Raw genomic sequence first — 72,089 nt, forward strand, 5'->3', positions numbered from 1 at the left:
TTCTTTTTAGTTAAGCTTCTGTTTTTTGTACGTCAATGCTGTAAGAGGCTTCTCCATATAGAGGAGATTTGTTAGTACACTTTTCATCTGCCTTGGATTAACAACCTCCCCGGTTGTAACCAAGTAAATTGTGAGCCTCGTCCTTTCTATTTTATTTACTTACTCTTTATATGCAAGTGTTAGTTTAAGAAGTCAAGAAGGGTTCTGCTTTTTGTTTTTGCAGGCTATTCAACCTCCCTTCTTGCCGGCCACCGCGGTCAAATAGCTACATTGATGAGGCATTGTTCAATCGACCGATCTGTTAGTTCGGTCGACCGATCAGCTTAGCTTCCTTCTCTACTTCTGATTAAGCTGATCTGCGCCATATCATCAGAGTTCGGTCGACCGATCCTTTGATTCGATCGATCGATCAAGTTCTGATCGGATTCGCTCTAGTTTGGTCTAAACTTGTGTCTATTCTGAGTTACTCTAGTTCGGTCGACCGATCCTCCTGTTAGGTCGACCAATTAGGCCGAATCTGCAAAACAACATTGAATAGTATTTTCCTGCAAAACAGAGATTAACACAGTAATATATATAAAATGCATGAGTAATGATAATTGATAGTTCAACTGTCTTGATCTCAACTTAAAAGTCTTCCCGGTTTCTTCAGTTGGATCAGTGACCTTAGGTTGTTCCCTTCAGGAACACGACCTCACTGTCGCTCCTCCATTTGTTTACCTCAACCTACCTACCAAAGTTTGATCCTCCAGATCTGTTTGAACTTTTCACTTAACCTTAATCGGCTCGCCAGGACTTTCTCTCGATCTTCGATCCTCCAGACCTCTCGATCTCACTGCCAAGTGTTGGGTCCTCTCGACCCACTTGGTCTTTCCACCTAGGTTCCACGATTTGCTAAGACTTTTCCTGCCTAGCCTCCAACTAGGTCTTTCTCGATTGAGTAAATAGTCTGCACACTTAATCAACTTGTTAGATCACAATAAGACTTAACTTGAACCTCTGACAACATTAAAACTTAGGTTTGATTCTAGTGTGACTTGCACCAACAAAGGTTGACCAGTTTAACTAAGCTTGATTTGGCTCAAGTTTGAGTTTTGATATTTGAGTTTTGATGTTTGACAATATATGAACATTGCAGGTGCAATCATCCGTTTGGGGAGATTGTTGGTATAATTCTCCTTTGGTCAAGATTTGATCAGTTTGATATGAAAAAGAGTCAAGTAGATTAAAGTTGATCGGATACTTTATTGGTGCAATCGACCTAAGTATGATCAGTACGATCATGGTTTTGATGTGTGTGTCAAAGAGTTTAAGTTAGACTTGTTGGAACCCCAAGGTTGGTTTTGGTGTGATCAACAAGTTAAGTTAGGTCCTGCGTTGTTTCTAACCTTGTGTCTAAGTGTGCAGGAGCTTAGGAGCACAGGTACTCGAGCGGAAGACGCAGCTAGCGAGAAGGACGGCACGCGGTGCGTCCGAGGGACGAGGTGCTGTGGAAGAGTACACCGGCGGACGAGAAGGAAGTGCGCGTGGTGGTTCCGAGGTACGAAAGCCGGAGCGGACGGCACGGGGTGCGACCGAGGGACGAAGTCTGCGGATGAGTACGCTGGTGGACGAGAAGGGACACTCGGCAATTCCGAGGGACGAGAAGCCGGAGGGAAGCACGCTCGAGAAGACCAGAAGATGGGTTCGGGTGAGCCCTATTTCGGATGTCAGAGATCACCCAAGCAAGCGGAGCCGGAGCAGAAAGACCCGGACCAGAGGCGAGCTGAATCGGAGAAGAGAGCACGGACCAAAAGTCAATTGGGTTGACTTTTGGCTCCGGGGCGCCCGGAAGTGACTTTTTCACAGGATCGAGCTTTGACTCGATCCAACCGTTGGGGGATAAATTTTATCCCCCCAGGGCGCCCGAAACCCTTCCAGGCGCCCCGACCAAGGCTATAAATATAGCCTTGGTCCAGAAGCTTTTTGAATAATCACGATCATTCTATTTCCAAACACTTGTATGCTTTAGTTGTTAAGCTTCTGTTTTCTGTGCCTAAACGCTGTAAGAGGCTTCTCCGCCTGAAGGAGTTTTTGAGCTTAATCTTCCTTGGATTAACAACCACATCGGTTGTAACCAAGTAAACATCTGGTGCCTCGTCTTTTCTTTTATGCTTTTATTTATCTGCTTAACTCATTTTACAAGTGTTAGCTTAATCGTTCGAAGAAGGGTTGTCTATTTTTAATTGACAGGTTATTTACCAACCCTTATAGCCGGCCCAATGGTCCTACAAGTGGTATCAGAGCCGAGTACGCCTCAGAAGGACTAATCGCCGTCTGAAGCAACAAAATAATGGCCGGGGCTAGTGACTACCCACCAGCATTCGAGGGGGAGCTTGCTTCTTGGAAGCAACAAATGACGGTATTTCTTAACTCTGATATTGGTATTTCTCTAATAATGAAAACAGGTTATGAAGCACCAAAAGACACGAACGGAGAGAAAATCGGCATACGCCTCTGGAACGAGAAGCAACGTGAAGAGTCCATGGCGAATGCTCAGGCAGAGTTTCACATTCTAAGCGCAATACCAACTAAAGATTTCGACAGAGTCGGAGAGTACAAAAGCGCGAAAGAACTTTGGGAAAAGTTCTTAATGCTCTACGAAGAACCGGTTGTAGTCATCTCCTCAATAGACATCGAGCCGTCATCAGAAGAATCTGAGACGGAAGAAATTACCAAGACAGTCCCAACAGCCGAAGTACATCCCGAGATCGATAAAGGGGGAGAATCTTTGGAAGAAATTAAGTCAACAGGGGGAGAACCAACGGCCAACGAGGTAAGTAAGGTATGGCCTCTACCCTCTGAACAACTGATTCAATTAATCAAATTACCTGAAGATTTTTGCGAACTAAAATTTGAATTATCGAAAGAACTTTTCGGATTAGAAAATCTTCGGTCGAATAATTGTTGCAAATTACAAAATATTTTTACGAAAGAATTATGCAACTTAGAAATATTATCGAAAACTTTTCCCGGATCTAAAAATTTCGAATTACAAATTACTTTACTGAAAAAGTTTTGTGAATTAGAAATTGATTCATCAAACAAAATTTTCAGATTAAGAAATCTATTATTAATAGATTCCTGCAAACTCTTATTGTTAAAAAATTCTTGCAAATTACAAAATATTCCTTCAAACGAATTTTGCACCTTTCCGAAAGAACTTCTTATATTGTCAAAAAAAATTTTCAAGTTAAAATTTATGCTATTCAAATATTTTTGTGAAGTAAAAATTCAAAAAATAGAAATTAACATGATACAAAATTTTACATGTTTAATACTTGCGGTTTTAAATCTGAAAAAGATTGATTTAAGAAATTATGATAAGTTAAAATGGAAATTTAAAACTTTCTCATAAATAGAATTAAGAACTAAATAAATGCATAGAAATTTTTTTAATGTTTAAATTTTCTTGCATAAAAGTCTTTTGGGCTTAGAAAATTTTTTTTAACTTAGAAACTTTTCAAAAAGCTATTGTTGACCTAGAAATATTTTAACAGATAACTTTTCAAAATTTTCTATGTCTTTGAACCCTTAGAATTTTAAACCTCATTTTTATTGTGATCAAAGGGGGAGAAGAAGAAGTATAAGTTTAGGGGGAGGTAGAGAAAATTGAAAATTAAAATTTTCTGTTAAAATTTAATTTTTTCTATCTTATTGCACTTAATTGCAATATAAGTTAGTTTATGTTTTATGTCTATTTTTTTCCCCTAGCTTAACTTGGGTTGATCACACCAAAAAGGGGGAAATTGTTGGAACCCCAAGGTTGGTTTTGGTGTGATCAACAAGTTAAGTTAGGTCCTGCGTTGTTTCTAACCTTGTGTCTAAGTGTGCAGGAGCTTAGGAGCACAGGTACTCGAGCGGAAGACGTAGCTAGCGAGAAGGACGGCACGCGGTACGTCCGAGGGACGAGGTGCTGTGGAAGAGTACACCGGCGGACGAGAAGGAAGTGCGCGCAGTGGTTCCGAGGTACGAAAGCCGGAGCGGAAGATTGCTCGGGGAGCAAGAGACGCAGCTAGCGCGAAGGTCGGCACGGGGTGCGACCGAGGGACGAAGTCTGCGGATGAGTACGCTGGTGGACGAGAAGGGACACGCGGCAATTCCGAGGGACGAGAAGCCGGAGGGAAGCACGCTCGAGAAGACCGGAAGATGGGTTCGGGCAAGCGGAGCCGGAGCAGAAAGACTCGGACCAAAGGCGAGCTGAACCGGAGAAGAGAGCATGGACCAAAAGTCAACTGGGTTGACTTTTGGCTCCGGGGCGCCCGGAACTGTCCGGGGCGCCCGGAGCTGTCCGGGGCGCCCGGAAGTGACTTTTTCACAGGATCGAGCTTTCACTCGATCCAACCGTTGGGGGATAAATTCTATCCCCCCCAGGGCGTCCGAAACCCTTCCAGGCGCCCCGACCAAGGCTATAAATATAGCCTTGGTCCAGAAGCTTTTTGAATAATCACGATCATTCTATTTCCAAACACTTGTATGCTTTAGTTGTTAAGCTTCTGTTTTCTGTGCCTAAACGCTATAAGAGGCTTCTCCGCCTGAAGGAGTTTTTGAGCTTAATCTTCCTTGGATTAACAACCACATCGGTTGTAACCAAGTAGACATCTGGTGCCTCGTCTTTTCTTTTATGCTTTTATTTATCTACTTAACTCATTTTACAAGTGTTAGCTTAATCGTTCGAGGAAGGGTTGTCTATTTTTAATTGACAGGTTATTTACCAACCCTTATAGCCGGCCCAACGGTCCTACAAGACTTTCATATTGGTTTGGTATGTGTGTTTGAGTTATGCAGGGCTTGGTGAAACACATACGAGGAGCTTGATGCAGCTAAGCTTGGGAAGCTCATTCTAGGGCTCAAGTCCATGAGACAGTGAAGGATGATATGAAAGGTATTCGAGGGACCGCTAGACGAGGAGCAATGGAGTGGAGCCGAGGCAAGCGGACTTCAAGGCAACGCAAAGGATGCATGAAGAGGAGCTGCAGGCTAAGGTGAATCTGAGGGATGAAGGTCGAGGAAGAGGACGATTCCGGAAAGGATGAGTGTGAGTGTGTAACCAAGACCAGTCGACTGATGGAAGTGGCAGTCGATGTAACACCCACAAGATTATGAGATAAGTATATGGGTGTTATTTGCTTTAGAGCCTAAAAATTTGAAGAATCAAAAAGAAAAAAAAAAGAAATAAGAGAAATAAAAGAAGAGGTGAAGGTTTGAACCTTGAACCTCTCACAAAGGATAGAAATAAAATTATGTATGATGACCACTAGGATAATGAATAATATGTGAATGGGAAATGATGGGAATTGTAGTTAAATGTAAAGCTAAAATTTAGTGAAGGAACAAAGGGAAAAATCAAGTGGCTTCTTTCTCTTGTTTACCTCTTGGTTAAGGAAAAAGAGTAGCAAAAGACAAGTTGTCCTTCTCCCTCTCCTTCTCTATTTTCGTGGGGTTTAAGAGGATAATGAAGAGAAGAATTTAGGGAAGGGAATGAGGACATATTCTCATTAAGAAAATACATGCATGAGATAAGGAGGAAGGGAAGCAAAGTTCATTTTGGTAACTTCCACCTACTTAGCATAAAAAGGAAAGGAACTAAAGGTTTTCATTTTTTTTCCTTCTCCCTCACCCTTGCCGAGACTCTAAGCCTCCTCCCTCATCTCCACAAGCCAAGTTTAGGTTTCTCCCTAATAGAAAACTAAACTACAAGAAGGAGCCTTCAAGGTGTACCCTTCCAAGCAAGAGAAAATCAAAAGGAGTGCTAGAAGAAGAGGCCCCCTACTTCCTCTTCACCAAGGGTACCATTTCTTTAAAGATTAACAAGTGATTACTAGGTAAGCTTCCCCTCACCTGTGGTACAATAGTTTGTATGGTTTTTCATGGAGTTAGATCGCTTAAAAACCTAGGACTTGTCTTAAGAAAATTCGGCCAAAAGAAGAAGAAGAGTTTAAGAAAGTTGTAATTTAGATATGCTTACTATCTTTCTTGTGATATGTATTTTATGTAAAAAGTTAATCTAAGGTTTCCATGCTAGAATAAATGATGAAAACTTAGATCCATAAGCTTTAAACTCTCGGCCAAGCATGATCAAGAAGACTAGGTAAGTTTAAGACTCAAACTAAGCATGTTTCCTTATTCTTGAGATATGTACCCTATGATAATGATGTTGTTAACTTTTTCTCCTACTTGTATATTGTTGAAACTCCATTTTTCATGCCCATGAGTATTCGGCCATGTAATAAGTAAAGGCTTAAGAGAGTTTTAAATCTAGGGCTAAGCATGCTAAGATTGTTCCTAAGACAATGTATGAAGTTTTATACCATGATTGTATGTTAGTTATAAATCTTATTTCATGCTTATAAAGGTTCGGTTATGATGAGATTTAAAGTCTAGGAAAGTTTAAACCAAGGCTAGGAAGCTCATGACTTCCTTGATAAAATAATATGGAACTAGCAGATGTTTTTAACTAAGTTTACTAATGTTGTTCCTTGTTATGATGTCATGAAAATTGTGTAGTTCCATGATTTATATGTTTCGGCCATTACAAATTTAAAAGCCTAGAGAAAACTTAGAACCCAACTTATATATGTTCATGATGCTCCTTGTGGTAAGTACTATGAAATGTAGTTGTGGTTCCATGCTCTTATGTCACTAGAAATGTAGTTCATGCTTGTTATGGTTCGGCCAATACTAGTGTAAAGGCCTAGAGAAATCTTGAAACCAACTTACATTTGTTCATGATGTTTTTGTGATAAATACCATGAAATGTAGTTGTGATTCCTATGCCCTTATGTCACTAAAAATCTAGTTCCATGATTTATATGTTTCGGCCATTACAAGTTTAAAAGCCTAGAGAAAACTTAGAACCCAACTTATACATGCTTATGATGTCTTGTGATATATGCTATGAAATGTAGTTGTGGTTATCATGCTCTTATGCCACTAAAAACCTAATTCCATGAGTTATAGGTTTTGGCCACCTTGAGTTAAAGGGGTCTAGGAAGTTTGGAATTTAAAACAAATATGCTTATGTTGTTTCTCATGAAAATGTATAAGATATTGGCTTAAGGTTTAATACTTCCATGCTACTTGTAACCTAGAAGGAGACATGTTAGGGTTCGACCATGATAAGTTTGGGAGCTTAAGGAACTTAGAACCCAAACTAAATATGCTTAAGTGGTTCCTTATGAAATATGATATGATATGAGCTTAGGGTTTACATGTTTGCATGTTATTTAGAACTTGTTTGCTCTACATGAAAGGTTTCGGCCATGAAGAATTTGAAACCTAGGAGGGCTTAAAAATTTAGGTTAACATGCTTATGACCTTTATTATGCTAGTATGTGAAGATATCATGAGATTTTTATAATTGTATGTTGTCTAGATATCATGCCCCTATTCATGACTTTCGGCCATATGGGTTTAGTGACCTAGATGTACCTCACATGTTATGAATGAATCAAGAGATGTTTATTTAATGATTCCATGAATGGTTATGTCTTTTAGGATAAGTGATATGCTCTCTTATGTATGCTTATGATCCATGTATGTGCTATGTGCTCAATCATGCATGCTTTAGGATATGATAAAAAAATGATATGTTCATTATGCAAGCTTATGATTCATGCATGTGCTGTGTGCCCAAATATGCATGCTTATGATATGCTAAGTGATATGTTCATGATGTATGCTATGATTCATGCATGTGCTGTGTGCCCAAATATGCATGCTTATGATATGCTAAGTGATAAGTTCATGATGTATGCTATGATTCATGCATGTGCTGTGTGCCCAAAAAAAATGCATGTTTTATGATATGTCAAGAAACATGATATGCATGTAAGAATAAGAACTACGATGTGTATGGCATGCTACTTTACTTTATGTATGGCTTGTACCAAGGGTGAGCTCCATAAGCGCCCCGGAGTCGATGGACTAAGAAACGGGCCTCGTTAGGGATGAGCTCCTAAGTGCCCCTAGGTCGATGGACTAAGAAACGGGCCTAGTATGTATGCCTTGTAGGGTTCAAGACTTGCTACCTTGGACCTATATAGGACGCGCGCATTTATGTATGTGGTACAAGCCGGGGCCCCCAATCATGTTGAGATTATGTTTAAGTATGTATTGTATAAGTTTTCAAAAGACATGTTGCATATGTTGCATGATATATGTTTAGGAATTTACCATGCTTATGCTTTATGATTATGTCATGATACTTTATGTTATGTTTATGATATGCCATGATATGCTCTTGACATAATACATTTGTCTTTATGCCTTATGACTTATGTTTTTAATATGCTTTAGGGTTTTTGTGAGTAGGAAAGGAACTTACTGAGCCATGAGTGCTCACAGCTTACTTTCTTGTACCACAGATAAAGGCAAGACATGGATGGACTAGGGGAGCAGCAGGAGGGGCTAGAAGGATGTGTGCGGTAGTGGACTGGCTAAAAGAAATGACCTGCTTTTATTTAATAAGAAATTTACCATGCTGATGTTTTTACCTTATGACTCCATGACCTTAAGTATGTGTTTGGGTATTTAAGACTCAAAAATATGATAGGTATGTTATGTGGTTCTTTTATATCTATGGTGAATTTTTAAGTAAGAAAATGTTTTTCTTTAAATTCTCTAAGTAAGACTTCCGCTGTGTTAAGTATGTATGTGTCGCAAGTAACCCCCGTCGCCTTAGCAGGAGGGGCGGGGCGTTACAGTCGACTGGTCAAGTCGACTGAGCAGTCGATTGGGAGCAAATAGAAGCATTTTGTTCGCTCAGCCAGCAGTGACCAGTTGACTGGTACTTTCATCAGTCGACTGGTAAGTGATCATTGGCGGTCGTTGGCAGATATCTTGATTCTGCCAAGTAGCAATTGGCTTTGTCCAACGGTTGCATCAGTCCAAGCCTTCTCTAGTGTTCTCTCAAACTCAAATGTAGGATTATTATGTGTGTGTGGTCACAACTTTCTAGCCACTATGTTATTTATAAAGTAGCTTAAAAGATGAGATAATTTCAAACCAAGATATGTAATTATCTCTTTTCCATAAATAATGAATTATCAAATCGTATCATATTTTATCATATTTGAAAGATTCTGATATAAATTTTCCATAGATAATGATATAATTATCTAATTAATTTATTTCTACAAATTCCATAAATATTTATGACTCATATAATTTATTTGAGTTTATATTGGAGCCACCAAAGGGATTTGATCAAACTTAATTAAATTAAGCTCCAATAAATTAATTTGATCTAATTAACTCATAATTAATCAAGATAATTTATTAATCTTATTCTATTTCACTAAAAGAATAAAATTGTACTCTCAATCTAATTAAAATTATTAAAATTTAAAATTAATAATCATATCCTTTAATTGATCCACCAGGATTTGAAAGTTGGCCAGAGGGACTTTATTCCACATTGAGGCTGACTTTTGACGAACCTGAATAGGGTGGTGTTACCATTATGAAATTGACTCAAACAGGCATTCCGGAGGAAGATAAATACGGGAACACGGAAGGCGAGTACTTGAGCTTGGAGCACGAGGGTGGTGTTGCCACCCCAGTGAGACTGACTTTTTGATGAACCTGAACAGGGTGGTGTTAGCATTATGAAATTGACTCAGACAGACATTCCGGAGGAAGATAAATACGGGAACAATGAAGGCGAGTATTCGAGCTTGGAGCACGAGATTGTGCCTGACGTCGTTGAGAGCCTCAAGAAAGTCACAGCAGTGCATAAGGCAAATATTATGAAGTTGGCTGATGGGTTGTTGTTAGAATCGTGCCGTGAGGTTGCAACCAAATACCCAAGGATAAAATATAATGAAATCATAGTCGACAACTGTTGCATGCTACCATTGTGTCAAAGCCTAAACAATTTGAGGTCAATGGTTGCTTGTCATATTCTGATAAGATAACGTACAGATGGATTCTATAACATTTTGTCAATGTGTAATGAACCAAGAGGGGTTGGACGAAGGTTACCTACATTAGTAGCACTCAAAACAGTTAATCTAAATGATTCTTCAATGGAAGTCATTTATCATCTAGAATCATATCAATTTGATATTGCATCATCTTTCCCTTGGACTAGTTCGTGATTTATCTCCTCTGTGTTGGCCCTGGGACGGGTTGACGGGCGCGCTAGGGACGAGCGTATTCGTCTTTTTACCACCATCTTTCCCTTGGACTATCATTTAACATTACTCTAAATTCGAGGATGAGTTCTCTTCAATCATGGGTGGGTGACTGATGCAAGAGGATTTGACCATTTTTTATTATTTTTAGTAATTTTTAGATTTTTAAGCATTTAAAATATTTTAGGTATATACGATGTTATTTGTAATTTTTGATATTTTTGATATTAAGATATTTTTGATAATTTTTATTTTTAGTAGTACGAGTCTTTTTCCATTTTTTAGGATTCTTTTTTTGTTTTTTACCATATGAGAATTGCTAATATTTTTTTTCTTTATTTTAGAATTTATTTTCTTTATAAGATTAGAATTAAGATTTATATAAAAAAATTTTCCTTTATTTAAATCTTAAATTTTGAGTAGAGTCACATTTAATTGTTTAAAATTAACCCTCTATTATTGAATAATATTTTTTTCAAAAATTCCAAGAGTACAACCCATAATATTCTTATCTTCTTCTCAATTCCTCTCTTTTTTGTCAGCCCACGAGATAATTATTATTTATGTGATATTAGATTCTATATAGTAAAATACCTCAAATAATCCTCCTTAATATGAGATTCAGCAGTCAAATATAAGAGCTAGAAATATAAAATAATAATAAAACGATAACGAAGTTAGAAATAACTTACTAAAAAAATTCACAATTAATATATGAAAAATAGAAGAACAGAATTGACAAAGTCGGTATCATCTTTTAAAAATGTTCATTTTCCTCCCGTGATCGAATTTTTCGACTCATCAGGCTTTGCCTATAATAATAATAAGAAAGTAAAAAAAGAGATCAAATATTGAAAAAAAATACAATGCAATGATGGGGGATAAAAATAAAAATTGAATGAAATTATAATAAAATATTGAAGAAATATTATCCGGTGCCTTTTAAAATTGACAGAATTGACTACTATAAATTGATCTAAAGCTAAGCATTGAAAATGTTGCTGGCTTATCATGTATCTTTGGACTGCAGAGACGAAAGGACGACATCAGACAGTTACTATCAATGCTCCGGCATTAGTGGAAACGTTTTTTTAAAAAAAATAAAATAAAATAATATTATGGAAAAAAATAGAAAGGAAGACGATTGTTCATTTTCAAAATAGAAACGTTTTTTTAATATATAAAATCATATACATGATTTCATTGTACATTATTCGTTTATTTTTATAATATTATCCATTTTAATTTTATTCCTAAACCATCATTATTACATACTATTGAAATCATAGTGTGTAGAATCGTGATTTTACGCAAAATCGATTTAGGGTCAAGATCGTAGAATCGTACGATCCTACCAAAAACCCTTAAAATCTTATCATACATGAGTAATAATTAGAAAAAATATATTAAAAACTTATTTACATATAAATAAATAACTAATTTTGTATATATATATATATATATATATATATGCAATCATTTACACTTAACATCTCAAATTATATTACTACATATACAAATTTAAATTAACTTGTAATTCAACTATCATTTTTGTATAGTAATAATATAAATTTTCTATTAACATAATAATAATAATAATAACACATTAATATCAAAAATATTTTCTTAATTTATAAGATAATTCAATTTAAAGACGACCAACAAAACACCTAACGTATATATATATATGCAATCATTTACACTCAACATCTTAAATTATATTATTACATGTACAAATTTAAATTCACTTGTAATTCAACTATCATTTTTATATAGTAATAATATAAAATTTCTATTAACATAATAATAATAACACATTAATGTCAAAAATATTTTCTTAATTTATAAAATAATTCAATTTAAAAATCAACAAAACACCTAACATATATAACATAAGCTATTGAAATGTCGGAAATAATCTTCTCGTGATTCAATTCAAATCAAAAGTTATGATCTCTCAAAACTTCCACCGATCCTGTTCCGATCCTACCGATTATATTCCAATCTTGCTACGATCCTACTACAAAAAATAAATCTACATAACCCTGGATTGATTTTGAAATCGGATCGTACAATCCGAATCACGATTTTGCAAACTATGATTGAAACTATTGGACTAAAGCTTCTGGATTTATGAAAGCCACCCCCACCTTCAAAATTAATCGGACCAAAAGGCTGATACTTGGATTAACAAAAATAAAATAAAATAAGGTCTTGGTTGTTCATATTTTGGTGGAGCTATAGGTGCAAAAGTTTCATTACAGCAGCAACCAAAAAGGCGTTTAATGCAGAATCAAAATGCTAGACAACTACTCAACTTGAGAATGCATATTAAAATGACAACGATTCAAATATTCCTGCAAGACCTCTGAAACAAACCAGTTCTACAATGAAATTAACATAAAACTAGAGGCAATCTTGAACATTTTAAAGGTCGACAACACAAACTTTTCACCGGGGGCAGTCTTTTCATCTCCAAATACAGCCCTCTCAAGCAGCCACAAAGGCCTTCTTGCCACCGCCACCAGTAGATCCAGCTGGAATGACTTTCAGCACATTGAACCTTACTGTCTTAGACAAGGGTCTGGGGATGAAATAGTCAAAATCAGAAATTATACACATCAAGCTTGACATTGAATGTTTAACGAACATGTATCCAGTTGGTAAAGATTTAAAACATGGTGATGAAACAATGCATCGTGAGACATGTATCCAATTGGTAAAGATTTACTAATTTGCAGTGCTATTATAATGGCCTACATCAGATGGGCTGGTAGTTTGAAGAGATGCGGATTGCCTACTGAATACAGACCAAGATCATATAATCCGCGAAAATTAATAACTAAGCTTGCCTTCAAGAGACAGAAAAAGTTCACCTGCACTGCCCAATGATAACATGGTCACCCTCCTTCACTCGGAAACAGGGAGAAATATGTGCTGGGATGTTTGAATGCCTCTTCTCATATCTTGTGAAAGAAGATTGCAAGTCAAGTTTACATTATACCAGATAGAATCAATGGTGAAAAGAACCATATACCTTTGATATTTCTTCACATAGTGAAGATAATTTCTCCTGACAATAATGGTTCTGTTCATTTTCGCACTATGGCACGTACCAGCCAAAATGCGGCCTCTGATTGACACGGTTCCAGTGAATGGGCACTTCTTATCAATATAAGTCCCTGCAACAAAAGAAAACAGAATTGCTCCATATCAATACCAGAATGATTTATGATTTGTATCAGCATAAGTGTCATTGAGGAACAATAACCAAGAATTAATAACACCTATTTTCCATTTGATTAACTAAACCCTAGAAGAGTGAACTTAACCTAGCTTTGATATCATGAATAAAGGGTACTTATTTGCATAACATCTTAGAAACAACTGTTTGACTATGATTTTCTACAAGGAAGAACACTAGAGCACACATCTCTCGGCTGATAAAAGTCTTAAACACATGCATAATTTAATAACCTATGCACCCTGCCGTTGAAACAAAAATATCATCAAATAAAAATATAAATTACATAATACCCTCATTTACATTCCATCCACATGAATGAGCATGTTCTTAAACTAAAAATAGAAACAACAAAACTTCTGCATTTCTTCATCTAAAGTTCGGCTTACTAGAGCAATTTGATACTATTACAACCACATGTAGAATGTAAAATATCAGGACAAATATTTAGTTCCAGAACCTTATAGAAACTAAGAATAGCTACATATTGATAATCCAAAACAGTTATTAGCATTTTGATGACAAATAAGGAACCATTAGTTAAAACATATAATTTAATCACCATTAATTTGATCACATATAAACAGACTCAAGTAGCACTAGGAACATCCATTATTTGCATTCAGAAGAAACAATAATTATTAATACCTTCCATCAAGATGCATTTGCAAAAAATTAATATCCACTAAAAATAGTTCAAGGGACCAACAAAAAGGAAAGAACAAATACTAGAACTAGTATAAATCAGCACTCTCACCTTCAATGGCTTCCCTCGGAGTCTTGAACCCAAGCCCAATGTTCTTCCAAAATCTGTTGCCACCCTTACCTGGCTTTTTCCCCTTTCCGGATTTCTTTGAGCTGTATTATAAACTATGTCAACAACCCACAAACGAAAGTAAATTCAACACTTTAGATATTCAATTTCTCACCTAAGAAACACTTTCGGCTGCTTAAGAAAGGCCTTCTCAGTCTGTTCAAAAGTTATGTAAAGCAAAAGCAACAGTCAGCTTACTCTGTGTAATTCTTTAAATGTGTCTGATGTAATATTCCTTAAACAAAAGCCTTTAACTCCATGATCACATCGGCAAAACCCAAAATTTAGAAATTTGACAGTTATGAGCACTATATAAAGCCCTTCTACAACAAAAATAATGTCCTGTGTGATTCTACGTAATTGAAAATATGATGCGAATGGAAACTCAATCTCTAAGATCCACAAGGGTTAGGAAGCTCACATAAAACAAATATCAAGGATTTGGAAACTTCAAAAATTTGGAGCGTGATACACTACACCATCAAATGACTTCGAATCATCTTAGAAACAGTTCGACGGTTTCCAAACAAAAGGATCGACGAAAGTAAACAGAAACAGCCAAAAAGGGATAGCGATATAGCTTAAGGAAACCAGACGAGAGTGGTTCCGACCTGCTCCGCCATGATGCCCGGCGTACGAGGAGACCAAGTGCCGCAGATACGTAAGAAGAAGAAGAAGTGCGTCGGCGGCCCCAAATGTAAACCCTAGCGAGTTTATATAGTGGTGTGGGCGGAAGGCGCAAGGATCTGCGGTTAGGATTGGGGAACATCAGACGGGTTGGGTATTTATTAAGCCAAATAAATCCGACCCGAACTGTTTACATTGAAAAATCACTTTAAAAAAAATATATGAAACTCCAAATCTCCAATTCGTTTTTTTTTTTTTTTTTTTTTTTAAAAAAAACAAACAAATAGATTCCGACTACATTCTTTGGATATTTGAGAGAGACAATACTTTGTTTATTTTTTTAAAAAAAAAATCTTGGCAATATAATTAACACAATACTACATAACCATTTAAGTTTTTTTTTCGATGATCCTACTCAGATAAAGAGGACAAAAAAAATTTTCTTCTAAATCAATAGGATATGAAAGTGCCCTTCATACATAAATTCTTATCATTGCACCGTGTCCTAAAGAGTGAATTAAGCTCTTCATACATAAATTCTTGGGCATATGCTGTCACGTGGCTATACATTTGATGTATGCATCGTCACATATGGATTTTCTAAACTCTAATGGAGGGAAATATATACGACTCTATAATGGAGGGAAAGTTGAGGTCAATTACGAAACACACTACTATGATTCTATGAACACTTTTAGATTTATTTGATAGACAACTACCGCGATCACTTCTGGATTTATTTGATAGGCAAATCAAGAGAAGGCTGCTCATCTTTGTAAAGGTGTGGATATTTGAATTAATAAAAAAAAATCTTATCACTTTATAGCTAAGCTTTGGAGTTGTTAATTGGTGTAGTATGGTCAGGACTCAAAGTGTCATTGGTGTCTTATTGAATTGAAAGTGTAGATGTGTATCTTTTTGTTTGTTGATTGGAGGGAGTATATAGAACATAAGTGAAATAAATTCATGTCATTTGTAGAAGAAAGATAAATTTCTGGTATGTTATCCAAAGCATATGAGATATTATGCTGCCTTGGAGTTCCATTACAAAAATTTTTCATCATTCCTTTTTTTCGCAACTGAAATTGTAACCAGTTTCAAAAAGGCTTAGGGGGCGTTTGGTACGCGCGTTTTCCATTTTCATTTTCTGAAAAACGCGCGTTTTCTGAAAAATGTGTTTGGTTTGCGTTTTTTGCGCGCGTTTTCTAAAAAATTGACTATCGTTTTCTAGAAAAACAGAGAATGACAAAAAATCATTTTCTGTTTTCTAGAAAACACGCGTTTTCCAGAAAATGAAAATGAAAACGGTGCAAACCAAACGCACCCTTAAACTCTCTTGCATTTCTCAGCTGTTCGATCCGTTTCTTATCATGCTCGAATTTGCTCTGCGACATCTTGATCTCTGCAAAAGAAATGGCATGGATAAAGAGCAGGACGGATGAGCTGCAAAATTCGTTCAATTCTAACGGTAAATGCTAAAAAATCACTAAACTATGAAAGGGAAAAAAAAAATACAAAGCCAACATTCTCACTACCAACTAAAGGAACTCAAACCATTTTAGCAATTTAAAAGTCAAGTTTCTTTCTCATCATATTTTCTCTCTCCTTAATATTTCACATCACACTCTCTTTTTTCTTTTTATCTCATCACACTTTCTCTCTCATCATACTTTTTATCTCATAACATTTTCTCTCTCCTCAATCTCTCCCATCACATTTTCTCCCTTTTTTTCTCAACACACTTTCTCTTTCATCATATATTTTTTCTCCTCAATTTCTCCCATCACATTCACTTTCTTAATTTTTCTCATCATACTTCCTCTCTCATCATACTTTCTCTCTCCTCCATCTCTCCCATCACACGCTCTCTCCTCATTTTTTCTCATTACACTCTCTCTCTTTTCATTCTCTCTCATCATATTTTCTCTCTCATCTTCTATCATCATGTGTTCTTCCATCACACTCTCTTTCCTCATTTTCTCTCATCGCACTTTCTCTCTCTTCATTCTTTCTCAACACACTTTCTCTCTCATCATACTTTCTTTCTCATCATATTTTTCTCTCACATCTAATTTTTCTCTATTTTCCTTTAAGGGTAAAAAAGAAAATTTTGATTTATTCCGATAGAAAATGTTCAACTAACCAAACATTGCTTTTAAGGGTGATATTCATGTTCATACTCATTCTCATTCCACAATACTATGATTCTCATTTTGATTCATATTTCTAGGAAAGAACCAAACACCCTCTAAATTCTAATGAATCAAAACCACACTGTCATTTTCAATTAGATTATGCATCTTAAAAAGAATAGGAAAGCATAAGCATGTGAATATCTTTTGGGCAAAGCCAACAAGTGAATATCTAGTTTATATATGACAATATAGTAAGCAACCAAGGAAAATACCTTCTTAAGTCGTGCTTCATGAGCAATTATAAACTCATCGATTCTTTCTTGCAGTGTCTTCAAGCCCGGTCTATTCTGCTTGTAATCATTAAGCCACTCTGCAAAAGTAGGAGTCAGATCAGTCATATTCTGTGATATGGATACAAAGACTACTGCAATGGTAAAATTGACACAGTTTTTGGCCTATGAGAATGCGAAATAATAGAACAAATAAATCACACAACATACTTTCTAGTTGTAGTAAATTATGTTCCCAGGGCGTAGCACAGATGGGGAGTGCATGGTTCTGTGGCTGAAAGGTCCAGGGGTCGATCCCTGGGGTGTCACTGTCTGGGGTTAACATCTCCGCTATGCACTTTCCACCTGTGTACCTGCATTTACCTCCCTCCATATCCGTGGGACCGGCTCTAGGGGGGCCGCTGATGTGGCGGTTCCACATTTTTTTTTTAGTTGTAGTAAATTATTGTCCCCAGGGTGTAGCACAGCTGGGGGCGCATGGTTTCGTGCCCGAAAGGTCCAGAGTTCGATCCTCGGAGTGTCATTACATGGGGTTAGCGTCCCGGCTATGCGCTTTCAGCTGTGTATCTGTATTTACCTCCCTCCATATTCGTGGGACCGACTCTAGGGGGGCCGCTGATGTGACGGTTCCACATTTTTTAGTTGTAGTAAATTATTGTGAGTGAGAATTCATGATCACAAGAACAAGTATTTGGCATCACAGGTATATTTGGAATCATAAGCCTATTCCACATGAGATTTTTTTTTTTTTTTAAAAAAAAGAATATCAGATTTGCTAGCATTCAGTAGAAACAATGATTATTAATACATGGCATCAAGATGCATTTATAAAAAAAATAATATCCACTAAAACAGTTCAAAAAAAGAGTGCTAAAAATAAATACTAGAACTAGTATAAATCAGATCTCACCTTCAATGTCTTCCCTCGGAGTCTTGAACCCAAGCCCAATTTGTTACCACCCATACCGACTTCTTCCCCGTTCTATGTCAACAACCCACAAACTAAAGCAAATTCGATACTTTAGAAATTCATTTTCTCACCTAAGAAGTACTTTCGGCTACTTAAGAAAGGTCTTCTCAGTCTGTTCAAAATTTTTTTAAAGCAAAAACAACAGTCAACTTTTATGTGGAATTCCTTATATGAGTCAGAGCCAACTCAAGCCTATTTAAGGCCCTAAGTGGGAAAAAAATTTAGGCCTTTGATATTATTTTAAAAAAAATCTTCATCCTTTTTCATTCAAACTTAGGATCGAAAATGATGGTTTAATTTTTTTAACAAATTAAAATATTAGTTTAAAAAATATATTTTTTAGAAAATTTAATTTTCTCACTTTTTGATATGCAAAATTATTAATTAAATTTTCGTATTCAAGTTTTGATAACTTAATTCGGAGAAGTATAGACTTTACAGTATTAAACAAAGTATTATTATTATTATATATAATAATACACCTCAAAGAGATAAAAAGGTAGTTTTTGGTTTAGAAGTTTAGAAATGAGGAAATTGATTCATTCTCAAACCTTGTGTTTGGTTTAGGGGAATGAAATCAAGATTTTGGAATGAAATCCAAAAACTTGAATATGCATGAAACTCACCCTCTCCCTTGGGTTTTGATGGAATGAGAATGAGAATGAAGTTTTAGACGAAAATACCCTTAATATATTTGTTCAATTTTTCTTTCATTTCACAATCTCTCCTTGTTCTCTTTCATCATACTTTCTCTCTCCTAATTCTATCATCACACTTTCTCTCTCCTAATTCTATCATCACACATTCTCTCTCAACATATTTTTTTTTCTCCTCATTCTTTCTCATCATACATTCTCTACTATTTTCTCTCTATATTCTCTCTCATCACACACTCTCTCTCACATCATTTTCTCTCTTCATTCTCTCCTAATTTTTCATCAAACTTTCTCTCTCATCAAACTTTCTCTTTCATCATACTTTTTCTCTCCTCAATCTCTCTTACCATACTCTCTCCCCACATTTTCTCTCATCACACTTTCCCTCTCTTCATTTTTCCAATCGCACTTTCTCTCTCATCACATTTTCTCATCATACTTTCTCTCCTCAATTTCTCATTTTCTCTCATCACACTTTCTCTCTTTTCATTTTTTCCTATCACTTTTCTCTCTCAGCACACTTTCTCTTTTATCATACTTTTTCTCTTCTCAATCTCTCCTATCACACTCTCTCTCCTCATTTTTCTAATCACACCTTCCCTCTCTTAATTTTTTCCCATCACACTTTCTCTCTCATCATTCTCTCTCATCATATGTTTCTCTCACATTCAACTTTCTCTTCCATCTAATTTTTCTCTAAAGATAAAAAAGAAAATTTAAGTTCATTTCAATTGAAAATATTCAACTAACCAAACATTATTTTTAAGAATGATACCCAAGCTCATATTCTTAGAAGAGAATCAAACGCCACCTAAGTTTACAATTCACTTACCTAAAAATAAGTGCATTAGAAGTATATCTAATTATTTAAATAAAAGACGAAGAAAATAACCCTTATAAAAAGAAACAAATTTGGGCAAATAAGAACAATGAAATAGGATAATAATAGAAAAAAATTATACTCTCATGCTTAACTCATCATCATCCGCGAAGTATAAAAAGTAAATAAATAAAAAATATATATATAAAAAGACAAAACTCAATTCAATCCTTATTTATGACGGTAAATATATCTAAATAAAAGCTAAACTTAATGTCTATAAAAGAAACGAAATAGTAAAGGTATTTAACTCATTATTGCTCAAAAATAATAAAATTTTCCATTTCGATTAGACACAATATGGATGAATGCATCAACATTTGAATTTAATTAAGAAAGGAACATAGTAACAGCACCAACTAGATCAACGTGTTAGTGTTAAGTGTGATTTCTCTTTTCTAATCTCAATGATCAAGAGAAGCACAGAGAGGGGGAGTTGGAAAAGGAGAAGAGGGGGAACTAAAAAAAACTAGCATTTTTATTTTACATTGTATGGATAAGATAAAAAAAAATTTAATTCATGTTCTTATTGATTAAAGGAGAAAAGTATCACAAAATGAAAGAGAAACGTAACAAGAGAATAGATTTATAAAGAGCAATGATATGCACAAGGAAAAATCTCAAGGAAATGCTTAAAAATACACATAAATTTATGGCTCACCATTTCACTTTATGTGGATTTTATCATTTTATGTGTCTATTCTTGAATATTTTCTTGAGCATATCATTTTTCTTTTATAAAATAACATCCATAATTAAAAATAAATTTAATTTGTAAAAAAAAAGAGCCCCTTTATGACTCTATCCATTAGAATCATAATGATATCTTTGCGAAATCCGAAACTTTGATCGGAGATGAAGATCATGTAAATATTTAATTACATGGACCCTATTATAAAAATATATTTAATATATAAAAATAATGACCTCAACTTTTAGATAATGAAATTATACAATCGTTTATCATGTGGATCCGGTTCTTTTTCATTGTCTTAAAAAATATATATAAAAATATATTTAATATATTAAAAATAATGGATTCTAATAAAAATTAGGGCCCAAGATATAAACCTTAATGGCCTGTGCCTAAAGCCGGCCCATTGAGTCTGAGGTAATATTCCTTAAACAAAAGCTTTCCATGAACATTATCAACAAAACCAAAAACGAATCGTCGTAGAAATAGTTCGACGGTTTCCAAACAAAAGGATCAACGAAAGTAAACAGAAGCAACCAAAAAGGCATATGGATAGCTTAAGGAAAAAGACGAGAGTGGCTCCGACTTGCTCCTCCATGATGCCCGGCGTAGGAGACGACCCAGTGCTGCAGATACGGAAGAAGAATAGGTACGTCGCGGCTCCAAATTTAAACCCTAGCGAGTTTATATAGTCGTCTGGGCAGAAGGCCCAGGGATCTACGGTTAGGATTTGGCGACATCAGACGGGTTGGGTATTGAGCCAAATAAATCCGACCCGAACTGTTTACATTTAAAAAAACGAAACTCCAATTTGATTTTTTTTTTAAAAAAAACAAATAGATTACGGATACATTCTTTGGATATTTGAGAGAGACAACACTTTGTTTATTATTTTTTTTACAAAAATAAAATTCTTGGTATAAAAAAATGATATGGATCGAGTTCGCACTCTGTTCTAGGATCCATTTTGAGACGGAGCCTCCAAGAGGGGGGAAAAATCTTCTAAGGGGGCGTTTGGTTCTTTCCTAGGAATAGGAATCGGAATGGGAATCATTGTATTATGGAATGGGAATGGGTATGAGCATTGATATCACTCTTAAAAGCAATGTTTGGTTAGTTGCATATCTTCTATCGGAATAAATCAAAATTTCCTTTTTTACCCTTAAAGGAAAATAAGAGAAAAAATTAGATGTGAGAGAAAGATGAATGTGAGAGAAAAATATGATGAAAGAGAATGATGAGAGAGAAAGTGTGATGAGAAAAAATGAAGAGAGAGAAAGTGTAATTGGAGAGAGCATGATGAGAGAAGAAAGTGTGATAGGAGAGAGCATGATGAGAGAAGATGAGAGAGAAAATATGATGTGAGAGAATGAAGAGAGAGAAAATGTAATGAGAAAAAATGAGGAGAGAGTGTGATGAGAGAGGTTGAGGAGAGAGAAAGTATGATGAGAGAGAAAGTGTGATGAGAAAAAAAGATAACAGTGAGTGTAATGGGAGAGAGATTGAGGTGAGAGAAAGTATGATGAGGGAGGAAGTATGATGAGAGAGAAAGTGTGTTGAGGAAAAAAGGAGGGAGTGTGACAAGAGATATTGAGGAGAGAGAAAGTGTGATGAGAGCGAAAGTGTGATGAGAAAAAAAAGAAAAGAGAGTGTGATGGGAGAGATTGAGGAGAGAGAAAGTATGATGAGAAAAAAAAAGAAGGAAGAGAGTGCGATGGAAGAGATTGAGGAGAGAAAGTATGATGAGAGAGAAAGTGTAATGAGAAAAAAGAGGAAAGAGAGTGTGATAGGAGAGATTAAGGAGAGAGAAAGTGTGTGAAAATATGATAAGAGAGAAAATATGATGAGAGAGAAAATATGATGAGAGAGAACAAGGAGAGAGAAGTGATATGAAAGAAAAAATAAATAAATATATTTTGATATTTGATATTCATGGAGAAAATTTTAGTTTTAAGTCAAGGGTATTTTTGGAATAAGGGAATATTTTGATTGATGAAAATAGGGTAATGGCTCATTGAAGGGGAGGTACATGGGAATGAGTTATTACCCAATTTCAAGGATTCATTCCCTTATTTGTATTCCTATTCCTATAATTCAAACATTAACAATGGTAATCAATGATTCCCATTCCCATTCCCCTCTCCTATTACCCTAAACCAAACGCCCCCTAAATCAGTCAGATTTTGACCGCCGGAAGTTGTTTGGATAAGTCTCGCCCTCTCTTCTCTCTCTCAGCCTCTGCTATGGCGGCGGTGTCTTCGGACTTGGCCTCGGCCTTCTTCGGACTCGCGATGCGGCACGCTGGCTTGGGCTGCGGCGTCCGGAACTCAGTCCTGACGTTCCCTCGCTTACGGGCGTCTAAGCCTCTCGTCGCACGGGCATTTTCTGCCGGCAGGATAGTCAACTCCGGCTTGGGACGGCTCTCAATGGTGATGAGATCGCGGTGCGTTTCCTGTCGATTCGCCGCTTCCGCTTCTGCAACAGAGGGAGAATCAGATGTCCTGACCAAGATTCCGCCGGACGACCGCATCCCTGCGACCATCATAACGGGGTTCCTTGGCTCGGGGAAGGTAACGGTTTTCTGTTCCTGTTCTTGAGCATTGACTGCCGATGAATAATGTCTCTGTTGATTGCTGGCGAAAATAAAGGCTAAGTTTTGGGGTACTGAAGGCGCGGCCTTTCCTTTTTTTTTCTCTCTCTCTTTTTCTACACAGTTGCAAAAAATCTTTCTTTTATAATTGCTTAAATTATTCTGTGGCACTATTTTTATGATGTACTATATATTAAAAATTATGTTTTTTCTTGTACCAGTCTCAATGGAAATTCAAATCTGTAACTTTTGGATCCATAATCCTTCGGAATGTTTGATTGCTTCATGTTGCGTTATTCTGGATTATTTGTCTTACACAACTATACCAAGATCTTAAAGCACTTTTGGGCCAATTTCTGCAATATACAGTTTAGTGATTGTTTCTGTCTGGCAAAAACTAGTTTTTTGTTTAGACTTCTATGGTTCTTTAGGTACGTCCTCACTGTCTTCATTGCAGGAAGTTTCTACCTTGATATCTCTGAATTCTTTAGCATTATTTTGCTTCATAAATAGTGATGTAGAAGTACGAATAACTTCATGAACATGGAGCGACTTAAATTGTTGGGACTCACAATTTGTTTGTTGTAATCAGTAGAGAATCCTAGGAACATAAATGTTTCAATGGGAAAATGATGAATCTTAGTCTATTTTGTTACAGTCTAACCATGCATAGACTTGATTGATGCAGAAGTATACCAAGAAGAACCCAGTACTATATGGTTATGTTTACTGTTAATCATTTTCTTACGCTTATCTTGCTTTGGTATTTATCATAATTTGATCTGACAATTTTTTTTATTGATTTTGACAGACAACATTATTAAATCACATTTTAACTGCTGAACATGGAAAGCGCATTGCAGTCATTGAGAATGAGGTATGCTATATAATTCTGTACCACCCATGGAACCTCATGTTAGGACTGTACTTTTCTACAGAATCACAAATGACTGAAAAATTAATTTGCAGAATCATCATGGTTGCTCCAGTAATTTTATTATGTACACTTATATTTTGTGGCGTCAAATGAATTAGAATGTTATGATACATATTTTACGCTGTCATGCTGATTCATTTGAGCTTCCTTTGCCATGTTTAGTTCAAATTGGGAGAAAACTTTTAGAATTGTGTGTGATCGTTATGTGCCACTTAAAGTAAAATTTTTAAGATCGTGATTCAAGTTACTCTATAGATTAAAGTGTTGGGTATTCTATACAAAATAAATATACATAGTAGGGATGAGGATGTTAAGATGAGTTTGTAGAGTTACTACTCAAAAAAATCAATACTAATATTTAGGAGCAATTAGATGTAACTCAAATAAATAATAAATTGAGAGAAAATAGGATGAAATCACACATACACATGTTTAGAGGTAACCCATAGATTTTATCGTTAGAAGAGTTAAATTTTTTTGAGGGGAAGGTGCAAGGGATGGAGGGATGAAAAGAGTAATGTGATTTTAATATTATCAGTGGTATATCCTTGCATAAAATTCAATCTCAGGATAGCATTTCTGGCTCCATCCCCAAATAGTCGGGAAAGCATGATGAGAGAATACATGGACAAAGTAATAATAGAGGGAAGAAATGGGAAATATAATAACAGAAGGGAAACATCAATAAGGAATGTTGCTTAAAACTAATTTCTAAGTATATTTGTCATGCCAATGATGGCAGATGCTCTTACATTTTTTGTTGATGTGACAACTCAGTTGATCTGCAATTTTTTGTTTAAAGAATACAGATATTGAGAAATAGAATAAAGTTCCAGTCGAGCTGTGTTATCTCATCTATTTTGTAAACTAAAGTACCTCTTCTTTTCTAAATTTTTATACTGAAATGATATTATCTGACAGTTTTTATAGAGTTGATGCACTGTTTTTTTAGATCCTACATAGTAAACTTCAAAAGTGCTTCTAATAATTTCAGATTATCTTGTTCTTTTTATTCCAATCGTCCAATATAATGGCATTTTATGATGGTATATGATTAAGAAACACACGATAGCATATTAATGTTTAAATATCAAAACTGCTAACAAACATTTTGTTAACTTTTACAGTACGGGGAAGTTGATATTGATGGTTCCTTGGTTGCTGCAAAAGCTGCTGGTGTTGAAGATATAATCATGCTTAATAATGGTTGTCTTTGCTGCACTGTTCGGGGTGATCTAGTTCGCATGATTGGTGAATTGGTTGAAAAGAAAAAGGGCAAGTTTGATCATATTGTAATAGAAACTACAGGTGCGCATATAATTTTTTCTATATGCGTCTTTCTTCAATTGTTATTACAAAATAAAATTTAATTATTTGAACTCATATAGCTTTGTTTTTTGAATGCTTCCTTTAGTAACATGTTTTGTTCATAACTTGGGAATAGCAAGTTGAACTTTTGTGATCTATTTGCCAACTGAATTCCTGATTCTTCCTTTTTAATTGTTTATGTGAGGGACCTGTATCAATTTGGTTTGATAGTTGATTTTGTCTCTTGGAAACTAGATGTTAAAAATTTTATCGAGATCATATTCTTAAGAAATATGTGTTAATTGAGAATGCATAAGTTTATATACATTTCTCATTGGACTACTAACAATTAGGTTTTTTTTGGTTGTCTCACTTTGCTATTTTATTTCCTTTGCAGGCTTGGCTAATCCAGCTCCTATCATTCAGACATTTTATGCAGAGGATACAATTTTCAATGATGTCAAGTTGGATGGTGTTGTTACTTTGGTGGATGCAAAGCATGCAAACTTTCACTTGGATGATAAGAAGCCCAAAGGAGTAGTGAATGAGGCAGTTGAACAGATTGCTTATGCTGATAGAATAATTGTGAACAAGGTAAATATTTTAGTGTCTTAGTGCTTTTGTCTAGCATCGAAAATTTAAGTTTTCTTTTCAATTTTACAAATCATGAATCGTAAGTTGAATTTAGATGCCTTGGACCAAACTGTAATCTCACCTAGAAAAAAGAAGAAAACAAAGAAAAGCTGCTAACCAAAAATATAAGCCTGAAATCTGAATATCCAACCATGCTTTTTAGAAAACCCCAATAAACAACTTGGCCCTGTGACTTAGTCTGCCACATGTGTAACTGTTTAGGCTCCCTTTCTTTGTTTTACATAACTTATTTTCTATTAGAAATCAGGAAAATAGTTGTTTATTCTGTCATTCTGTGCCATAAAGTTTAGTTGAATTTTTTTTTTGTTGATTTAAAGGGTGGAGCTGTGCCTGGACAATGTATAATTTTATTTACTTGTAAACTATCTTTTTGGCTAAATTAAAAACTTTTTCTTTTGACCAATGGCTTATATTGTCTGCCAAGTATCTGAAATGCAAATAAAAAAAAATCTTTTCTAGAAGCCACTTTCTGTGAAACAAGCAGACTGATCCTTTGTAGCTTATTCCATCTATATTTGCTTACGTCAGTTTATTATTTTTGTTATGCTAAGCACATGGTTCTAAGTAATTAGTTCCCTTCTTCGTTGGTGTTATGCATCATTTACCACTTAACTAGAAACGCTTCAGGGATATGTAAGAAAAAAACCTTAGATCAATGTAATTTGTATTCTAAAAGGCTGTACTGTGCTGATGATTCTTGTGAAGCTATGTATCTGAAGCATTTCTATTTTTACATATGATGGATTTGTTTATTTCCAACTGAGCCTTCTCATACTAAAGTGTCGATGATGCTAGTGTGTATTTACATGGGTAGTAACAGTAAGATGCTTCATCAAGTGTGTTATATTTGCCTTTTCCGAGGATCCTGAATCTTCTTCATACTTTTGTTCTTTTCTGGAGATAATGTAAATGTATTAGTCTATTACCATCCTATTCTATGTAATGGATAAGAGGATGAGTATCTTTTAGGTCTGTATATTAAGTTTCTCACTCAGCTTTCTTCTTGCTGATGCATTTTAAGTATTAGTTTCTACTGAGTTTATTATTCATTTTCACTCTGATCTTCATTTGGGTTTATGATCTTTGAAATGCTGTATGCTCCCTATCACGAGACTGAAGTTGCTCGGTTTTGCTTGTAGATTGATCTCGTTGGGGAGTCTGACGTATCCTCCTTGGTCCAGCGAATAAAGGTTAAGCTATACAGTTGGTTTCCTTGTTATTTATTTCACATACCCTTGTTGAGCATTCAGATGCCAATTGATAATTTATCGTCAATTGATAATTTATCCTTGATACAGAATATCAATGGCATGGCTTATTTAAAGCGGGCAGAGTATGGAAAAGTCGATTTGGATTATGTACTTGGTGTTGGTGGCTTTGATTTGGAAAGGTCATTTATCCTTCCCCTACCTTCTTTTTACTTGATAACATGTTCTTGACAAATTAAAATTCAGTTGTTTTTTCAATTATATCTTCCCAGGATTGAAAGTGTTGTGAATTCTGATGGTTCAGAAGATCATCATCATGCTCATGAGCATGATCACCATCATGATCATCATCATCATCATGATGAACATGACCATGAACATAGTATGTTGTCTTATTTTACGAGGAAAATATTTACTATCTAATTATTTCAAATTTTTGATGTACTGTCCAGTTTCTGTATTGCTTCACAATCTCATAGCCAAACTAATGTTCATACTCACCCAACTTTACTGAGTTAATAAATGTTCCATTTTTTTTTGTATTTCATTCGATTAATAGTATGGATTTGATCGACATTCAGTAGTTATTATATGGTTTTTTTTTTCTTGCATACTTTCCTATGAGCACTAACAGTTTCTTGCTTGGATCTCAAATTGAATTTGATCTGATCCAGGCAGTAATCTTGCAAGTTGAGATCCAGCTTCAGCTCATTTTGTTTCTTCAAAATTATTAATTTTCTTTTTTAGTCCAATTTCCTTTTATTTTTTATAGCAAGTAGAAAAGGCAAACACATTGTCTCAACTTGAGCCATGTTTTGTGGCAACTTGTTCGTTTGCAAGAGGAATCTAAATTCCTGCCAATACTTATCCATAGGGGAACTCATCATTGTTAGCTTGTGGAAGTCGTTCAGATTATATCTCCTTATTTTCCAAAAATTTCAAAAGAAAGAAAACACAGTTAACCCTCCTGTTTGTTAATCTTACAATTTTGCCGATGAGATTCTTCTGAATTTGAAATTGACATTGTTCTTCTTGCTGATAACTCTTGTGCTACTACTAAAATAATGTTGAAGACTTTTGTGGCTCCTCGAAATTTTTTCTCATTTGTCAACTTGCAGATCACCATTCTGATTCCCATTCTCACGATCACACCCATGATCCTGGTGTTTCATCTGTCAGCATTGTCTGTGAAGGAAACCTGGATCTTGAGAAGGTCGTCTTCTCGTTAGAACTTATCATTTCTATGCTGTTGCTTCAGAATTGAAAAGATTTAACCTTTTTTTCAGTTTGTATTCGTCTTCGGCATTCTAAAAGCTTAGTGTTGTACCGCATATCTTTGCAGGCAAATATGTGGTTGGGAATGCTATTGATGGATCGCAGTGATGACATATATCGCATGAAAGGCCTTCTGTCAGTCCATGGTATGCCTGAGAGATTTGTTTTCCAGGTATTTGTCTCATTCTCTGGTTTTTCACTTGTTCACTGAAGCTGCAAATTGCTCAACTTGGACTAACTATTCCAACAAGTGCTTGATCTCAACTTGTTTTATTTCCTTGGACGTATCTGATCTCATCATGTGGTAGGCTTGTTCTTCAATATGAATTTTTCTTGAACTGAACTTGTCGTATGCCTGATTCACAGAATAAGAAAAATCAAACAATGAAATTGCTATTCCTTAACTCGGTTTGTGGAGTGCAATTATGTGGAATGACTTTTTTTTTTAATATCTGTTCGTAGGAATTTCTTATAAATAGTTGAAATATTTTGTCAAAGTTGTTTAACTCTCACGGTGTCTTACCTACCCAGTTCTATTTGGTCGACTGTGTTGGTCTGACCTTGTAGTTTAGTTGGCCATCTGCACAGATGATGAACTGTTTGACTTGCTCAACCCCCCTCACCTAATCATTCTGACTTGTCTGCCCACTCAGCCCATCCAATGTGTTTCACTAGCTCGTTCAATTTGTGGCCCAACTAGTCTGACCCTATATGCACAACCAAGCCATCCAGCTCACTTGACCTAATCTACTAGCCTGCTCAACTCGAATAGCTCGATCAATTTGTCTGGCTCACTTTGGCTGCCCCACATTAATAATGTATATTTTTTTTGTAGAACTAAACACAGGAACAATGCATTCTTTGAATAATGGAACTGATAAAAATAACTATTCCATAAAAAATGGTATTTTAAGTTCATTTTCCATCCAAATATAAAAATACTTGTTTCATCTAAATTGGTCTGGACCAGAATAGGTTCTTATGCACTAGACTTGTTATTATAGTTTATGAGCACAACTGGATGCCCATCATTTGCGTTTTTGTCATATAAGCACCCTATTTTTGATTAAAGTCAAATGAGCACCCCTCTACGCTCCTTTTGAAGTGATTTGCCTTAAATACTCTTATGTTATTTGATCATTCGGTCGTGTAGAAGCTAATATCTAATTTCTATAACATGTAGAAGCTAGTTGTTAGCTTCTACAATACATTATCTGATCATTCGATTGTGTAGAAGCTAGCAACTTAGCTTACACAACAGTGATTTTATATCATTTTAATTTTGATTTTTTACATGATAATCTAATTAAAATAACATTTTAACAAGGAAATCAAACGATGGGGATTTGATGACATTCATTACATTTCAAATGAACATAATCTAATTATGATCTAGCATATAGAAGCTAGAATGTAGCTATTACAACTGTAGCAGCTACCGGCTAGCTTCTGCACGTTATAGAAGCTAGCTGGTAGCTTCTACGACAGCATTGAATTTGATGGATAATCTATCAGAGATATTGGGGAATTTTTAGTTGAATTGAATTTACATAAAATTAATTTCAACTTATCTGTTGAGATAACATGATGAGAAAATCTTAGGCTGTCGGCCTTAAATGTTAGGTCGAGCTGCTAGGTGCTCTGGAGGAAGACTGCCTTATATCATTGAGTCCAAGTCCCAATCGAGTCTAGTGGCAAGTTGAGTTGGGACGCAAGTTGATGCGGTGCGCAGCCAAGTCGAGATGAAAGTTGTCAAGTCGGGAGTCGATCGAGAGGCAGAGTCGCCAAGTCAAGAAATGAAGGTGCCAAGTCGAGAAAGATTCCCGATTGTTTGAAAAACTAGGACGTCGAGGCTTGTGTTCAATGCAGTTTCTTTAAAACAGATTCGTCCCATCTATGTTTCCAAAATACAACAGCAATAGTGGCAGATCGTGATCTCCACCAAGTACTGGTGGATCACGACAATTTGAATATATCGTATCAGAATGCTCTCACAACGACTCTGCCGAATGGAATCCTTATAAAGGAGCTCAACCATATGCGATAGTAAATGACCGAATAAAGACCATTCAATGGCCATTATTTGCCCGCCTTGAAATTCTAGCCGTTCATCGTCTACTATTTCATTTGGCGAATACGGATTCCCATTAATCACATGAATGCGTCCGTTACAATTGAGCAAAAAGAATAATTATTCAAATGACAAAATATTGGTTGATTCGTGTGGGCAAATTTTTCCCTAGTCCCACATTCGATATGTGTAAGTCGTGCTCGCACACGAGTCAACTTAGTTTAATGCAACCCGGGCCTTGAATTTGTACCCCTTGCACCCACGCGTGAGAGATTCTCTCCCCATGCATTTGTTCATATCTTACATGCATGTGCAACGATATAAATCAACCAACTAGCCTTTGAATTATCAATGTGGGACTAAAGTCCCATGCACAATGGAGTCTTCTCCCTCCACCTCTTGATGTCCATTCAAATTTTTCAACAGAATCCAAGGGGATTTTTAGGATAAGGGGCGCTCAATTTTTTAGATGGATAATCATTTGACTTTTTTTTTTGGGGGAAGAAAGAGCGCTAATATGATGTTTCTATTAATTTGGAATGCCCTTCTGGTTTTTACCCATAGTTTATTATCCAAGTAATCCTACTTTATAGTTCCAAAATGTTTGCATAGGAGCTTATATTTGACACTATGGGTTTGATTACTTGGACGAAAGATAACGAGTAAAAAGAGGAAAGAATCATAAAATTATATGGTTAGCTTATTTTTCACTTTCCGTTTGTCTTTTATCCGCGTGATTTTCTGTATCTTCTCTCCTTTAAAGGATTTTCTAATTGTTACCCTTTCTTTGCTTTGCTTCCTGTTCAACAGGGAGTTCATGACATTTTCCAGGGTTCTCCTGATAGATTATGGGGCCCAGAAGAGCCTAGAATTAACAAGATTGTGTTTATTGGGAAGAACTTAGATGCTAAGGAATTGGAGAAGGGCTTCAAAGCATGCCTGCTGTGACAATATTTCCCCACTTGAAACTCCTAAACTTGTTGAAGCACAAGAAGAATGATTCTTCAGTTCAGCCTCAAAATTTTTGATGACAATATTTTTTGTTTTATGAAAAAGGAGTTTGAGCAGGAACTGAAATATTTGTTGTTTTTCTCGAGTTGTCTCAACTAGTACGAGTTGAAAATATATGTAAGATGCGAGACGCTATGCTAGGGACAATGTGGTTGTTGACCGTTTATGATGCAGTAAAACGTGGATTATGTTCTTGTTCTTGCGCACCTTTTAAATTTTTGCCTGTTGGATTTGTTCTGGGTTGAAATTTGTTTTTTATTTTATTTTATTTTATGCATTTACATAATCTGTGATCACTCAAAGATAGATTGAATTAGACTGGCAATTTTGGGTCCATAAGTGAGCCAACCACATGGATAGTACACCAACCAAAAGGATCTGCAACAATGATAATGCCGACCAATCTTTTTAGAGCCATAAATAAATTAAACGTTAATGCTTTATATTTGATTTGATAAAAATTTATTTATATTCAAGTCAATTAATGAAAAAATCTATTAAATTAAATGAGCAAGTAGGAAGACATTAGGTTGAGTTCCTTAATATTCATTAACACAAAGTTAATGTTCATTAACAAAGATTATGAATAGTGAATAATACCCAAAAATAAAATTTGTAAATTATATTTATCAATATAATTCTTATCAATATGGTAAATAAATAAAAAAAATTAAAATAAATAAATAAATTTATATTATCAAATTTAATAACCAATCAACAAGTTTAAAATTATAAAATTTTTAAACAATCATTTGAACTGAGAGTTTAATAACACATCTAAACAAATTAAATTTAAGACAATCTTGAACAAGCTCAAGCTTGTAAAAAAAATAAAATCAAACTTATACAATTAATGCAACAACTTCATTTTAAACTAAATTAAGTAAAATTGACTTAATTCGATTATCTTATTAAATAAACTTAAATATCATAAAATTTAGATCGGCTTAGCTTATTTACAGCCGTAAATATGCTACCTGTCACTTTGCAGGAGAGATTTGCTTGTGGCAGCAGAGCTATGATCAAAGATTTTGCATAAACTAAATTAATGGACTTAGTTCTTAATTAGAATCAAAGCACAGCAGAACATCCGATTCGATTCTTAGCTATTGTAAATTTATAAAAAAAAATTCCTCTAAATGAGACGTGCAACCAAAGGATGCTAGACTTATCGTAAATTAGAATCAAAGCAAATTAACAAAGCCACAATCATATCATGTGATACTTCTTTCGCATAATAAAAACGTGGCGTTACCAAACACCTCGGTCTGACCTTAGAACTATAGGTTATAGAGATAGCAAGCTTTAGCCAGATACTGAACGAGCCAATGCTTTTTAGCTTTCACTTTAGCATGAACGCCAATGCTTTTTAGCTTTCACTTTAGCATGAACCTAACTGCATCATTTCGCAATTAGCAGATGGTTTTCTGGCGAGATACTCAATGGGACATATTTCACAAGTTGTGCCTCCATTCCATGTTCTCTCAGCCAAAATAACCTCCCAGTGTCAATAATCTCCTTGCACATGAAGCCCAAACGAGCCCTATCTAGTGTTGGTATACTTCGTATTGCATCATCGACGCTGCCACCCAGCAAGTCGGCTTGCTTTTCCTTGCTACATAACATGAACAATAAGAAAACATCACAGGCTAGATGACAGTGTAAGCTACCGAATCATATATCACAGGTGTGTAAGCTTACATCGTGCTGATATTTGTGGCATTAAACGGCATATCAGCAAGCTCGGAGCTATGATCTGCATCGACAGCCCAACTAGTAAACCATGTCATAGCATGGAATTCTTCCTTTGTAATGCCCAGAGAAAGGAGAAATTTTGTATCTGCACAAGCAAAATAGCAGCGATGAGGGCAAGCAACCAAGGCAGTTTGATCAGCAACCTGTGTGTTTGCAGCAACTTTAACACAATTTATTGTCAAAGTGGAGTAAGCCGTCTAGGAGTGAAACTACCAAATAGATGTGCATATACTCGAGATGCATAGTTAATAGACAAATAATTGACGTTAGGTAAGATTGACTACGACTTTTGGTTTCACATGTGATTTCTTTCATTAAGATGCACAAATTGAGTTCATCAAATGTAGCCAGATATGTAGAAGTCTGCATTGATCATCCAACTTGAAGCACAGTGAGTCGGTCTGTTAACTGGCAGGAGTTATTTAAGTGATCTTTGAAGAAATTACATAAACATAAAGAAACAGCAAATGAGATTGAAGCGTGACAATTTTTAAGGATCGGAATTACTTGCATAATGCTTCCATTGGCAAAGATGGTGACAGCATGTTGCTAGAGCGAGTCCTTGCAAATTTGGAATAGTTGAATGTGTTTCCTTATTTTGCTCACCTTGTCCACTGAGACAACAACTTATGGTAAGATCTGCATGTAGTTATTATAAACAAACTGTAAATTTGCTTTACTAAATGTATGGATGATCAGTATCTTAATTTCTTGAATTTGCAGCAGTAAATATAGCAATCACCTGTTGCAGGCCCACATAGATGTTTCCCGATGGCTATGTATTGAAGTCCTTTCAATAAGTTCACCTCTTTGAGGTTCAAATCTTCTACTGTAAGTTAGAGAGAAGAGTTCAATCAGGAAATGGAATTTATAGTTACCACATCCTGATAATGTAAGCTTCGAACTGTGGATTCACTAAGTTGTATCAAATCTATCTATGTTAATTATGTGAAGTTAAGGAAGAAAAGATTTGGTTGGATAAAAGATAATCCTTGCAAGGAAGGTGTCTTTTTCCAGACCAAATCTGAAACAACTGAATGCTAATGCTGCATACTTAATATACATGGGATGTACAAAGTTGAGCTTAGAGCATACTAAATCAAACATGCATCTACAAGAACCTAAATTAAAACAAACTTGGCATACGAATGAGGATGTAAAGGTATGATTGTGTCATGAAAATGCAAAAATAATTGTGCTCTTCTATTAGTCCAAAGTTTCTAAAGGAAAATGGAAGAAAATATCAGAATCGAGAGAAAATTTAAGGTAACAAATTTTGCACAATCAAAAGACTGAGAAAGTAAGTTTCCTTTTCCTTGGAGCCTTCCTCCGCCAAGTTGAATATACTCTAAACGTGCAGTTTCTAGCAAGTCTTTACCATTAGTTTCCACCCAACATAGCAATACGAACTGATTCAATGATACTAATAGAATTTCTCATGAATCATTTCTTTGCTCCCTCTACTGCGCGCACCTTCACCTCTGATTGATTCAACTTGTCTCATTACAGATCTATGATCATCTTTAAATGTATCTATACCATCTTAACAAATTTTCTTTCTCATTGTTCCATCTATTGGAGCTATATCTAACTACTCCAAGATCGTGTTGGTGCTGGGTGCACCATATCAACCTATGTTTTGATGAATGGTGAACTAAGAGTTAGTCTTGTGGTAATTTAACAAAGTTATGTCAAGTATGCTAGTTCAGGTAACTTGACAAATTGTAATGTCCTGGTTGGGAACTAGACATTGGCAGAGTATGAGACTAGGCAACTGAAGTCCTAGTTGGGAACAAAATAGAAGCCAAGTCCTAATAGGGGCGGAGAGCTGAGTCTCAGCCAGGAGCTGAACATCTAGCCAGGTACGTGCGAATAACTCCAATGTATGAAGCAAGTTTCGATAGTTCTAGACGACCGGAAGGGAGTCCGAGAGACTCGCAGGGGATAAACCTCGACTGACGGATGCAGAAAGTTCCAAGCGACCGGAGCAAGGAGTGGGGTGACTACAGCTCCTGAGCGACCGGAGACAGCTTTGTGACCGGTAGTAACGAGATTCAGCGATCTGAAAGAGTCGGTCAAGATCAGAATTTGACCAGAGACGTGGACAACGTTACTATCGGATACAAGTTGCAGCCAAGCGACTGGAGAGGTTCTAGTCGACCAAAAGTTTGCCATGTCACGTCTGAACATCTCTATATAAGAAGCCTCGAGGCATACCTTCTAAAACAACTTTCTATCTCGCTACTACTTTGTTTGTGCTTGTACTCGTTGTGCTCATTGTGTCCGTTATGTTCTTCGATTCGCTGCGACGACATGCATCTTTCATTTCGATCAGCAACCCTAGTGTAACTTTTAATTATTTATTTTTTGTTATCGTATATTCCCATTGTATCTTTTGTGTTTAATAATTTTTAGATTCTTTTTGAGGTTTCTCCGCCTCCATAGGCTCTCTGGAATGGAGAGATTTGAAATAAGAATAATTATTTTTGAAGTTGTCTGTGTCCATCTTTGTTCGTCACTGTTCACAACTCTTGCATGCTCTGGTTATCAAAATATCTAATTAAGTCTTGCACATCTTTATGTGATCAAGATTCATTAAGTATTGTAAGTTTTTAGTACTCAACATTGTATTACCCTCTTCTAGCATTGAATTAAATCCTATAAATTAGTATCAGAGCGGGTTGAGCTTATAGTATGTTAGAGAACTTTGATTATGATTAAGTGGCTAGGTTGGGTAAGGCGTACCCTGCCTAGTGCATCTGGTTTAGCGGAACTAACTGAAGTTATCTTAACCCATTCTAAACTAGTTAGACCAAGGGATTATATTAAATTTAGTTCAGCTTTAGATTCTTAAGTTAGCTTTGTCTTATGAAGTGGTTGTTGATCCGATTAAGAAGGTCACTTGCCTCATCATGACCTAGAAGATAATTTAGGAAACTTTGGCTTAATTAGCCTAAAGCAAATCTTGAATCTAATTTAGATCTAATTTGACAATTTGAGTCCAAGCAAACTCTAATCAATCTACAATTAACTTAATCCGAGCCTAGCCCATGCCCAATTCAAACCCTAATTACAACTAGACCAAATCCAAACCATAATCCTGACCTAGACCTTAAACACAACTTAAACAAATTTATGTGCTATTTCTTGTGCTACTAACCCAAGATTTGTAAGAATTTTGGAGAAAATGTTATATGCAGGAAAGATTCAGCACAACTCGTCCTCCCCTCTTTGATGACAACAATTTTGCGTATTGGAAGGGAAGAATGGAGTATTATCTATGGCAAATGCTTACAAATTATCTAAGGACCTTTCCTTAATAAAATTAGATGAATTTTTTTTGTGACTTTGAATTACATGGGCAAACTAATCTTGATAAAAAAGGGAAGCATATAGCCTTAATTGCAGGTAGAACAAATGGACTTAAGACTAAGCTCAAATCAAGATCCAAATCAAAGAACGAAGTTGAATCAGAATCCAAGTCCGGATCATCAACCAATGAAGATGGTCAAGAAGAGATTCTCCAGAAGTTGCTAATCTAGTCAAGGGGATGATCCGACAGAAGAGATTCTCCAAGAGGTTTGTAAAAAGGGAGAACTCAAGAAAAGATCAAGCTAGCTCCCAATGTTTTGAATGCAACAAGGGGCACTTCAAATCGAAGTGTTCACTTCTAAAAGACAAAGAAAGATGACGACAAAGACAAAAAGAAAAAGAAGGCACTCAAAACAACTTAGGACGAATCCTCTTCTAAATCTTAGTCAAACTCAGATCAAGTCAATCTACTAGCACTAGTTGCGACTGACAATTCATAAAAGATCGAGTCTGAATTAGAATTGGAGTCAGCCTCATAGTCAAGTCAAATCAGTGAATCAGATGAGTCAGCTGATGAGGTAACAAATCCGATTACTTAAAAACTTTATCTTACTATCTCTTACTTAACTAGAACTTTAGCTAAGTACAAGTCATGAGTCAAGTATTTACTTAAGGAGGTCAAAGACCTTAAAAAGAAAACTAATTTTGACTTAACAACTAGGATAGTTCAAGATGATACCTCAACTCAAGTGTCAAAGCTTGAGGAAGAGAAAACAAACTTTAAAAATCAAGTTGTTGAGTTAAAATCAATGTTGAGTAAATTCACATTTGGGTCCAAGTATCTAGATGATGCTTGGATCCAGACGAGTTGCATATAAGATTGGACTTGGATTCAACTCAAGTCAAAACCACATTTCTTACTTGTCTTTGGTGAATAGAAACAAACATGCTAAACATAAGTTAGCTTGGGTTCCTAAATATTATTTGATTAACCAAGTAGAAAACAATTCATTTTGGGTTCTAAGACAAGACATTCACTATGTTAACATGAACTATTTTAACTCTTGTTTATATGCATGTTCTAAATTAAAATTAATTGTTGCTAAAAATAAATCTCTCACTATGGGGAGTTCAAATCAATTGCATGTTTACTTAGACTCGGTTATAACTAAATCATGTTCACATGCTTACCTTAATTATTTATCTCTAATATTCTTTATAGTTAAATTATATTTTTACTTTATTACTTTTCAGTTGAACTTAGCTTAGATCATACCATACAATGCATGCTCCTATAGATTTAGATAAGTCATTGCATCTCACAACCACATAAAGGGATACTTAGTCACAGACAGGCGTGAGATGTTTAGGTCCAAGCCTTAATTCCCGTCATGAATCAGGGTTCAACAATTTTAATTTGATCGAGTTAAGTAATTTTTTTTTGTTGATGGCTAATATTTCATAAATGTTAAGCTGAAAACTCTTACTCAACTTGACAACAGATTGATGACTTTTATCTTTTGGATAGTTAAGATCAAAACCAAAGTTGGACATATTAAAAAGGTTTTTCAAAAATTATGCTTTCAAAACTTTACTTTGTTAAAATTATTTTTGAGTGTTTATTTGCTTGAAATAGTCTATTTGGAACTAAGCTAAGATTTAAAAACTGAATATTTTCACAAAAAGTCAACATTTTGATTTTTTTGATCGCTTGGGCATTACCCCTAAAAAAAGTCAAACTGATTTGACTGGGGTAGGTGAAACACAGAACAACTAGTCGCCCGAGTTCAAACGATAAAAAATTAACAACCATTAATGCGGTAGTAAAAACTATGCTATTGATAGATTGCGACTGACTGTGGTAGCCCGATTGACCAGTCACAGTAATTCGGATTAGACATTCTAGGTCGACCTGAGACTCATGAGGTTGACTGAACCACCTCTATATAGGTGACCGCCATCCGTTGTCGAACCCACACCCTTAATCTCCTTCCTTTCCCTCCACACCCTTAATCTTCGACCGTTTTCGAGCCCATTTTCGACTCAAGTTTCGAGTTCGAGTCTTCCTTCACACCACCATGCCTAGGAAACAACTCCAACTTGATTTTTTTTTAGGTTATTTAAAGTTACCTTAGACGTTATTTTATTAGACCTAAGTGTAGAGCTAGTAAAGCTAGCTCCTCCTAGTTTCCTAATGAGGACTCTAGGATTCCATATGAGGACCTTAGACTTAGGCATGCACAACATGCTTTCATTCCCATGCCATCTAGGAATTTGAGTAGGAAGTTCTTTACCGAGCAGATGTTATAGAAATCAAAGTCTACGTCCACACTACTTTACTCAATTAGCCCTAAATGTTACCTATGTGTCGAGTTCTATAACAATAGAGTTCTATAACAATTTGGCTAAGTAAGATGATTTCACTTATGGTGGCAAAAAACAAATACGCTCACCCCTAGCGCCCCCGCTAACTCGTCCCAGGGCCAACAAGATGATTTCACTTATGCATCTAGAGTTGGAAGTGTTGACATCATTTTCACACCTGACCTACTTAAAGACCGACTCGAGTTATGCCTCTCAACCTCTATATTCTATTGTTTTCCATTCTCTAGCTTACCTTTCCCTGACCCCTATCCCATATTACCCTGGACCTTATCTACACTCACTTCTTTGGTGGCAAACGATACCAACCGTCATCAACTTCAGTTATGTCCAACTCAGAGAGGTCTTGATTTCATGCATTCTGCCAACTAACACTAGGGACCTAGCTGTTATACGACATTTTCACTCTGATTTTATGCACTTAGGCATATGATAGACATTAACTTTAGCTTGCATATCTCCCGTTCTATCATTTACCACCACTACCAATCGTAAAGTCCACATGCCTTGCTGCATGTCTTGACTCGCATTTTTACATCTTTAGAGATTGATGTTATCCGAGGTAACATCAAACCTGTATCAGACTTTGACAAGATAGGGCTTAGGCAGTTTAGTGTAAGTAAGATGGAACTTAGAGATGATGTCCTAGTCTAGAAGGATGGAAGGCAGCCATGTCAGCCTCAGGAGGATGAGGAGATTGCCAGAGTTCGACTTTGAGATACCCAACTGCCACCACCTCCACCTCCACCTCCTTTGACTTTAGAGGACCGAGTGACTCGACTTGAGAAGACCGTCATTTGTGGATTTCAGTGCATAGAGTTTCATGATGTTGTTGGAACCCCAAGGTTATTTTTGGTGTGATCAACCAAGTTAGGTTAGGTCTTGTGATGTTCTGATCCATATGTCTAAGTGTGCAGGAACTTAGGAGCATAGGAAGTCGAGCGAAAGACGCGGCTAGCGAGAAGGACGGCACGGGAGAGAGCCGACTGGCTCGGTGCATCTGAGGGACGAGACGCTGCAGAAGAGTACGCCGATGGACGAGAAGGACATGCACAACATTCGAGGGATGAGAAGCCGGAGCGGAAGCCTGCTCGAGGAGAAGGCCGAAATTGAGCCCGGGTGAGCCTTATTTCGGTTGGCCGAAATCACCGACGACCGGGGCAGCGGAAGAGCTAGAATGGAGCTATGGAGTTGCTAGAGGTGCCTTCAACTCCTGTTGAAGGCGCCTTCAACGGCTGAAGGCGCCTTCAACCAGCCATGGAAGGCGCCTTCGACCAAGCAATCTGGCCGTTGGCGGAAAGGATAAAGTTTTATTCTCGCTGGAGGCATCTTCCAGCCCTATGGAAGGCGCCTTCAGCCTGAGGATAAGTTTTTCCAAGGGCTATAAAAGGACCCTGGACATAGGAAAAAAGTAACAACTTATGTATTGATTTCCTAGCAATAGTCTGAGTTGTTAACGAGTGTAAGAGGCTTCTCTGCTTTCAGTGAAGGAGACTTTTTAAGAGTTGTCATTTGTTTTGGATTAACAACCACCTAGGTTGTAACCAAGTAAACTCTGGTGCCTCTTTTCTTTAGTTTCTTATTGTTTTATTTTTATGCTATTGCTGCTAACCTGAATTGAAAATTCGAGAAAGGTATTTTAGTGTTTCAGGTAACTCAACCCATTCCAACCGGTCCACCGGACCAACAAGTGGTATCAGAGTCTAACAGCTTCAAGAGGACTAACTGCGGAACGAAGCACACGAGATGGTCGGTTCAAACATCCACCCACAAAATTCGAGGGGGACTTCACCAATTGGAAAAAGAAGACAGAGGTATTTTTCAAGACTGATTTCGATTTATTTCTAATAATGGAGTTTGGTTTTGTAGCACCCAAAGGTAAAAATAAATACCACTGGACTAAAAAAGAACAAGCTAATTTCATGGCAAACGGGAAAGCAGAGTTCCATCTGCTAAGCGTTCTACCGCCATAAAAAGTCAATCGAATCGAAGCCTACGAGTCTGCGAAGAAGCTCTGGGAGAAGTTCTTGAAACTACACAAAGGAACCTCGGAGGCGAAACTTGCAAGACGGGATTTGCTCAGAAACCATATCAACAACATCAAACTAGAACAAGGCAAAACAGTTGCACACCTTCATTCAAGGATCAAGGAGCTCATCACTGGACTCGCGAATCTCGAAGAAAAGGTAAGTAACCGAGATTCGCTAATGTACGCGCTTAATGCATTCCCTAGAAGTACTGAATGAGCATCATTAGTAGATGTCTATTACGTATCTAAGGATTTAGATTCAACTACGTTAGAAGAATTATTTTCTACCTTTGAAGTCCACGAAACAAGATGTGCAGATCCGAAGGAACCGAAGCATGACATTGCCCTTAAGGCAAAGATGGACGAACAAGATTCAGAGTCCTCTCTCGACGACGATGAAACGGTAATGATGGTAAGACATTTTAAAAAGTTATTTAAATCCAGAAAATCTAACCATTTGCAGGTAGAAAGCGAAGGACAATCAGATGCTACCACTGCAATGAAGAAGGGCACATTAAAGACAACTGCCCTATGTTAAAGATCAACGAGAAGGACAAAGGCAAGAACAAGAAGCCCGTCTAAAAGAATAAATACAAGATCCTGAAGGTGACGTGGGACAGAACGTCGTCCGAATCGGAGGTCGATGCCTTTTCCGGGCTTGAATTGGAGGTCGATGCCTTTTCCGGGCTTGCGTTGATGACAAGTCATCAAGAAGACGAACACGAAGAAAATTCTTCCGAAATGAGCATTGAGAGCATCGACGAAGGGGGAGCAACATCGGAAAAAAGCAGTAGTTCAGAGGGAGCCATCGGAAATGTTTAACTTCGTTAAATTATTATCTAAAGATTGTTGCAAATTAGAAAAAGAAATTAAAAAATTAAAACTAATTCTAGCAAAATCTTGTCCATTAGAAGAATTTGATAAAATAAAATTAGAGAATGATAATTTACAAAAAGAAATAGCATACTTGAAAAATCATGCATGTTCGTTTAATCAAAATAATAAAAGATATAATTTGAACTGGTATTTTAAATATCACAAAGGACAAGTTAAGAAAATTTCAAAGAAATATATACCCAAAAGATTTTTAATTAATCCAGTAGGCTGTAACCTATATCGAGTTCCAAAGACTTGTCTAAATTAAAGTTTAATTAGACTTAGAGCTTTCAAAGAGTATATTAAATATTTGATTTCATTATGAAGCTTTGTCTAGGAGTGGTTGATGATCCAATAACCAAGAAGGCCTAGTGCCTCGCCACAACCTTGAAGCCGATTAACGAAATAAAATGTTTAATTGACAAACTGATAAGCATGTCTAGGGGGAGGTAGTACAAATTTAAATCTTTTTGCACTTTATTGCATTATTCAAATTTTAAATCTTTTTGCACTTTATTACATTCTTATTGCTTTAACTTTATATTTGTTTACCCTAACTTAACTTAGGTTGCTCACATCAAAAAAAGGGGAGATTGTTGGAACCCCAAGGTTGTTTTTGGTATAATCAACCAAGTTAGGTTAGGTCATATTATGTTCTAATCCCTGTGTTTAAGTGTGCATGAACTTAGGAGCACAGTAAGTCGAGCGAAAGACGCGGCTAGCAATAAGGATGACACGGGAGAGAGCAGACGGGCTCGGTGCGTCCGAAGGATGAGACGCTGCAGAAGAGTACGCCGGTGGACGAAAAGGACGTGCGCAATGTTCGAGGGATGAGAAGCCGAAGCGGAAGCCTGCTCGAGGAGAAGGCCGAAATTGAGCCCGGGCGAGCCTTATTTCGATTGGTCGAAATCACCCAGGCGACCGGAGCAACGGAAGAGCTGGAATGGAACTATGGAGCTGCTAGAGGCGCCTTCAACAGGAGTCGAAGGCGCCTCCGCGACCTTCAGGCAGAAGGCGCCTTCAACCAACCATGGAAGGCGCCTTCGACGAGCCAATCTAGCCGTTGGCGGAAAGAATAAAGTTTTATCTTTTGCCTCGTTGGAGGCGCCTTCCAGTCCTATGGAAGGTGCCTTCAGCCTGAGGATAAATTTTTCCAGGGACTATAGAAGGACCTCTGGACCTAGGAAAAAGCAACAACTTCTGTATTGATTTCCTAGCAATAGTCTGAGCTGTTAACGAGTGTAAGAAACTTCTCCGCCTTAAGTGAAGGAGACTTTTTAAGAGATGTCATTTGTCTTGGATTAACAACCACCTAGGTTGTAACCAAGTAAACTCTGGTGCCTCTTTTCTTTAGTTTCTTATTGTTTTATTTTTATGCTATTGCTGCTAACCTGAGTTGAAAGTTCGAGAAAGGTATTTTAATGTTTCAAGCAACTCAACCCTCTCCAGTCGGTCCACCAGACCAACAGATGCGCCCCTGGCACATGAGCAGTAGCATCCTCCCACTTTCGAGTAGACCAGCTTGCCTGGTTATTTTAGCTTTGACTCTTTTGTAAACTTGTAGCTGACTTATTTTGTCTTATTTGTCCGGTGATTTTTATTTTGATATGTTTGACTTTTATTTTTGGAGTATATGCTCGTCTTGCTCATTTTCTCTGTCGTACTTAGTCTATGCTTAAAGTCTTAGCAACTTAACTGCTTACTTATGTTTAACTTGGCAGTTTTAAATTTATGCTTAACAATTGATTCACTTGACCTACTTTGACTAATTTTGACTTAACAAGCTTAGTTAAAATTTTCAAAGTAGATTTATCACACAAGTTAAAGTTAAATGCTTGCTTACTTAACTTACTTCATGTTGCAAACTAAGTATTTTTCTTAAAGCTCATTTCCTGGCTTGCTTAAGTTACTCATGCTTTAAAATATATTTTCTTAAGCATACTATTTTCACTCGCTATCTTTTAACTAAAAATCAATTTTAGCGAGTAGATAACTTAAGTCTTAAATTCTTTTCTTTTTCTTTCCTATTTTTGATGTATGAAAAAGAGGAGAAAAAAAAAGAATTAGGTTATTTCCCACAAAATAAAGATTCCTCGAAGTTTATGTATGTTATATTTAGGGAGAGTTTTAATTAAGAAGCAGGATTCTCAATTTCAATGTTCATGTATGAATGCATTACTTTTAATTGTTTATCATACATTAAATATTATTCTTTAACTTTATATTGTTGGTTTTTTTATGAACTTTAAATTAGTTTCCATATAATAAAAAAGGAGAAGATTGTTGGTGGTGGGTGCACCATATCAACCTATGTTTTGATGTATGGAGAACTAAGTTTAAAGTTAGTATTGTAGTAATCTAACAAAGTTGTGTCATGCAGGTGTAGGTAACTTCACAATTGTGATGTCCTGGTTGGGAACCAAACATTGGCCGAGTCCTCGTGGAACTAGGCAAATGAAGTCCTGGAACAAGCAAAAGCTAAGTCTTAGCGAGGCTAAGCGGTACAAGACTTGGTTGGGAACCAAGGAAATCTTAGTTGGAAACTAGGTGGATCAAGTCCAAGCAAAGAGCTGAAGTCTTGGCAAAGAAGTATTCTTGACAACTCAGTCTAGATGAGTCAATTGGGAGTTGAACATCTAGCTAAGGTACATGTGAGTAACTTTAAAATATATATCATACTCATTACGTGTAACCAATGCAAGGAAGTGAGTTTCGATAATTCTAGGCGATCGGAAGGAAGTCTGAGCAACTAGCTAGGAATAAACCTCGATTGATGGAGTTAGGAGGTTCCAGAAGATCGGAGCGAGGAGTGGGAGGTGACCGGAAATAGTAGTAACGAGATTCAGCAATCTAGAAGACCCGGTCAAGATCGAAATTTGACCTAGCTCCAATCGACCGAAGGGCTTCCAGTCGACCGGAGATAGTGGATGACATTATCTATCAAATAAAAGTTACAGCCAAGTCAACACCTTCTAGGCGACCAGAGAGGTACACCGGAAGCTTTCAGAACAACTTTTTTTGTCTCACTACTACTTTGTTCATGCTTGTACTTGTTGTGCTCATTATGCCTACTATGTTTTTCGATTTTCTACGGCAATGACATGCTACAACCCAGAGCTTTCATTTCTATCGGCAACCCTAGTGTAACCTTTATTTATTTTTTGTGGTTGTAAATTTTCATTGTATCTTTTGTGCTTAATAAATTTTAGATTCTTTTTGAGGTTTCACGACCTCCAGATGATCTCTGGAAATGAGAGATTTGAAATAAGAATCACTATTTTTTTAATTATCCATGTCCATCTTTGTTCATCACTGTGTTCAACTCTTGCATGTTCTAGTTGATCAAAATCTAATTAAGTCTTGCACATCTATATGTGATCAAAATTTAGCAGTGCAAGTTTTTAGTATTCAACCTAGTATTGCCTCTTGCATGCTTATTTGGTTTAGTCTTTCATTTTTTTTAGCTTAATATTTGTTTACAAAATTACTGCTTATAATATTTGTTTAGTAACATCATTATGCTCATAAAATTCTTTAAATGCTATTCACCCTCTAGTGTCGAATTAGATCAGATAGTACTTCTTTTTATAGTCTTTTACTGTAATCCCATGCATCCATCATATCATTCTTGTATCTACTAGATTTACTTTTTTTTCAAATTTGATTAAGATTCATGTTGTAGAATTTAGACATCTTTACATGATTGTCAAGGTTAATGCACCCTCGTTCATGTGTACAAATAAAATTTCAATGATCAAAACGGCTAAGGTATTGAATTTGGTAAATTGCCAAAATATGTATTCAAAAGTGAAACTTAATGGTATCACTTCTTTTTTATTTGCTTCTTCAACTTAATAATTCCTTGGCTTATTCGAAAAATTTCCTCCCAAAGAAATGAAAAGCATGTTAGTAGAAAAACAGAAAGGCAAAGATACTGGGAACAAGAACCTTACTGTCAATTCTCAAACGTTCTAAAATAATGTTTTGGCTTTGTCGCAGACTTCGATCAGCCTATTAATTAGAACAGTAAAAGGAAATAATGATCACATGTCGCTGCAATGCAAGTGCACACGTTAATTTGTTAAATTCAGATACAAATTTAAATGAACAAAAAACACAACCTAAAATGAATAAAATGTTTATCTAAAACGTAGACTATTAGAATCAATTATGTTTCAGAATATCCACATACATCAAATTGAGTGCTTCTTTGTACCAAGGCTGGATTGTTTCAAATATACTGTCATTTTGTAACCATACATAACAAGCAGCCACAGATTGTTTATCATAGGAACAATCAACATATCAAAGCCTCAAACATAATCCTAATCTTGAAGGCCAGGTTCTTCAGGAAGTTATTGGACCTGGCAGGTCAGAAACCCTTGCCCGTCTCTCAAAACCCAAGGGGTAATTGAGCAACAATTCAGTACATATGATCTAGTAAGACTATTTTTGAGTTCACTACACTTACATGTAATATGAACATTCCTCTTGGACTGAGATGATGCTAGAAATAATACCTTTTATTTGAGTGATATAATGCCTAGCTTCATTCGTAAGCTACAAGAGAATCATGATTCATAGTGATAGAGCAAAGACTTTGACAATGATTCACGTAAACTTTTCACTTATCACTAGGCAATGTCCATAATACTTTTTTTGGATAGCTATCATCCTAGATACACCAATTAGCATCAAGATTCTACAAGATTAGCAAGGTTTTATGAAAATTATGCTTCTTGCTAGGAAACTGACCTTGAGTTTGTAAGACTTTCTCTCGATCAGACAAACTTTGCCAAGCCCATAACAATCTGTAAGCATCTGAGTTAAATAACCTCTGCCAGCTCCAAACTCCACCACAGCTGGGATTTGACTTTCATCCCTACCAAAATGATCTCTTCCCACGATTTCTTGATAAAATGGTTCTGTAGACTCATTTGGTTTCTGAAGGATTCCCGTTGCCTCTATGTTCCCAACGATTGATGCTTGTTGCATGGCGTGCTTCTCTTGGTATGGCAATTTCCTGCAGCAAGAAGGGGAAATGAAAGTCTCCATTGCCACCAACCGAAAATCCAAACTTTCGCCTTACCTATCCAGATGCTGCTGCTTCAGCCATGCACTGCAGGCATCGGGAATTACATATGAATCCAACAAAACCACCGAAATGGTTGAATGAATTGACTTGACCTTCTCAAGAAGAGTTTGGAAATCCTTCACCGAAAGTTGAAGGATTGCATTTCTCTTTGCAGCTGAGTCCACATAATCGTCATCCGGGCTCCCATTTATTCCCTTGGAATAGTATGGTTGGCTCTCCAAAGCTAGCGCTTGCTTCCTGAAAGGGCATTTCTTAACATGGGATTGCAGATTGTCTTCCGACACGGAGCTACACGAGAACAGCAAGAAGAAAAGGGAGTCAAGCGAATGGGAAAGTGGAAAGAAGGTAGAAAGTGGAAAATAGAGGATGGGCTAAACTGGGATGGGTCGATCGGGCAGGGGATCCGGCGAGCACCGGCATCGGGATCATGGTTTCCGCAGAATCTGAGGAAGAAGACTATAACAAATACACAAGAAACGAAGAAAAAAAAACAGAAAGAAGAAAAAAAAAGGAGGAGAGTGTTAACCGGGAGGACGGGAGGGGAGTGTTGGCGCAGAGGCGGCGCTTGTTGGGAAGCCAGAACTGGCATCGGTCCGGCGAGGCCGCCGATTCCTCTCTTTCCTCCGCTTCACCGACCAGCGGCGGCGCCCGGGTGACGAATTGAGTCACGGTTGTGGCAACCATCGCTGCGTGGTCACTTAACGAGTGGGGGAGATCTATAAAAGTTGGGTGGGCTATTCACAATTTCACATCCCAAAATTCACTAAACACATCCCAATATTTCTCTCAAAAAACTTTCCTTGGATGAAAAGTCTAAAATATCCTTTTTATAAAATATATATCTCCCTTTCTCCTTTCTCCTTTCTCCCCCATCTCTTTTCTTTCATTTTTTTTTCTCATCTAAATCCTAACAACCTAATTAGGGATGACAATTTCTTATCCGATACAAAAAATACAATCCGAACTGAACATGAAAAAATCAGGTTAGGATTAAGTCTTATTAGGTTCGGATTGGATTCGAGTCAACCTGATTGACATGATTAATAAATGGGTTGGGTTCTAGTTAATCTGAATGACCCGATTACAACCCGTGACCCATTTATAATATTTTCAGGTCGGGTTCGAGTCGGACTCTAGTTAAATTTGGATTAAAATAAGCATATTTTAATAAAATTGGTCTTTTCAGGTCGGGTTCGGATTGAGTTCGGGTTAAAATGAACTTTTTTTTATATATAAATGGGTCATTTCAGGTCAGGCCAGGTTCGAGTTGGATTCAAGTTATGGGTCATTTCAAGTCAAGTTCTGGTCAAAGATAGATAAATGGGTCGGGTTTGGGTTGAACAATTTGACCCGAAATATTAATCAGGTCGGGTTCGTGTTTTGATGCTCCAACCCGTCAATCTGCCAACCTGAACCTGCCAACCCGAACCCGACCCGAATTGCCACCCCTAAACCTAATATCTCCCAAAACTTCGGCTTTGTAACAAATTAAACATGATGGATCATGAAGATCCAATTCCCACGATCAATGTAAGCTTTTTTTTCCCCATTTTTTTGCGCATTATAATTGTATATTTCTATCTTTGCAATTTAAACTGTAGCATTCAAACGCACAGTGTTCAGTCACACCAAGTCAAACACTTTGAGCAATGTTCAGCTATTAGAAATCGAACATAATGAAATATGTTCGGTTGATTATTTCTGAGAATAGTTGAATATGTTCAGTATCTTAGTTTCGAACATGTGCAGTCATGTTCGTCCATTTGTAGCCAAACTACTAAGGCAATGTAATGCGTATTTTTACATTTTGTAAAGTTATATTTATAATGTTATGATATTTGCTTATTTTTATTAGGAATCAAATACATGTTCTATGGAGGGTTAGTGTCATTGGTCCTACGAATAATAAGATAGTGATAGATTATACATTGGTGTTTACTACGAATGAATGTTTTGAATCTCGCGATGCACTAGTTGCTTTGGCACATAAGGTGGGCAAGACGAATAGGATGGTTGTAGTACTGAAAAGGTCAGACAGTGGAGATAGTGGAAGGCAGGCTCGTTTATTTTTGCCATATGAACGAAGTGGCCAATATCGTTAACCCAAAGAGATAATGTCTGAAGAAAGATGTGAGAATGTGAAAGATGAAAATAATGTGATCCGAAAAGCAAGCAAGAAGAGACTTACTGGAACAAAGAAGTGTGGTTGTCCGTTTTTAATTAAAGGTGATCCTGTCCGAATGCTGAACCAACGGACGCTGGGCACGAGGTGCTTTCCGATTGTTGACGTGGATCTTCGACTGGAGGCACGAAGCTCCGGCGAACCTGCACAGAAGTCGGGCCGGGAAGGGGTTCCCGGCGGCGACCCTCCGACGCTCAAGTCAGGTAAGCAAGTGGTGGGAAAAGTAGCTCCAAAGCTTGTAGAACGCGTACCTCCGGTGAAGAATGAGGGCCTTTATATAGGGCAGCGAAGAAGTGAGTGTACATCTACCGAGGTGTGCACGTGTCCATGGCTCATACCCCAGTAAGGGCTTGTCAGTGAGCTTCCCTGACCCATACTGCTACAGTCCAAGCATGTCCTTGACGGGACAGCGGAATCTCCTGTCATAAGATTTGGAGCATGGCCTACACGCGAAACATACCTACTGTCAGAAAAAGGCGTCCCTTGTCCTTTCCCCTTGGCTCCAGATCTGGCGTCCGGCCGGACAGCTCCCTCAACATCCGGCCGGACATATGCGGTGGTTTACTTGGGGAGATTCTCCATCACATGCTATGTGGAGACTATTAGCAGTTACTTTATGGCTTTGGCCGAGCGTGCAATCCGCTCAGCCTTGCGACCTTTTCCACTGAGCGCCGGAACCCTGATTTCAACAGGGTGCCTTTAACCATTAGTCAAACATCGTCCGGTCGGCCAGCCGATCGGACTCATCCCTCTCCGGACGTTCGATTCCTCCGGACAGCTGGTCGGCCGTCCGGTCGGACCCGACCCTCTCTGGATGGACAACTGCCACTTTGACTTCTACGTGGCGTTGACTCCACAGGGCGGGGTCCCCCGTTCTTACTACCGGATCACTTGCCTCCCCTTCAAGTCTAGTCGAAGGAGGCGAATAGTCCGACTGACTGGACTACGAATCTGGCCGAGCGGCTCCTCTATCCTCCGCTCGGCCAACCATAGAGGTAGCCTTTAGCGAATCAACAATGACATTCACCGGATCGCCTCGTGTTCTGTGCCAATCTTCGACATTAAGGTAGAGCATGCTTTCATTAAATGCTCCGAATGATTGAATGCCACGTGGAGCGCTGCCATAGGCGTACGACGGCGGTGGCGTGGTGTTTTGATGTGATCGAAGCGATTCGAAATGGACGACTCGATGCTTGCTTTGATTCCTGTGACCTGGATCCAACGGTGGAGGCCGCCCGGCCTCCACCCTATAAATTCTTTGTTTCCTTCTCTCCCTCACTTGCCTCCGCGATTTCGACCATTGCCCCCTGCGCTTCGGAGCTCCAGCAATCCGGTTTCTGCTCTCCGACTCTCTCCGGCGCCTTTCCCTTGATCCCTTTCCCTGCAGCAAGGTTTTACATCTTTCTTCCCTCTTTTCCGGTGTTTCCTCAGCATTTCTTTCTCAGTTTCGATCTTTGAAACTTCCTTTCGTTCGCTGTTATTTTTCTCCTGCCTTTTTACCTTTTGACCCCTCCCGATCGGCCGATGGCTAGCTCTTCCAATCTCGAAGATCAGTCGCTCGGCCCATGGTACACCACCATGCAGTCCCGATTCGAACAGCGGGACTTCGATATTTTGGCAGACAATTTCGAAATCCCAGAGGATTTCGAAATTTGCTTAGCTGGTCCCTCCGCTCGGCCTCACCGGCCGCCGCGCGGAGCTTTCTGTGTCTTCCGAGACCAGTTTTCCGCCGGTCTTCGTTTTCCTGTACACCCTTTCATCATAGATGTCTGTAACTTTTTCGGTGTGCCGCTCGGCAGTTTAGTACCCAATACCTTCCGTCTCCTCTGCGGTGTAGTCGTTTTGTTTAAGATTCACAACATCCCCCTCCGACCGGAGGTCTTCTTTTATTTTTATTACCCCAAGCAAGCTGAGCCGGACACCTTCATGTTCCAAGCTCGGCCCGGCTTGGTCTTTTTCAACAAACTTCCTACTTCCAATAAACATTGGAAGGATTATTTTTTCTACATCCGTATGCCCAATCAGGCAAACTTCCTGACCCAGTGGCAGGTCAGTTTGCCTCCTACTCCTGAGTTGAAGAAGTTCAAGACCCGACCGGACTACCTCCACGCTGCAAATATACTGGCCGGTCTGCGACTTGACATCAACAAACTTCTCCACGAGGGAGTGATGTACATCTTCAGGCTGAGTCCTATACGGACTCCTCTTCCGGCCGGATTCGGTAAGAACTTTGGTTGGGCATTTGCTTTGATTGCTAACTGATTTCTTTTCCTTTCTTTGCAGCGGACATCGTTATGGATTCGGTCATGGCCGATGTCTTGAAGAGAAGGGCGTCCACTCTGGAAGCCGCGGCGGCCAGAGAAATGGAAGCTTTGGGTATCCAGCCGGTCGGATCCCACGAAGGAGAGAGCGGGACTCAGGATGAGTCGACCGCTCCCGCTTCTCAGCAAAACGTGGCCAGCGGAGCCACCCCCCTGGAGAACAAACCGCCCCCGAGGAAGGTTCCGCTCGGGCGGAGGAACAGCCTCAACAAAAGAGGCGCCGCGTGGAGACTCCCCTGCGCTCGGCTACCTCAGCGGTCCAACCATCCGAGCGGGCCACTGCCACCGATCGAGGCAAGGTGCCCGAGGTCGAAGCCCTTTCGTCCGACCGGACTCCTTCGGATTGGGACGAGCCAGCTGCTCCAGTGGAGGCTATTCCAATCAGCACTCTTCCGCCCGCTCGCCAACCAGTCAAGCGCTCGACCATTCACTCGCAGTTCTCTGCACCGACTTCTGATCCCGGTCGGACGATACCTGGTCACGGCCGCACAGTACGGGTCACTCTCCATCTCTCGACTGAAGAGTTGCTGCTTGAAGCCGACCGACCCACCGCGCCCGAGCACACCATTACTTTGAAGGGGCCTCTAGCCGAGATGTGGGCTGACGCTCGGGCGCGCATCGCGATGATTCCCCTCCGTAATTTGGCCAATAGCCATATGCAGGAGTCTACTGGGGTAAGTTCATTTTTTCTGAAATTTTACGTGTATGTTTTCCACTCGGCTTTTAACAACTTCGCCATCTTGCTTCAGAGATGGGTGGAAGAGATAGCAGTCTCCAACCGCCTGGCTATGGTGGATGAAGAGCTGCGACAACTGAAGGCAGGGGTTGGTCCGTCCGGCCTTCAGGGCCCTTCATATTTCGATCTGCAGAAGGAGCTGAAGAAGGCCCAAGATATGCTGGCGGCCGAACAGAAGAGAACAGCCGACCAGGCTTATCATTTGGCCGAGCTCGAGCGACAAGTCAAGTCGCTCGACCAAAAATTTACCCTGGCCACCACTCGGAAGAATACAACCATTTCTGACTTGGAGAAGAAGAATGTGGAGGCTCGAGGCCTGGAGCTGAAGGTCAAGGAGTTGATGGAGCAGCTCGACCAAGAGAAAGTGAGCCGCTCGGCCGACGCCACCAAGCATAAGGACGAGCTGACCACTTTGCAAGAATCCCTTGCTGCAGCTCAATCGGCTTTCAAAGAGTACCAAGAGGCTGAGCCGAGTCGGGTTGCAGCTTTAAGACAGGATTACATCCGCTCGCCCGACTTTTCAGAGAAAATCTGCGAGCGGATGTACACAGCTTTCGACTTGGCCATGACCGCCACCTTGACTTATCTGAAGTCGAAGGGCCTTCTTCCAGAGTCTGCCAATATCCCGGCCGGCGATCAGATGACGCTTCTGGATAACATCCCAAAGACCCTTTATGAATATATTGAGTAGTTTCTGTAATTCGTTCACTTGACTGAACCCTACTTTTTTTGTAATTAGGCCGCTCGGCCTAAAATTATGACTTTAATGCAATATTCTCTTTGTATTCACTGCTTTTTTACATAACTGGTTATCCGTTCGCCCATAATCATCCCTCTAGCATTTGAAAGGGATTCTTACCAAGTTTTTGGAATTGCCCTTCCGCTCGGCTAAGCATATAATATTTCAACTTAATATTCCCCTTCGACAGCAGAGGTCACTCGCTATATACCAAGCAAGTACCTTTTGGTTCTGGGCCGAGCGGAACGTAGAAACGATACAACTATATTAAAGGCGAATTTCTGGGGCAATTGTGTTCTTTTTATTGGCAGTCTTCCGCTCGGACGTTTACAGACGCCGGCTCGTCTCTCGATATTTAACGTCGGAGCTCGACGGTCTTCCGCTCGGACGTTTATAGACGCCGGCTCGTCTCTCAATTTTTAACGTCGGAGCTCGACGGTCTTCCGCTCGGAAGTTTATAGACGTTGTCTCGTCTCTCGATATTTAACGTCGGAGCTCGACGGTCTTCCGCTCGGACGTTTATAGACGCCGGCTCGTCTCTCGATTTTTAACGTCGGAGCTCGACGGTCTTCCGCTCGGACGTTTATAGACGTCGGCTCGTCTCTCGATATTTAACGTCGGAGCTCGACGGTCTTCCGCTCGGACGTTTATAGACGCCATCTCGTCTCTCGATATTTAACGTCGGAGTTCGACGGTCTTCCGCTCGGACGTTTATAGACGCCGGCTCGTCTCTCGATTTTTAACGTCGGGTTCGACGGTCTTCCGCTCGGAAGTTTATAGACGCCGGCTCGTCTCTCTATTTTTAACGTCGGAGCTCGACGGTCTTCCGCTCGGACGTTTATAGACGCCGACTCGTCTCTTGATATTTAACATCGGAGCTCGACGGTCTTCCGCTCGGACGTTTATAGACGCCGGCTCATCTCTCGATATTTAACGTCGGAGCTCGACGGTCTTCCGCTCGGACGTTTATAGACGCCGGCTCGTCTCTCGATATTTAACGTCGGAGCTCGACGGTCTTCCGCTCGGACGGTTTATCGGCTCGTCTCTCGATTTTTAACGTCGGAGCTCGACGGTCTTCCGCTCGGACGTTTATAGACGCCGGCTCGTCTCTCGATTTTTAACGTCGGAGCTCGACGGTCTTCCGCTCGGACGTTTATAGACGCCGGCTCGTCTCTCGATATTTAACGTCAGAGCTCGACGGCCTTCAAGGCTAATTTTGACGCGGCTGATCGGCGGATCCATTGGCCATCCTTTGCATTAATTTGGCTTCCTGCATTACAAGGACATGGGCGACTAACATATACAAAAATGATTCATTCGTGCACCTTTCACCCCGCTCGATAAGGCTGGAGATGATTCGCACTCCACGGTCGATCCAGCTGCCACCCGTCTTCATCCTCCAAGTAATAGGCTCCCGAGCGGAGCTTTTCAATAACCTTGAAGGGGCCCGCCCAAGGAGCTTCTAACTTGCCGACATCACCGACCGGCTTGACTTTCTTCCAGACAAGATCGCCGACCTGGAATGATCTTGGGATTACTCGGCGGTTGTAATTTTGCTTCATCCGCTGCCGGTACGCCATCAGCCGAACGGACGCTTTAGCTCGCACCTTGTCGACTAAATCCAGCTCCATGTTCCTCCGTTCGGCGTTGCCATCATCATAGCTCTGGATCCGGACGGACTCAACGCCGACTTCAACCGGAATAACCGCCTCGCTGCCATACACCAAGTGGAACGGTGTGACGCCCGTCCCTTCCTTCGGAGTCGTTCGGATGGCCCATAAGACGCCCGGCACTTCATTCGGCCAACTTCCTCCCAAATGGTCTAGCCGAGCGCGCAGAATACGAAGAATTTCCCGATTGGCCACTTCGGCTTGACCGTTGCTTTGGGGATAAGCCACAGACGTGAAGTGTTGCTCGATGCCGTAGCTTTTGCACCAATCCTCTAACACATTCCCCGTGAATTGCCGCCCATTGTCGGAAACCAATCGGCGAGGGATGTTGAACCGACAGATGATGTGTTGCCAGATGAATTTTTTGACCATCTGTTCGGTGATCTTTGCCAGCGGCTCGGCTTCCACCCACTTGGAAAAATAATCGACCGCTACTAGCAAAAATTTCCTCTGCCCGGTCGCCATCGGAAATGGACCAACAATATCCATTCCCCATTGATCGAACGGACATGAAACGGTCGATGCCTTCATTTCCTCGGCCGGTCGGTGGGAGAAGTTATGGTACTTCTGGCACGAAAGGCACGTAGACACTGTTCGAGCGGCGTTTGCTTGTAAGGTCGGCCAAAAGTATCCGGCTAGCAGGATCTTCTTAGCTAATGCTCGTCCGCCCGGATGTCCTCCGCACGATCCTTGATGTACTTCTTGGAGGATGTAAGCCGAGTCCTCGGAGCTCACGCATTTCAACAACGGGCGTGAGAAAGCCTTCTTGTAAAACTGATCGCCGATGAGTGTGAACCGACCGGCTCTCCTCCTTAGCAGCTGGGCTTCAAACTCATTGGATGGTGTGGCGCCTGAGCGGAGGAACTCTATGATGGGTGTCCGCCAGTCGCTTAGAAATGTGAGGCCTTCCATCCGGTCGACATGCGCCACCAATAGTACCTTTTGAATGGGCTGCTGAATGGCGACCGGCGTTATTGAGCTCGCGAGTTTGGCTAACTCATCAGCTGCTTGATTTTCTGCTCTGGGTATCTTCTGAACAATAACTTCTCTAAAATCTGCTTTGAGTTCCTCGAAGGCTTTAGCGTAGAGCTTGAGCCGAACACTATTGATTTCGAATGTACCAGCTAGCTGCTGAGCGGCCAACTGCGAATCTGAATGAAGTGTTACCCGACCGGCTCCCACATGCCGGGCGGCCTGCAAGCCAGCTATGAGGGTCTCATATTCTGCTTCATTGTTGGTAGCTTTATAATCCAGCCGGACGGATAAGTGCATCTTTTCTTCTTGAGGGGAAAGCAACAATATTCCAATCCCGCTTCCGAGCCGAGTTGACGACCCATCCACATATATTCTCCACATAGCTTCCGGCTCCGGTCTTTGCACCTCAGTCACAAAATCGGCCAATGATTGCGCTTTGATCGCCGAGCGGGGCTGGTATTGGATGTCAAATTCACTTAGCTCCGTCGTCCATTTGATGAGCCGTCCGGATGCCTCTGGATTTAGTAGAACACGTCCGAGCGGACTATTAGTTTTGACAATTATGGTATGTGCCAGGAAATATGGACGAAGGCGCCGAGCGGCAAGGACCAGAGCGAAGGCTAGCTTTTCGAGCCCAGTGTAGCGAGATTCAGCATCTTTTAAAATGTGACTAAGGAAATACACGGGCTCCTCTCCGCTTGCCCTCACCAATGCTGAGTCGATTGCCTGCTCGGTCGAGGATAGGTAAATACAAAGTGGCTCACCAATAGTCGGCTTGGCTAATACCGGGAGCGAATTCAGATAGGCCTTTAAATCTTCGAACGTCCGGTCGCATTCTTCGTCCCAGTGAAACTTTGTAGCCTTGCGTAAGATCTTGAAAGAAGGTAGGCTCCGATCGGCGTTTTTGGAGATGAATCTGGATAGAGTGGTTATCCGACCGGTCAAACGTTGCACTTCCCTTGTATTTCTGGGTGGCGGCATATCTTGCAGAGCTTGCACCTTGCTAGGATTCGCTTCGATGCCCCGCTCGGTCACTATGTACCCCAAGAAACGCCCTCCTTTTGCTCCGAACAGGCACTTCTGGGTATTAAGCTTGACTCCATATTTGCGTAACGTTTGGAAGGTTTCTTCCATGTCCTTGAAGAGATCGGCCGCTCGGACGGACTTAATGAGAATGTCGTCCACATAAACTTCTAGATTCCGCCCGATCTGCTCTCTGAATACTTTATTCATCAAGCGTTGATATGTGGCCCCCGCATTCTTCAGTCCGAACGGCATCACATTATAGCAATAAGTGCCTTCGGCCGTCACGAAGCTGACCTTTTCTTGATCTTCACGGGCGAGCGGCACTTGGTGATAGCCCTGGTAGGCGTCAAGCATACAGATTAATTCGCAGCCGGCCGTAGAGTCCACCAGCTGATCTATCCGGGGCAGAGGATAAAAATCTTTCGGGCAAGCTTTGTTGAGATCCCGAAAATCTATGCACACTCTCCACTTGTTGCCTGGCTTGGAGACTAATACTACGTTAGCCAGCGTATATGGCCGGTCGCCAGAAGTTTTTCCACCTCCGCTCGGATGATGGAATTCTGCTCGGCGCTGAAGTCCCTTTTTCTTTGCTTCACCGGCCGTGCGTCCGTTCGGACATGTAGCTCATGCTGCGCTATGCTAGGCGAAATTCCAGGCAGCTCATGCGTCGACCAGACGAAGACATCATGATTTCTTCGGAGGCATTGGGTCAGCTCCTCTTTCTGCTTCTCCTCCAGATCGGATGCAATAAAAGTCGTGGCCTCCGATCGGGTTGGGTGAATCTGCACTTCCTCTTTCTCTTCATAAATTAAAGAGGATGGCTTTTCAGTGATGGCGTTTACCTCGATCCGGGGCGCCTTCCGAGCGGAATTGGCTTCTGCTCGGACCATCTCGATGTAACATCGTCGAGCTGCTAGCTGATCTCCCTGTACTTCTCCCACTTTGTCCTCTACGGGGAACTTGATCTTCTGATGGAAGGTTGAGATGACCGCTCGGAATTCGCTGAGCGCCGGTCGTCCCAAAATGACGTTGTAGGACGAGGGAGAGTCGACCACCACAAAGTTTGTTGTCCTTGTCCTCCTGAGCGGCTCTTCTCCCAACGAGGTAGCCAGCCGGATTTGTCCGACCGGCTGAACTTCGTTACCCGTAAACCCGTAGAGTGGAGTTGTCATGAGTAACAGCTCGGATCGATCAATTTGCAGCTGATCGAACGCCTTCTTGAATATGATGTTGACTGAGCTCCCTGTGTCAACAAATACGCGGTGAATAGTGTAATTAGCTATTACCGCTTTGACGAGTAGTGCATCATCGTGGGGGTACTTCAACTCCTTCCAAGTCCCCGGGCCCGAAACTGATTTCGGGTCCACTCGCCCGCTCACTGCTGCAGCCAACGACATGGATTTGGAGCTGCCGGACGCTCGCCTTTCTTGCTCTGTTGGAGTCTCCTCCGGTCGGCCCGCTAGCAATAACGTTGATCTCGCCTCGGGAGGTATTGCTTTTATTTTCCTCTTCCCGAGCGGACGGTCGAGACCGTTCTCTGGACGCTCGGCGATTCTCCTGGCTTGGGGAACGGTGCCGATCGGGAGTCTGTTGCTGTTGCCTATCAGCTCGCGTCCGATCGGCTTCATGAATTCTCTGTCGCTTGTCGACTGAGGGAGACCGTCGTCCGACATTCCGGGGTACGGGATGGGACACGAAGGGAAGACTTCGACAATCCCTTGTGTTGTGCGTATCCGTCCGGTGGAAGGAGCAGAACATCGGGGTCCACTTCTTTTTTGGCTTGGGCCGGGCGGCGGCTACCTCTTGCACGTGGGACCTGGCATGGGGGGATCGGATTGCTTCAGCCCTTGGTCCTCTGGGCGGCTGATGAGTGGCGTGTTGTTTTCGCTCGGCTGGAGGAGCCCGCTCGGTTGGAGTTTCTTTTTTCCTAGCCGCTTGTGCCTCTTCCACGTTGATGTATTCGTTCGCCCGGTGTAGCATGTGATCATAGTCTCGGGGCGGCTTTCGAATGAGCGATCGGAAGAAATCCCCATCCACCAGGCCTTGTGTGAAGGCATTCATCATGGTTTCCGAGGTGGCCGTTGGAATGCCCATCGCCACTTGGTTGAACCGCTGGATGTAAGCTCGAAGCGATTCACGGGCTTCTTGCTTGATGGCGAACAGGCTCACGCTCGTTTTCTGGTAGCGTCGACTGCTCATAAAATGGTGGAGGAAGGCCGTTCGGAAATCTTTGAAGCTCGTGATGGATCCGTCCGGCAATCTCTGGAACCACCGTTGAGCCGATCCCGAGAGAGTGGTAAGAAAAACTCGGCACTTTACTCCATCTGTGTATTGATGGAGAGTAGCTGTGTTATCGAACTTACCCAGATGATCGTCTGGGTCGGTTGTCCCATTGTACTCGCCGATTGTCGGAGGCGCGTAGTGCTTTGGCAGAGGGTCTTGTAGAATAGCCTCTGAAAATTGGCGATTGATCCGCTCGGGCGATGCGTCCGCTCGGGGGGCTTTACCCTTTCTGTCATCTCGTCTAGGCCTTTCATCCGAAGAAGATCCCCTATCCCGGTGGGCTTCCACGGCTTCAGGGGTGTGGAACAGAGCCCGATGAAATGCGACGGTGGCAGGTGGTGCTTCCGCTCGGCCGCCAGACGCTGACGTTGCTTGCTGCTCCGGCCGCTCGGCTGCTGCCTTCTGTTTTTAATCCACAAGCTTGGCGGCCCTTATCTCGATCAGAGAGTCGAGTTCCTCCGTCGAAAGTGTCACCGCGTGTTGTCGTCCAGCCTCGTCCATTGTTTCCGTTCGAATGCAGGAGCGTTCCCACAGACGGCGCCAAATTGATCCTGTCCGAATGCTGAACCAACAGACGCTGGGCACGAGGTGCTTTCTGTTTGTTGACGTGGATCTTCGACTGGAGGCACGAAGCTCCGGCGAACCTGCACAGAAGTCGGGCCGGGAAGGGGTTCCCGGCGGCGACCCTCCGACGCTCAAGTCAGGTAAGCAAGTGGTGGGAAAAGTAGCTCCAAAGCTTGTAGAACGCGTACCTCCGGTGAAGAATGAGGGCCTTTATATAGGGCAGCGAAGAAGTGAGTGTACATCTACCGAGGTGTACACGTGTCCATGGCCCATACCCCAGTAAGGGTTTGTCAGTGAGCTTCCCTGACCCATACTGCTACAGTCCAAGCATGTCCTTGACGGGACAGCGGAATCTCCTGTCATAAGATTTGGAGCATGGCCTACACGCGAAACATACCTACTGTCAGAAAAAGGCGTCCCTTGTCCTTTCCCCTTGGCTCCAGATTTGGCGTCCGGCCGGACAGCTCCCTCAACATCCGGCCGGACATATGCGGTGGTTTACTTGGGGAGATTCTCCATCACATGCTATGTGGAGACTATTAGCAGTTATTTTATGGCTTTGGTCGAGCGTGCAATCCGCTCGGCCTTGCGACCTTTTCCACTGAGCGCCGGAACCCTGATTTCAACAGGGCGCCTTTAACCATTAGTCAAACATCGTCCGGTCGGCCAGCCAATCAGACTCATCCCTCTCCGGACGTTCGATTCCTCCGGACAGCTGGCCGGTCGTTCGGTCAGACCCGGCCCTCTCCGGATGGACAACTGCCACTTTGACTTCTACGTGGCGTTGACTCCACAGGGCGAGGTCCCCCGTTCTTACTACCGGATCAAAAGGTATGACACATATCCATTGACGGGTCATGGGTATTGAATGTTGTTTGTGGCGTGCATAATCATCCTTGTGCACTATATTTGGAAGGTCACTCATTTGTTGGACACTTATCACGTGCTGAGGAGAAGTTGGTGGTTGACCTATCAAAGAGCCACAGTTGACCGAAAGACATATTGAGCGTGTTAAAGGAGAGATTTTCTGAAAATAAGTCGACAATGAAGACTGTTTACAATGCATGACAAAAGTATAAAACAATCGAGCATAGAGGTCGATCACAAATGCAATACCTTATGGAAAAGCTGAAGGAGTATAACTATTTTTGCCATCACAAGCAGTGCGAGAAAACTGACACATTGACGAATATTTTCTTTGCTCACCCAAAGAGTATTGACCTATTGCATGTTTTTTCAAGTATATTGTTGATGGATTATACGTACAAGACCAATCGATATAGGTTACCACTACTTGAAATAGTTGGTGTGACGTCAACGAACTTGACATTTTTTGTTGCTTGTGTGTATTTGGAGTATGAGTGGGAAGATAACTACTTATGGTCATTGCATATCTTGAGGTCATTGATGGGCGACTCATCTTTACCCAATATAATTATAACCGATCGAGGGATTGCATTGATGAACGCGATCAAAAGTACTTTTTCCACTTCAAAGCATTTTTTTTTGTCGATGGCATATTAATAGGAACATATTGGCAAATTGCAAAAGGGATTTCGCACCAAAGAGAAATGAGATTCTTTTATATCTTCGTGGAATGTATTGGTGTTAGCTGAAAATGAAGCTACATTTTATGAGTTGTTTAGGAGATTCCAACAAGATTATTCAGACCATTTAGATGTTGTTTAGTATATAAGAAATTAGTGGATTCATCCTTTTAAAGAAAGATTTGTGTCTTGTTCGACAAATAATGTCATGTATTTTGTCAACACAACAATAAATAGGGTTGAGAGTGCACATGCAAAATTGAAGAGACAACTTGGATCGAGTCTAGGTAACTTTGAGACATGTTGGACTAAAATTCACTCTTTGCTTGAGTTATCTCACACCACAATCAAAGATTCATTTGAAAAGAGTATTAATGTAGTCCAACATCAATACAAACCATTCGTGTTCAAGTTTTTATGAGGTGTAGTTTCGATTACAGCTTTAGACAAGATTTTTGATGAAATGAAGGGTATAAATGTGATTGACGTAGATTCTTTGTTGTGTGGTTGTGTATTGCGGAAGACATGTGGTTTACCTTGTGTACATGAGCTTGCCGAATATACTTGGGTGGGCATGCCAATCCCATTAGATAGTGTTGATAAGTTTTGGAGAAAGTTAGATATGGAAGCGAGTAAGGGGATTGATGTTAGGGGAAACATTGGTAGTCGATGGTTTGAGGCAATTGGTGATGTTAACATGATTTTTTCAATGGCAAATGATTCACAAAGATTGTTAACATTAAGGAGATTGAGAGAGATTGTCAATCCAACAACAACCGCACTGTAAGTGCCAGAGGTAAACACTCACATTCGTGGTCGACCCAAAACTTCAAAAGCGAAACAAATAAAATCAATCAAGTGTGACCCGAGTGCTTTTGAGTATGTTGAGTCTATCAAAGATAGTTGTTCCCTAGTGGAAAATATTTTAATTATTAGTGAGATGATATTTCACAATCTACAGGATTGTCTACAATGAGGAGGCAGAAGCTAAAGGTAATGACATTTATTTTTCAATATATTTAAATAATTATTAATTTTTTTCAGATGCGATTGACTTTTTTATATCACTTTTGAATAGATTGTTTATCATTGTACATGTTCAACTTCCACTATTGGTTATATTGATCAACTACCATTTAATCTCCATGAGTATGTTGTTGGCACTAAAAATGTGGCGAGTGATGGTCACTATGATTTTTGTTCCATTGCTGGGCCTACTTGGTTTTGTTAAGTATGCATGGTCGAGGATGCGACGGGACCTTCTCGAGGAGATCATGTTGGTGCAGGTAGCACCAGAATTAAACCTAAGTTTTGATGTTGACAAAGGTTCAAGTTAAGTCTTGTTGTGATCTAACAAGTTGACCAAGTGTGCAAGCTGTTTACTCAACCGGGAAAGTCCTAGTTGGAGGCTAGGCAGGAAAGACTTAGAAGATCGTGGAAGCCAGGAGGAAAGTCCAAGTGGGTCGAAATGACTCAACACTTGGCAGGGAAGTTTGATAGGTTTGGAGGACCAAAGATCGAGGGAAAGTCCTGGGTGTAGGGATGTAAACAAGACAAGCTGAGCTGAGCTTTGGGGTGTTCAAGCTTGTTTGAAAAGATAACCGAGTCGAGCCGAGCCGAGCCGAGCTTAAAATGAACCAAGCTTTTGAAATGAGTGTTCAAGCTTGACTTGGTTTATTTTTTATGATCTTGAGCTTGTTTGAAGCTTGGCTTGAGCTTGGTTCATTTAGATGTTACCAAGCTCTCAATTCAAGCTTGGCTTGAGCTTCGTTTGAGCTTGATTTGTTTAGATGCTATCAAGCTCTCAATTCAATCTTGTTTGATTGTTGAAACTTTTAATTGTTTGATTGGTTATTAAGATTGATAATTTAAATTTATTTATTATTTATTTATTATTTATTTAGCATATTGAACAGAGTTTTATTAATAAATATGGTTCGTGAACATTGTTCACGAATGTTAATGAGCTGAACACATATGTGTTCAAGCTTGTTTGTTTAGCTTAACGAGCTGTTCAAGGTTGTTTGTTTAATTAATCTTATGTATATTGAACGAACATAAATAAGCTCTTACCAAGTCGAACACCAAGCTTGTTCATGTACGCTTGGTTCATTTACAACCCTACCTGGGTGGCCGATCCAATGCTAAGCGGCAAAGTCCAAACAGGTCTGGAGGATCAAGGTTTGGCAGGTAAGTTGAGATAAGCAACTGAAGGAGTGACAGTGAGGTCGTGTTCCTGAAAGGAACAATCTAAGGTTGCTAATCCAACAGAAGAAACTGGGAAGGTTTCCAAGTTGAGATTAAGACAGTTCTACTGTCTAATACTACTCATGTATCAAATATAATATTACTATGCTAACCTTTGTTTTGTAGGATTATATTGTCTAACACTATTTTGTAGATCCGGCCTGATTGGTCGACCGAACGTAGGGATCGGTCGACCGAACGTAGGGATCGGTCGACTGAACTAGGTGGACTCAGACCAAAGATCAGATCGGAGCAGAACAAAGCGGAGTTCAATTCAAGTCTGATCGGTCAACCGAACAAGAAGATTAGTCGACCGAACCTTGATGATGTGGCACAGATCAGACCGAGCCAATGCAAAGAAGGAAATCTGGCTGATCGGTCGACCAAACAGTAGGATCAGTCGACTGAATGATCATTGCATTAAAGGCGTATTAAGTGCGAATCTCGGTGAACATGGAAGGTCACTGTTCGGTCGATCGAATAAGGAGATTGGTCAACTGAACCATTAAAGATCAATTAATGTTCCAAGATCGGATCTCAGTGAAGAAGGCAGAGAGCGGGTTCAATCGACCGAACCCAAGGATCGGTAGACCGAGCGCTAACGATTCTTATAAAAGTGGTGCTCGAGGTTTAAGGCTAAGTATCGGTTCTGAGTTCATCGCTGTGCAAAGTTGTTGTTCGTGCGACAAGTCTACTACTCATCTCCAAGCAAGCTGCTACTCCATCCAAGAAGTATCGACCGAGCTTCATCCTATATCTAGTGTCGGTATATTTTATTTAGCTGCTTTGTACTTTATTTCAAGTAAGATAGTAGGCTGTTATTATATTACACATTTCATTGTACGAATTGCTTCTTTCCAAAGGTTTCGGAAAAAAATATTTTAGTGAATTCTCCAATTGTGCGATCAAGAATCTTGGGTCTTGGAGTAGGAGTCGACCTAGGCTCCGAACCAAGTAACTAAATCGTGTTCTTTATTTTCCGCTGCACTACTTTGGTTTAAACACTTAAAAAGAAAAGAATTTTTTAAAAAGGGATATTCACCCCTCCCCTCTATTCCACTTTCTCGATCCTTCAATTGATATCAGAGCCTGGTATATCTGAAAATACTTAATAGTTTTTCAAAGCAATTTTAAAACCTTTTTGTTTTCCTTTTTTAAAAAAAGGATTTCTTTTTCTTGCTCTTAATCTTTTTATCCCGCACTACTAATCTCAAGATGAGAGTCTTAGAAATCTTCTTTTCCTTTTTCTTTAATAGCAAAGATGGCAAACTCCTACCATGAAGGATACAACATAGTCCGCCCTCCACTGTTCAAAGGAGAGAATTTCAGCTACTGGAAGAACAGAATGGAATGCTACCTCAAATCTGATATTGAACTCTGGTTCACCATACTCAAAGGTTACACTCCCCCGATAGTAGATGGAAAGTCAGTAGAACTAGAAGATTGGACTCCTCCGATGATCAAGAAGGTGCAACTAAACTACAAAGCAATCAACACCATTCAATGCGGCCTAACGATGGAGGAACTGAATCGAGTCGGGCCCTACGAAAATGCAAAAGAACTTTGGGATCATTTGGTAAAACTACACGAAGGAACGATAAATCTAAGGTAAACAAAAGGGATTTGTTATTAAATAATTTATTTAATATTAAAATGCTTCCTAGAGAGACGACCACGCAACTACATGCCCGACTGAAAGATATTCTCAATGGACTGCATCTAATCGAACACAACCTGGAGAATTGTGGCACGATAAGGTATGCACTAGATGCTTTCCCGAGAAATGCATTGTGGGCATCAATAGTAGATGCATACAAAGTTTCAAGGGATCTTTCAATTCTTAAACTAGATGAACTTTTTTGTGAATTAGAATTACATAAGCAGTCTAACTTGAGTCAAGTCGAGAAAGGTGTTGCCTTGTATGCAAGATCAAGCAAAGAAACCAAGACCGGAGCCAAGATTAAACCAGAAAGTGAGTCTGACTCAGACTCAACCAATGAAGAGGAGCTGGTCAACATGGTCTGAAAACTACTAATAAGGAAGAAGTTCAAAAGGAGCATCAAAAGGACACTGATCAATCAGACACTAAACAAATCAGAAATGATTTATTACGGATGCAACAAGAAGGGGCATCTCAAAAAGGAATGTCCTAACCGGAAGGAGGAAAATCCAAAATCAACACGAAGAAAGAAGGCCCTCAAAGTGATGTGGGATGAGTCATCTTCCGAAGAGTCCGATGCAGAAGAACCGAAGCATTCAAGCCATCTTGCCCTTATGGAAAGAAACGAAGGTTCCGAGTCCAAGGAAGAGTACAAGTCTGAGACCGACATTGAGTCCGAGAAAAGTCACGGATCTGCATCCATTTCCAAAGGTCCCAATATGGTAACTTTTTATTTCAAATCAAACTTACTTAAAGTAGTTAAATGTTTGCTTAAAAAATTGACAAAATATGAAAAACAAAATAATTTGCTACTTAAGTAAATATATTACCTTAAGGAGCAAGTTAACTTGAGTGACTCGACTAACCAAGTTCAAGTTGGAACTTCAACTCAAGTTACAAAACTTGAGGAAGAAAATTCTAACTTGAAAGGACAAGTCGAGCGACTCAAGAAAACGTTGGAAAAATTCAAACTGGGATCCAAGTATCTAAATATGGTACTTAGGTCGCAATGAGCCGTGTACAACAAATTGGGACTTGGCTATAAACCAAATAAAACAAATAAACCATATCTGTCTTTAATCAATCAAAATGTTAGAAGTCAAGTCCAAGAATGGGTCCCTAAAAAATGTTTAACTAAACAAATCAAACCAAACCAATATTTGATCCCTAAGAGCCAAATTCATTACTTAGATAGACCGTATCTAAGCTATAACTCAAGGGGATCAAATAGAAAATTGGTTCAACCAACTTGATCTATTATGCATGCTTAGGATTAGGTTTACTTTTCTGCTTAGCTTAGAATGGTTAGTTAAAAGGTTTACCAAACCCTAATAACATTGCACCAGAATGGATTGGGATGATAGTATGTCAAGGAAGCTTTGTCGAAGGCTTGTCTAAGCTGAATCTTGTATATTCTACCTGGTGCATTAGACTTAGTGGATTTGGCCGAAGCTACCCTAGTTAAACATGGGCTAGTTAGACCAAAACTTAGTATTAAGTTTTTTGGACAAAAATATTTTGGAAAGTATTCCTTAAGTGCTCCACCGTTGATACACAGAAGAAATCGGGAAGGTTTCCAAGTTGAGATCAAGACAGTTCTACTATCTAATACTACTCATGCATCAAATATAATATTACTATGCTAACCTTTGTTTTGCAGGATTATATTGTCTAACACTATTTTATAGATCTGGCCTAATTGGTTGACCGAATGTAGGGATCGGTCTACCAAACCTGGTGGACTCAAACCAAAGATCATATCAGAGCAGAATAAAATGGAGTTCGATTCAAGTCTAATCGGTCAACTGAACAAGAAGATCGGTCGACCGAACCTTGATGATGTGACACAGATCAGACCGAGCCAATGCAGAGAAGGAAACCTGGATGATCGGTCGATCGAATAGTAGGATCGGTCAACCGAATGATCATTGCATTAAAGGCATATTAAGTGCGAATCTCGGCAAATAGGGAAGGTCACTGTTCGGTCGAACGAACAAGGGATCGGTCGACCAAACCATTAAAGATCAATTAATGCTCGAAGATCGGATCTCAGTGAAGAAGGAAGGGAGAGGGTTCGGTCGATCGAACCCAAGGATTGGTTGATCGAACACTGACGATTCTTATAAAAGTGGTGCTCAAGGTTTGAGGCTGAGTATCGGTTCTGAGTTCATCTCTGTGTAAAGTCGCTGTTTGTGCGACAAGTCTACTACTCATTTTCAAGCAAGTTGCTACTCCATCCAAGAAGTACTGACCGAACTTCATCCTACATCTAGTGTCGGTATATTTTATTTAGCTTGCTTTGTACTTTATTTCAAGTAAGATAGTAACAGTCTACTATCTTACATATTTCATTGTATGAATTACTTCTTTTCGAAGGTTTCAGAAAGAAAGATTTTAGTGAATTGCCCAACAGTGAGATCAAGGATCTTGGAGTAGGAGTTGACCTAGGCTCCGAACCAAGTAATCGAATCGTGTTTTTTATTTTTTGCTGCACTACTTTGGTTTAAACACTTAAAAAGAAAAAGAGTTTTTTAAAACGATATTCACCTCACCCCCTCTATCGCACTTTCTCGATCCTTTAGATCACACATTTCAAAAAATTATATGAAGAAATATTCAATGAAGATGGTCGTATTGGAGAAGTAAAGCATATGTTGAATTGTTTTGATGAAGCAGCGTCACTCTCATATTGGATGACTTTGTCAAAAATGGGTTACCTTGTTCCATCAAGATATAATGTTGCCCTGGTTAGTTTATCTGCTCAATTATGTTATACATTTCTCCCTCTGCGGACTCCTGTGGTTGAGCCTTCAAAGTGTATTTGTATTAGACATGTGAATGAGAATCATTTTATTCAAGTACATTTATTTTCAGTTCAACAATATATATTTATTAATTTATAATTTATTGTACTACTAATTATTCATTTTTCATATATAGGTTTTTTTTACGTGAGGGTCATCCATTACCTTCCATTGTTCACAAGTGGTATTGATGTCATTTTCCATACGTAGTAAGATGAGATTTTGCATATATTCATCAACTTGCACTATATAATCATATGTTAAGAAATAGTAGCGTAGTTTATTGCATAGACACCGTTCATTTGGATGATCACTGAGATTGTTATTCATTTTGGATGATCACTGTTCATTTGTAGTTTAGCAATAAGATAGTAAGAAAACCTTGGCTTGCAATAAGAGCTTTATCCCTTGAAACACCCTCTTTTCCTTTTATATGAATGTTTGGGGTGAAAGTCTTCATTTCAAACATCAGTCGACTGTTACAGTATCTTAGCCGACTTATTTGGTCTTCTGACAATGACTATTGATGCCTTTGTATGTTTCTAAATTTTGTCAAATTTGAATATCAATTGACTGGTGTACAATATCAGTCGATTGATAAGCATCAGTCGAATGGAGCACACGAGTCCCACTCTCATCATTAAAATCCCATCGTTGCACTATCGGCTCAAGTAAATTACATGTAGTCGTGACTTGCTCCCGAGGTTGAATAACATCCACACTTATCGTCTTGTGAACATAGGTCGATCGGTGTTGTGGGTTTTGCACAATCGGATGAGAGTACTGTTAGAGTGTATACTAAAAGCCTAGTTTTTTTGTATAAACATTTATTTAGAAATAAGAATCACATTGGTCAAGTGTCTACATTTATATATACTGAGTGTAGTCGTTCAATTAATTTATATTGTAGATAACACGGTGTGTGGTGTCACACACAGGAGATCGTGTTATCAGTTCTTTATAAATTATAAACAGTAGCTCACGACTAAGATGGAAAGGAACAAACCATTGGAATAGTCATAGTGTAATTAGGTATTAGTTTGTCTTGACTAATAAATTACACTAGTACATTCTAAGTGTATTGAGCGGGACCATTTAAGGAAAGTTCTTTTTATACTGACTTAATAAAAGAACAAGTCCTTAATTATTATGGAAGTGTGTGCTCTTAATCCTAATATAATAACAAGCACATATATTTAATATTTATTTCTTTAACTTATCAAAGGGTGAGATTTAGCTTGATAAATCAATAAGTCCGATAAGTTGGGAAATGATATTACTTATAGTGTGTGTTGTTGATTATAGAAGGAAACTGTGTCCTAGTAATCTAGGTTGATAATGTCCCCAAGAGGAGCTCATAAGGTTTATCATGTTAAACCCTGCAGGTGGACTTAGTCTGACATGACGATAAGGTTGAGTGGTACTACTCTTGGACTGAGATATTAATTAAAATGAGTTGTCAGTAACTCAATTAATTAGTGGACATCCGACATCTTAAACACAGGGAGACTAACACACTCATAATAAAAAGGAGCCCAAAATATAATTTGGGATTGGTGTGGTAGTTCAATAATAATTCTTTAGTGGTATGAATTATTATTGATGAAGTTAAGTTGTGTGTTCGGGGCGAACACGGGAAGCTTAATTTCATCGGGAGACCAAAACCAATTCCTCCTCTCGGTCCCTATCGTAGCCTCTTGTATATAGAAATTATACCCACCTTCTTACCCATTCTAATGGGGCCGGCCAAGCTAGCTTGAAACTTAAGCTAGGGCTGACCAAGATCAAAGGATTGAGCCAAGTTAATTGGCCGGCCATGGCTTGGAGCCCAAGCTTGATTGGCCGGCCATATTAAAAGGGATTTTATTTTTATTTTAAATTTTTTCTTAATGTGGATATCATGGTTTTAAGAGAGAGTTTAAAATTTAAATCTTTCCTTTTATAGCTTTCTACAAAAGATTAAGAAAAGATTTGAAATCTTTCCTTATTTGTAGATTGAAAGGTGAATTTTAATTTTAAGAAAACTTTCCTTTTTAACCATGTTCATGGATTAAAAGAGAGTTTTAAAAATTAAATATTCCCTTTTATAAGTTTTTACAAAAGATTAAGAAAAGATTTGATATCTTTCCTTATTTGTAGATTGAAAGGAGATTTTAATTTTTAGAGATAACTTTCCTTTTTGAAAATCATCCACATGTTTAAAAGAAAGATTTTAATTTATAAAATTTCCTTTTTACAAACCACCATGAAGGGAAAAAATATTGGAGAGATTTTTTATAAATTTCCGGAAACAAATTAGGAAGTTTTAATTCTTGTGTTAATTAAAACTCTCCTTGTTTTGGAGATTAAAGTGGCCGACCATGTTGTTTAAGAAAAGGGAAATTGATTTTAAATCAATTAAATTTTATTTTTCATGGCAAAAGAATTAAGAAAATTTTTATTTAAATTTTCTTATTTGCCAAGACCAAGGATTATAAAAGAGGGGGTAGAGGTGTGTTCATGGCTAACGATTCTATTCTCTTTTCCTCCTCTCTTTTCCTCCTTGGTGTGGCCGGCCCTAGGGCCTCTTCTCCTTCTCTTCTCTTCCTCCTTTGTGGCCGGCGGCATCAACACAAGAGAAGTCCATGGTGACCGATTCTAGCTAGGAGAATAAAGAGAGAAAGGAGACTTTGTTTCTAGCATCCCTTGGAGCTTGGTGGTGGTGGTCGGACCTCTACTTCTCTTGGAGAATTGTGGTGGTCGAATCTTGCTTGGAGAAGAAGGTGGCTTAGGTGGATTCTCATCTCGGTAGATCGTTGACCACACAACGTCCGGGATAAGAAGAGGAATACGGTAGAAGATCAAGAGGCTATTTGCTTACAAAGAAAGGTATAACTAGTAATTGTTTTCCGCATCATACTAGTTTTCTTTGTATAGTTATGTTTGGAAATACCAAACACAAGAGGCATATGATTCTAGAGTTTTTGGATTTGTTTCGAATTTGTGTTTCTTTTGTTTTATTTTTCAAATTTATGATTCGATTGTTCTTTTTGGTTAAACCTAGAGTTATATAAGGAAATTAAATATTAGCTTTCCTTAAAAGACTTTGTCTAGGCGGTGGTGGATGCTCTCATACCCAAGAAGGCCATGTGCCTCGCCATGCAGTCTTGGAAGCCAATTTTGGAAATTAATATTTAATTGAATTTATAACATAGGTTGATTTGGATCAATAGTGTTAAGTTCCGCTTGCGATCCAAGTCTAAACCATTAAGAACAGATAAGTTAAATTTGAAATCAATAATGTTAAGTTCCGTTTGCGATTCCTAATTTAACTTCTAAAGAACACAATAGGTTGTTTAGGAAAATGTTTGACACTTGTACAAAATTTTTTGTACAGTGGAACCGGTACGATCCTCCTAGGACCAACCAACAAGTACTTGTTGTACCATTGCATATACTCTAGGGAACACTCCTATATATGATCAGTCAATCTACCACGACGAGCATCTGACAAGATATGACTGTTCCAAGCTACAAAGTACCCTCCAGAACTCCCCATAAGACATTGTAATGGGCATGTGTGTTACCTCTTCTTGCCCTAACAGGAACAAGAGGATCTAGTGAAATAGTCTATACATATCCAAATTACTTGAGCACACGATCAAGATGGTATGACTCCATAATTTCCAATGATCTTATGCAACCATAGTAAAAAGTAACTTTATGACATGAAAAGATATGTCTGACATCAACATATGGATCCAAAATGGCCTGCAATGTATTCACATTATATGACGCTAAGTCAATTAAATATACAAAACAAAAACAAATAAATAAATAAAATAAGTTAACTACTCACATTGTTCGGATTAAGTGAATCCAACCACTCTTTATATGCTTATACACCTCCTAAAGATGCTCCAACATGTGCCTGTTGTGACCACCTCATTGCAAGTGGTTCTCCAACTAAGTTGTGAAGAGGCCTAGTTGTTATGAAGTGTTTATATATCCATGCCTACATGTGAGAAAACATATTAAATTGAAGGTAATTAAATAACAAAATAAATATGAATATAAAATGTTTAATACCTCCAACAAGGTCAAATATCTAGAAATATGTTTCACCCCTATCCTAGATGTGAGCCCCAATTGTCGATATAGATGTGCTAAAGTAGCAGCTCCCCATGCATACCTATGTATCATACCTATATCCTCCAAAAAAAATCTAAGAGGCTTGTTGAGATCCGAGTATAAGTCTTGTCAAATAAAAGAGTGCAACCCATAACATATAGTAAATACACCCTCGCTGAATATGTGTCATCATCAAAATTGTCAGTAATTTTATGACTAAAATTCTTGCGCAACCAC

At 39.1% G+C, this 72,089-nt stretch overlaps 3 protein-coding genes across 4 annotated transcripts; 1 reads left to right on the plus strand and 2 right to left on the minus strand.

Moving 5' to 3' along the window:
* Positions 1–12,474: 12,474 nt before the first annotated feature.
* On the minus strand, positions 12,475–14,980 carry LOC121992303 (40S ribosomal protein S11-like). Its single transcript, XM_042546595.1, has 6 exons — positions 14,845–14,980; positions 14,349–14,389; positions 14,177–14,277; positions 13,213–13,357; positions 13,052–13,141; positions 12,475–12,759 (listed from the first exon to the last, which is right to left on the minus strand). Exons 1-6 carry the CDS (start codon positions 14,854–14,856, stop codon positions 12,666–12,668), a joined length of 483 nt encoding a protein of 160 aa, XP_042402529.1. The 5' UTR covers positions 14,857–14,980; the 3' UTR covers positions 12,475–12,665.
* A 7,678-nt stretch (positions 14,981–22,658) lies between these two features.
* Positions 22,659–31,733, plus strand: LOC121992304 (P-loop guanosine triphosphatase YjiA-like). Its single transcript, XM_042546596.1, has 10 exons — positions 22,659–23,055; positions 23,887–23,952; positions 25,140–25,320; positions 25,718–25,914; positions 27,114–27,164; positions 27,273–27,364; positions 27,455–27,564; positions 28,301–28,395; positions 28,525–28,629; positions 31,339–31,733. The coding sequence occupies exons 1-10, from the start codon at positions 22,729–22,731 to the stop codon at positions 31,474–31,476; spliced, it is 1,362 nt and encodes a 453-aa protein (XP_042402530.1). The 5' UTR covers positions 22,659–22,728; the 3' UTR covers positions 31,477–31,733.
* Positions 31,734–32,686: 953 nt separating this feature from the next.
* LOC121992305 (tRNA:m(4)X modification enzyme TRM13-like) lies at positions 32,687–47,734 on the minus strand. Of its 2 annotated transcripts, none has more exons than XM_042546598.1 (9): positions 47,515–47,734; positions 47,366–47,431; positions 46,983–47,276; positions 46,649–46,916; positions 45,847–45,904; positions 34,037–34,120; positions 33,802–33,933; positions 33,241–33,379; positions 32,687–33,154 (listed from the first exon to the last, which is right to left on the minus strand). In XM_042546598.1, exons 1-9 carry the CDS (start codon positions 47,670–47,672, stop codon positions 32,941–32,943), a joined length of 1,413 nt encoding a protein of 470 aa, XP_042402532.1. In that variant the 5' UTR covers positions 47,673–47,734; the 3' UTR covers positions 32,687–32,940. The 2 variants fall into 2 exon arrangements, with proteins under 2 accessions (XP_042402532.1, XP_042402531.1); XM_042546597.1 differs by having other exon boundaries at positions 34,037–34,123; positions 47,515–47,730.
* Positions 47,735–72,089: the final 24,355 nt, after the last annotated feature.

The sequence above is a fragment of the Zingiber officinale genome, chromosome 6B (genome assembly GCF_018446385.1).
Source record: "Zingiber officinale cultivar Zhangliang chromosome 6B, Zo_v1.1, whole genome shotgun sequence".
NCBI classification, from domain to species: Eukaryota; Viridiplantae; Streptophyta; class Magnoliopsida; order Zingiberales; family Zingiberaceae; genus Zingiber; species Zingiber officinale.

What these genes read in the sequence shown, in the direction of transcription:
- LOC121992303 (XM_042546595.1), bottom strand. An exon ending in TATGTGAAGAAATATCAAAG is followed by an intron (nt 13,142 to 13,212) that starts GTATATGGTTCT and finishes TTCTTTCACAAG; the next exon opens with ATATGAGAAGAGGCATTCAA. An exon ending in GTTATCATTGGGCAGTGCAG is followed by an intron (nt 12,760 to 13,051) that starts GTGAACTTTTTC and finishes TTTCATCCCCAG; the next exon opens with ACCCTTGTCTAAGACAGTAA.
- LOC121992304 (XM_042546596.1), top strand. Translation starts at nt 22,729, where the DNA reads ATGGCGGCGGTGTCTTCGGACTTGGCCTCGGCCTTCTTCGGACTCGCG. An exon ending in ATAGAATAATTGTGAACAAG is followed by an intron (nt 25,915 to 27,113) that starts GTAAATATTTTA and finishes TTTTGCTTGTAG; the next exon opens with ATTGATCTCGTTGGGGAGTC. An exon ending in TGAACATGACCATGAACATA is followed by an intron (nt 27,565 to 28,300) that starts GTATGTTGTCTT and finishes GTCAACTTGCAG; the next exon opens with ATCACCATTCTGATTCCCAT.
- LOC121992305 (XM_042546597.1), bottom strand. Translation starts at nt 47,672, where the DNA reads ATGGTTGCCACAACCGTGACTCAATTCGTCACCCGGGCGCCGCCGCTG. An exon ending in TGCCCGATCGACCCATCCCA is followed by an intron (nt 47,277 to 47,365) that starts GTTTAGCCCATC and finishes GTTCTCGTGTAG; the next exon opens with CTCCGTGTCGGAAGACAATC. An exon ending in TCTATGTGGGCCTGCAACAG is followed by an intron (nt 33,934 to 34,036) that starts GTGATTGCTATA and finishes AACTACATGCAG; the next exon opens with ATCTTACCATAAGTTGTTGT.